Source organism: Triticum aestivum, chromosome 2B, assembly GCF_018294505.1.
Source record: "Triticum aestivum cultivar Chinese Spring chromosome 2B, IWGSC CS RefSeq v2.1, whole genome shotgun sequence".
Taxonomy (NCBI): domain Eukaryota; kingdom Viridiplantae; phylum Streptophyta; class Magnoliopsida; order Poales; family Poaceae; genus Triticum; species Triticum aestivum.
This window is the reverse complement of record NC_057798.1, coordinates 105796937-105868282: the sequence shown is the minus strand read 5'-3', so window position 1 is coordinate 105868282 and position 71346 is coordinate 105796937. Positions and strand designations below refer to the sequence as shown.

The 71346-nt window shown below is 45.0% G+C and overlaps 5 protein-coding genes across 5 annotated transcripts; 4 read left to right on the top strand and 1 right to left on the bottom strand.

Annotated features, from left to right (window-relative positions):
* The first annotated feature begins 2930 nt into the window (after positions 1-2930).
* LOC123040669 (universal stress protein YxiE) lies at positions 2931-4460 on the top strand. Its single transcript, XM_044463446.1, has 4 exons — positions 2931-3634; positions 3735-3832; positions 3948-4066; positions 4161-4460. The coding sequence occupies exons 1-4, from the start codon at positions 3136-3138 to the stop codon at positions 4246-4248; spliced, it is 804 nt and encodes a 267-aa protein (XP_044319381.1). The 5' UTR covers positions 2931-3135; the 3' UTR covers positions 4249-4460.
* Positions 4461-24455: 19995 nt separating this feature from the next.
* Positions 24456-25630, top strand: LOC123040668 (universal stress protein YxiE). The gene is made up of 4 exons (XM_044463445.1): positions 24456-24842; positions 24938-25035; positions 25133-25251; positions 25341-25630. Exons 1-4 carry the CDS (start codon positions 24626-24628, stop codon positions 25426-25428), a joined length of 522 nt encoding a protein of 173 aa, XP_044319380.1. The 5' UTR covers positions 24456-24625; the 3' UTR covers positions 25429-25630.
* Positions 25631-32085: 6455 nt separating this feature from the next.
* On the top strand, positions 32086-33283 carry LOC123043741 (universal stress protein YxiE). Its single transcript, XM_044466284.1, has 4 exons — positions 32086-32473; positions 32600-32697; positions 32793-32911; positions 33038-33283. The coding sequence occupies exons 1-4, from the start codon at positions 32236-32238 to the stop codon at positions 33123-33125; spliced, it is 543 nt and encodes a 180-aa protein (XP_044322219.1). The 5' UTR covers positions 32086-32235; the 3' UTR covers positions 33126-33283.
* Positions 33284-33804: 521 nt separating this feature from the next.
* On the bottom strand, positions 33805-35385 carry LOC123043740 (aspartyl protease family protein 2-like). The gene has a single exon (XM_044466283.1). The coding sequence runs from the start codon at positions 35270-35272 to the stop codon at positions 33956-33958; it is 1317 nt and encodes a 438-aa protein (XP_044322218.1). The 5' UTR covers positions 35273-35385; the 3' UTR covers positions 33805-33955.
* Positions 35386-37885: 2500 nt separating this feature from the next.
* On the top strand, positions 37886-40449 carry LOC123039051 (uncharacterized). The gene is made up of 4 exons (XM_044462358.1): positions 37886-37996; positions 39223-39379; positions 39469-39566; positions 39659-40449. The coding sequence occupies exons 1-4, from the start codon at positions 37886-37888 to the stop codon at positions 39788-39790; spliced, it is 498 nt and encodes a 165-aa protein (XP_044318293.1). The 3' UTR covers positions 39791-40449.
* The last annotated feature ends 30897 nt before the right edge of the window (positions 40450-71346 follow it).

The window sequence follows — 71346 nt, the reverse complement described above, 5'->3', positions numbered from 1 at the left end:
TGAGCTAGTTGGGTATGGATCGTGTCTAATGCCCATTTAGGGAACTTAAAGAAAGAGAGGAGATAAACAGGTATACGAGCAAGACAAGATTTAGTGAAGGTAAGCCTAGTTGAATAAGACATCAGAGAGGAGAGATTGAATCTTATCTATAATGGGTTGAATATCCCCCTTCCAAGCTTATCAAAGTGTATGGGACCTCCTAAATATTTAATGGGAAGCACATTTAGAGAGCACCCAAAAATCTTGGTGTCGAGAGCTATTCTCTCTTCACTAATACCAAGAGTAATGAGCTCATCGTACCAGAAACTTTCTCAAAACTAACTAGGGTAGTCTTCATATTCTTGGCTGTGTCTAGATCATCTTCTACAAAAAAGGATAGTAATTCTGCGTACTGAATGCAGATGACAACTCCAGAAATCAAACTAGAGCACAACCCTTTGATCAAATTATGCTGGGAAGCGTTAATAAGCATTTTAGAGAGAACATCAACTACCAGGTTGAAGAGCATGGAGAAATCGGCTTTCAATCTCGTCAGCGCCAACAAATTTGTGAAACATGGCTCGAGAGAAACGACTGAGGCTATTTGGTCTGCTAACATACATGTCCTTTGGGATACCTACAAAGTAGTTTTTTCCCTTAAAATACGTAAAAGAGTACAACAAAATTACACTTTTGTGCAGAAGACTTAAGAGCATCTTCAGTAGATGATGTAGATGCAAAACTAACTAACTTTTAAACTCCGAGGCCCAAATTCCCTCTCCAACAGATGATGTAGATGAAACAAAAAAAATTATATCCCCGCCTTCCGGAGATGTAAAATACAACACCTCAAGATGCAAATTTGCATCTCCGCCTCTAGGAGATGTAAAACTGGCGGCCGCTCGCCAACTGCCCAACCGTTTTCATTTTTCCTTCTGCCCGCCCGCCGACCGCCTCACATGCTATGGCAGACCCCGCCGCCTCCTCTGTCCCAGCCGCCCACCCCGCCGGGGCCTTCACCGGAGCGACCATTGTCCCCAATCCCGCCTCCACTGCCATACCGCCGCCCTGATTTTGCCCCACCCGGTTCGGTCGTCGTCACGGTTGCCATCCCACTGCCAGATCCGGCCGCCCCGGTCCATCACTCCCGTCCCTGGTTCCGCCGCTGCTCCCCCACTGCCCGCCTCCAAATCGGCTGAATTGGCCACTTCTTCGCCGCTGAATCGCCGACGTATGATTTGAGCTCCCCCCCGCCCTGCCGTCGCGGATTCGAGCCGCACAGCCGCCGCCACGCCGCTGCAGCTTTTCCGCCGCCAGACTTGGCCTCCTCGCGCTGTACGACCGTCGCCCCCACGTCCCGTCGTGATCAATTCACCTCTCGATTCACAACCGCATTGCCGACCATTCGAGCTCCCGCCGCCGCATTCAACCTCCCGACTCTCTTCGCTCGGCTGCTGGTGCACCTGTTGCCTCCACTTGGTCCATCAACACTGCTCCCGGCTCTTGGCGCTCACGCCTACCAATTTTACATCTCCATTTGCATCATTTATTGGAGTTGCACTTTTACATCACCAATTTACACCACCATTTGGAGTTGCCATTTTTTTGAGATGTAAAATTCATCTTTTGGAGATGTAAATTTTTACATCTCGTGTTTCTAATTTGCATCGTCCATTGGAGATGCTCTAAACATAAAACAATTCTTATATTATGGAAAATGATAACCGAGGTCCCAGGGAACGTCCCCATAACCATTGGATCTGGATCACGCGGATGACATTAAAAAAAGGGACAATTGCATTTTTACCCCTAGTTGGTTCCTACCAACGGGTTTTGCCCTTACTTTTCGAGCTTGCTCAGTTTTGCCCTTACTTTTTCCATCGAGGTCCCTCGAATGCCCTTTGACCGTTTAACCAAAACTTTGAAAATTCATAACTAATTCATACAACTCAGAAAAATGCAAATAAGATATCAAAATGTTCAGATAAACATTACCTTTATCGGCATATCATTTGCATTCAGGAAAAAAGCATCGTTTAAACTACCCGAGGTAATTAATGTTATTAACATTATTAAAAATAAATAGGTATAAACAATATTTTTTTGTGAATAAAAATTATATGCAAATGTAGGTGATGTTTTCTGAACATCCTGATACCTTATTTGCATTTTCCTAAGTTCATATCAACTTGTTATGAAGTTTCCAAATAATGGTCAAAGTCGTTAGAACATTCATAACAAGTTGATACAAACTCAGAAAAATTCAAATAAGTTATCAGGATGTTCAGAAAACATCACCTACATTTTCATGTAAATTTTATTCATGAAAAAATATATTGTTTATACCTATTTATTTTTAATAATGTTAATAACGTTAATTACCTCGGGTAGTTTAAACGATACTTTTGTCCTGAATGCAAATGATATGCCCATAAAGGTAATGTTTATCTGAACATTTTGATATCTTATTTGCATTTTTCTGAGTTTGTATGAATTAGTTATGAATTTTCAAAGTTTTGGTTAAACGGTCAAAGGGCATTCGAGGGACCTCGATGGAAAAAGTAAGGGCAAAACTGAGCAAGCTCGAAAAGTACGGGCAAAACCCATGGGTAGGAACCAACTAGGGGTAAAAATGCAATTGTCCCTTAAAAAAATATTTACTTGCATTTTTTTACGTTACATGTGGCAAATCTCATAAAAGTTGCCATGCCGATTGGAGCGTTTGCTGAGAAAACATTCCCAGGAAAGATATTGCGGTCCTAGATTATCTTCTTCTCAAAAGACGAAGGCGCCGCTCTCAGATTATCTTCCACCTCAACATGCATCTCGAGTGCATCACAAATCAGCACGCACCAACAGAAAAGAAACGACCACCATGCCCCGGACCGCCGCCATCGCCATCCAGCGGGCAATAATGAGAAGTGAAAAGCAACAAAGCTGAACGGGCAGCCCTGGCAGCTCTGTCTCGCCGGTAACCGGCCACATGCAAGCGCGCCTCCCGTTCACCAGCGTGCGTGCCACTCTCACGCCCACACTGCCGACTGACAAGTAAGCTATATATAGGCCTGCCCGCAGACTTGAGCTAACATCTGCAAACCACTTCAAACCAAGAAACCTCCTCAGTCAGTTTTAATCCTCGCGACGTTCGATTGTTATATGATGGCGGAGACCAAGGCGGTGGCTGTTGCGGTGGAGGCGAGTCCGGTGGAGGTGGAGGAGGGCAGGAGCAAGACAGTGGAGGCGAGTCCGGTGGAGGAGGGGAGGAGCAAGACGGTGGCTGCTGCGGTGGAGGAGGGGAGGAGCAAGACGGTGGCTGCTGCGGTGGAGGAGGGGAGGAGCAAGACGGTGGCTGCTGCGGTGGAGGAGGGGAGGAGCAAGACGGTGGCTGCTGCGGTGGAGGAGGGGAGGAGCAAGACGGTGGCTGCTGCGGTGGAGGAGGGGAGGAGCAAGACGGTGGCTGCTGCGGTGGAGGAGGGGAGGAGCAAGACGGTGGTGCTGGTCGCCGTGGACGACAGCGACGCAAGCTACCGCGCGCTCGAGTGGGCCGTGCGGCACGTGGCGGCGACGGCCGGCATGGCCGGCGCCGGAGCGGTGGAGCTCGTTGTCCTCCACGCCAAGCCGCCCACTTCCCTCGCCGTCAACATGGGCGGCCCCGGTGCGTTAGCCTCCTCTTCAATGCTTCATCGTTTCGTCCTTTGGTCTGGACTCCGGCTGGAGCAAAGCTCTGTCGACTGAATTCTGGGGATTCGTTTCAGGCGTGCCCGGCGACGTGGTGGGGTTAGTGGAGGAGGACCTGCGCAAGAAGGCCGAGGGCGTCGTCGGCAAGGCGCGCAGCCTCTGCGCCGCCAACTCGGTAACATAACATCCACTACCAACTCTCCGCTAGCCGCATTGCTCCATGGACAGATATAGAGAAGATATACATGCCATAGCTGTACGTAACTTGTGCTGCTTATACGGAACCGCAGGTGGAGGCCGTGGTGGACGTGGTGGACGGGGAGCCGAAGCACGTCCTGTGCGACGCCGTCGAGAAGCACCACGCCGATCTGCTCGTCGTCGGCAGCCAGGGCTACGGCGCCATCAGGAGGTCCTTGATTTTCTCTTCTCCTGCAGTGTACGCCTTCACCGCGAGACTGAAACTAATGGTGGCTGTCTCTTGTCTCAACTCCTCTTTCTTGCAGGGCATTGCTTGGGAGCGTGAGCGACTACTGCGCCCACCACGCGGACTGCTCTGTGGTGATTGTCAAGCAGCCCGGGTCCAAGAACTGATCGCCATTTTCCGGTGTTGGATCGATCGTGCCCAGTTCCAGTGTTGGGATTGTGCCATTTGCGTGCCTACACTATGTATCCCTGCCTAATTATTTCTGCTCCAACCGTTGTATTCTCTCTGTTATTTACTCTGCATAATACTAGCAGTCGAGCTTTGTAAACTTTGATTAAATTTATATTAATAGTGATCTAAATGATCTTATATTAGTTTACAGAGGGAGTACAATATACCCAATCAGCACAATAAATTCATCGTTGAAATACATTTTCACATTAAATAGACTTGCTTTCGTATACGTCTGTATTGCTTTTTATAAACTTAGTCAAACTTTATATTGTTTGACTTACGACAGAGATAATATGCAAAGTAAATGAAACGGAAAGAATGCTATCGGTGCCATACATGATTCTTTGGGTGTTCATCCTCTGATATCATCATCAATTTGCCCTTCTTCCAGAGACTTACCACTCAATGACCCCTCTCCTTTGTTGCGTTTTTATGTAATCGTTTTGTTTCTAGTGGATCTGCTTTTTGCGTCTAACGTGTTGTCAGCTAGCGCAGTCGCTCGTGGGCACTACATTGAATAATTGCTTCGACATCTGTTCGTTATCTCTCCTACTATTTATACTTAAATAAATAACACGTAAAGTTATGTCACACATTCTGTTAAAAAACAGTAGTATCAGTTCAAAAAATGAAATATTTTCTATTAGTGTTTACTTGCATAAGTCAACTATATTTTTGTTGAAAATAAACTTAGGCTAAAAATCTTGTTAAATGACCGCTTTATGTTTTTATTAGTGTTTACTTGCATAAAACAACTAAGAAAAGATTGTTGTAGACTCAACAAAAATGGCATCCACTTAGCCTGAAAATCTACTACACTCTATCGAAAAAATACAGTAGTATCGGTTCAAAAACGGAATAGACACATTCCAACAATGCAAGAGAGGGGACCATAAACCCCGTATGAAAATGTTGTTGATTCAAGAAAAATTTCTACAGCCCCTCTCCTCCCCTCCCGTCCCCCTCCCCCATGTGGCGGCGCCGCCCCGCACCAAGGAGCCCCCGCCCTCCTCCTACAGCCGCGCCTCACCTCCGCTCCCCTCCGCCGCCGTCGCCCGGGGCGTCACAGGGCAAAGCCCTTGTGGCGTGGCGGCGGCGGCGGCGGTTTTCTCCTCGGATCTCGATCTGGTTGGGAGGCGGTGCTCCTTTCTGGCCAGATCGGCGGCGACATGGATGTGGTGCGGCGGCGGCGGTGGAGGACGACACCAGCAACATCGGACTAGCCTTGACTAAGTCGGGCTAATTCGTTGTGCTACCGATCTCAATCGCCGTCAGCGGTGCACTGCTCCTGGACTTGATCTGCAACACGAGGATGTCTGGGACGCCGGCCCTAGGCTTGGTGGTGGTGGCCTTCTTCTTCGTCGGAGTTGGTCTGGATCCCGGGGCGGTAGCCCTGGATGGTGGCGGCCGGTGAAGCTAGGGCTTCCCGCGGCGGCATGGCGTGGTGCAGTCCCTGTCCAAGGCGGATCTGTGACGGTGATCTGATCTACGGATTGGTTCGGATCAGAGATGGTGACGAGCACGCATGATCCATCTCGGCGGCTCTCGCGGCTTGGCGAGGCGGGGTGGGAGCCCTCCTCCTAGGCTCCAATGGTGGCACACTCAGGCAGTGGCCGGTGCGCCAGGGCTCCTATGGTGGCATTACTGATGCGGTTGGTCGCTGGATCTATGCGGCTAGATCTGAGGCTTTGAAGGCGGTCGAGACGATGCACAGGTTGTCGGGTGGACTACTTGGGACGGATCAGGGTGAAAACCTGGTATTCGGTCGATGGCAGGAGCCGGTGATGAAGATGCCCTTATCATCGTTTCCTTCATGAAGGCATCATCGAGGTGAAGCTCCCAGCTCCACTCAATACCTCGGGGAAACCCTAAATCAGCTGATCGGATGTTGGCGGCAATCATGTGTCGTTATCCCCTTGGGGCGGCATTCTTGGAGGTGCACTCATTCTCGCGGGACCAGCGGATGGCTTCTTTGGTGGAGCGGTGCTTCATCCTACACATTGATGGTGACGGATCTCGACGGTGTGGCGCAGTGCAGATTCGGCGTTCAATGTGCGAGGATGGACTCGCGCAGGAGGACGATGCTGTCTGGCGTTGATGGCAGAGAGACCTGGCACAGTAGATGCAACAGTACAGCTCTGAAGATGAATTGGTGGCATGTGGCTGCGGCGGCCTCATACCCGGCAGGCGTCCTGGTTGAGGAATGCGCTGGACTGGTAGGTGCCCCATACCCGGCAGACGTCCTGCTTGGGACCTCAGGTCTTAGATGTTTAGGTTTGGCTGCGAGGTCTGTTTGGTATTAGGCCCAGACTATCAGCATCCTTTCATCAACTGGATAGGAGTAGCGACAGATGTTGCCTAGACGGTGGCTTTAAACTTACTGTTGTATGACTTTGTAAGGTCTTGTGTGAATAATTAATAAAGTGGTCGCATGCATCGTCCAGATGCAGAGGTGGGGGGTCCTCCTCCATTTCTAAAAAGAAAAGAAAAATTCTACACATTGGTGTAGTTTTTTTCTCTCAAAGCAACACTAGTGTAAAAATACAATAGATACTAATGCAAAATGCAATCAAGAAAAATGTTATTTTCAGTGTTATCTTGCTGAAACCAACACAACGTGAGAGCAAATTCCAAATTGGATTCTCCATCTAATAGTAGTGACTTTTTTAAGCACTTGAACCATCTTTTACTCGCTTTCTTTTCAAAAAAAATTCTTTTACTCGCTTTAATTACTTTCCTTTAGGGGGGAGTTGGAGCTAGGGAATGGGAGTTTAAGGTGGTTGGGACTAAAAATCTCTTGATTGGTCCATGGAGTTGGGAATTAATAAGGGAAGGGGAAGGGGAATTAGGCTGGCCATAATGAGGGTAACATAAGTAGTATCATGCACTTGGGACTCGCAAACATGCTTATGTGGCAGGCAATTAAAGAAGAGAGAGATGATTATAGTAACATAGGTAGATACCGTAACATATAATAAATGTGATACTACTATGTGTCATGTATGGCAATAAATGAGACCACCTATGATACTAATCTATGATACTATGCACTATAGAAGTAGTAACATAGACTAGTAACATATGCATGTTACTAGTCTAAGTTACTCCCTACTACCAGCCTTAGAAGGCCCAACTCCCATCGATCTCTTCCCTGGGGTTCCGCGAAGGAATGGGAGTTGACGCCTAGAAGAAAATTGTTACAGATTTATTGGCCCACCTCGCGCAAAAAAAGAAAAAAACTCCACAAAAATCCTACCTAAATACTTGCAGCGATATCATTTTTCCTCCAAATAAATCGGCCAGCCTAACTGCTTACTAATCTGCAGATGCAATGCCAAGCACGAGCACATCTCATGCAAGAGGGGCACCCAGCAGCGTGTAGCCCATCTGCTTTTGCTACGTAACAAAGTTTGATGCAGATCTATTTCCCCTTTCTATTCTCTTTTTTGCCTTCACATGTTATAGATTTTGTTTCAACATTTGCGTGTCCCCTTCTTTATCCATTGCTCATTAGAATTATTCCGACATATAATTCCCACCCCACACCAAACGTGGGATTAGGACTAATAGTCCACTTCCTAAGCTTAATCCCTCAGGCAACTCCCTCTCATAAATTCCCAATCCCTTTCCCTTGAACAACCAAACACGCTGTTAGCATCGGTGGCGTCATGCTGCCACCGGGATGGGTTTCGGTGCGAGATATCACTAGTAGAAAAGGGGGCAATCGTCCAGGCCGGGTCAGCCCATTAGTCCCAGTTCAATCCAGAACCGGGTCCAATGGGTGCATTGGACCCGGTTCGTGAGCCCCGGGGGCCGGCCGAGCCACGTGGGTCATTGGTCCCGGTTCGTCTGGACCTTTTGGTCCCGGTTGGTGGGACGAACCGGGACCAATGGGCCTGGCTCCTGGCCCACCATCATTGGTCCCGGTTGGGGGCATGAACCGGGACCAAAGGACGCCCATTAGTCCCGGTTCATACCACCAACCGGGACTAAAGTGTTGGTCCTCGTTGCGGCCAGAGTTTAGTCCCACCTCGCCAACCGAAGGGGGCTCACACCGGTTTATAAGCCCCTCCCTCTCTGCCTTGTTGAGCTCCTCTCAAAATGAAAATAGATGCCCTTATACAGGAAATTTGACCTAAATTCATATTGAATTTCTTTGAAGTTAGTAGAAATTTTGTAACACCCCAAAATTTTAACCTTGTTTTGATAATTAAAATTTTGCCAGGAAATTAAATTTTTTATTTTCCGGGCTCCCTTTTGATTTTTAACCATTTCTCTCTCTTGTTATTATAGAGTTTTCCCCAAAAAAGAAAAACTTTTCAAGTATGTTATTGCACTTGTTTAACCTCTCAAGAAAAACGTTTCTTTTATTAGTAAAACTATTTACATAATTAATTTGCTTGATCTTTATTTTATTGAAAAATGGTTTTCCAAGATTATATGGCCATATTTAAACTACAACCATTTGATAAATTCTTTTAAAAACCCCACCAAAATTTGGAGATGTCATGTGAGGTTTATAAAACACTTCTATACAAAAATATATTTCATTCCTTGGATATTTTGAGCTCTGCACCCAATTTCTTCTCTGGTCCAGTGGGCAATTTTGCACTACAACTCATTTAAATATTTCTTTCTAGCTTCCACCAAAATTATGGGATGTTAGTAGCAGCATATGATTCAACTTTATGCAAAAACCCAGTAATGTTATTTGAAAATTTTGAGTGAATCAACCCCTTTTCCATACTGGTCCAACTTGAGGATTTGTACAACAACTACTTCTTAAGTTGCTCCTTTACCCATGAGCTTTCTCCTACTTGTAGTCCTCCATGCTAAACCCCTAAATCCAGGAGCATGCACCCATTGGATCATTTTTGATTCATGAAATGATGCCATTCACCTCCTGTCCAGAATTGGAGTTCTGCAAAACTTGCACTAGCAAGTTTGTGCTTTTTACAAACTAACCTCACCACCCTCTCTTCCATCCAAAGAGACACTGATCTGGAGAATTTGGCCACCCCAAGTTTTGCCTAGATGCCCTTGGCATTTTGACAAACACCCTGAGTGCATAGCCAGATTTGGCATGATTTCAAGTCTACATTGTGAACTTGGTCTCCTGACCAAACCACCTTGTCCCTTGATCTTTCCTCTATCACTAATCTAGTTCTGTTGCTTGCCAACCTCACCCGCGACCCCTAGCATGCCCCGGCATTTCGTCGAGCACGTTCCGTGCGTGCTCTGGGCGTGAACAGAGCACGCGTATTGCACGTGCCGCGCCCGAGCCGACACGTCGCGCCCCTGGTTCTTGCCCGCTCTGTAGCACCACGCCACGCGCTCCCCTTCTCCCCGCAACGCGCCAAGCCCCCCTGGCAGCCTACAGCACCGCCGTTAGAGCTCTTGGCGGCACGCCGGCGTCCGCAGTGCGTCTCGGCCAGGTCGGTGCCGCCCAAGCCGCCAGCGCTTGCCACCTGCCTCCTGGAGCAGTGCGAGCTCATTCACAAGCGTGTCCCCTAGCACTCGTCGCCGCCACATCGCCCAAGCTACAGAAAGACGGTCGCCGTCGACCTTATCCGCGGCCGCCGCTGAACCGCCTCGACTCGCCTATATAAGGAGCCCCAAGCTCATCCCCGCACGCAGGCAGTCCCAAGCCATCTCCCTAAGACCCCCATTGGCAGCCAATCAACTCGGGGAGGTCTCCTTCCCCATCTCCGGCAACCGCAGCCGCCGCCACTGCCCCGGCCATTCCGGCACCACCAGGGCCTCCCCCTCTCCACTCTCTCCACCAGAAGCTCTCTCTTCCTCCCGTGAACCTTCCCCCCTGCTCGATTTGGATCGGGAACCACCACATCCCCAAAACCACTTTACTCCCGACGCCGCCGGCCGCCGTGAAGCTCGTCGCCGACGACTCCCTCCATCCCCATCACTCCCTCGACCACCGGAAGAACCGCCCCAGTCTTGCGGATCCATCCCCACCCTCGGGGGCCCGCGAGGAGCCGCCTAACACCGGCGACGATCGCCGGAGCCCCCGCCTCTGTTCGGCCAGAGGATGAAGAGGGAAGGGAGAATAGTCAAACCTGACTAGTGGGCCCCCTGGACCCACTGTCAGTGACCCACGCGCGTCCACGCTGGAGTAAGTGGAGGCGTATAGTCGGAATACGTCTTCGACGTGTACGTATATTCGAATCGTTTTCTTTTTATTCTGTTTTATTTTTTTTAAATAACAGATTTTTGACTAAACTTTGACTGGCTATAACTTTTTAAATATAACTCCAAATGAATTGATTCTTTTTCCTACCTCTCTCAAATTTAACCTAGTTTATTTTAAGATTTATTTGAAAAAATTTCAAACAACTTTTTGTGCTGTTTTTGAATTTGTGTGTTAATTCAAATTTATTTAAAATAGGACTTTGGAGAGAGAGAAGAAAACTTCCAAAAGTTTTGGAGTGCACCCTGCCTTTCCACACCTTGAAGGCAAGCATTCTGAACCCCGGCATAATATTTTTGGTGTGTTCGTTAACACGTTTACAACACCACCTCATTTCGGATAACTTGTTATTTCATGTGATATGATCATATGCATGAATGCATATTAGTGATTTCCATGATGTTGGAAATGAACACACTTGTGATGATAATCATCCTCATGTGCCTTGCATGCATGCCGGAAGGAATCCGGGAAAACCTCTGCCTTGGGTAGGCATGAGTTTGTCGCCGGTCTCCGTCGGGACGGTTATGTCCGGTATGGCATAGTGAGGTATAGTGAGCGGTGATTCTGTTGGTTGAGATATTTTTGTTATGCATGTCATGCAGGGAAAATTTATAAACCTCCTGAGTCGACCATAGATCAAGTCTTGTTCCAGTAACCCCCATACTTGTTTCGTACTACCACTCGTCTCTACAACAAGTAGAGTACGGTTTAGTAATTTGTCAACCCCTTTCTAGCACACACCGTACAGAGGGGCCGAGATGAGGGTACCATGGCCATGGATTAAAGCCAGTCATCCGGTCAGGGGGCATGGGTGTTTTCGGTTGTAGCCGAGGGGGTAGCTTCCCCAGTTTTGCGCGCTATAAATTTTGTGATCCCATGCAAATCGAGGTTGTAGCCTCCCCACTTAGAGTTTTGCTTAACGAGTGTTGTGGGTGATTCCAGACACCGGTGAGTTAAGCTGGTGTGTGCAAGTCAGGTGCATTTTCATTTAAAAGACCGTAGACGGAATTAGTCCCGATGGACTAAAGGAATCCGCTACTCGTGGGTAAAGAGTACACCCTATGCAGAGATTAAACCTATTCGAATAGTCGTGACCATGGTTAAGGACTACAGTCTGGGATGGGTCAAGTGTCAGTCTTAGTGTCGGTCTTCGGAGGTGAAACTGTTAAACCAGAACTGGAATCACGACTTGTGACTTGTGATAATGATGATTATTATTCTCGTTGTGAACTAATCCGTGATATTTTTGGTATTATCGAATATCCCTGGGATGGTTCTACCTCTGGGATATTCACTATGATTGATTCATTTAAAGCCCTGTATATGGTGTCGCTAAGACGCCCGACTGTGGCATTTCTTTTATAAGCCCTTTATGTGGTGTCGCTAAGACGCCCGACTGTGGCATTTCTTTTAAAGCCTTTATGTGGTGTCGCTAAGACGCCCGACTGTGACATTTCTTTTAAAGCCCTTTATATGGTGTCGCTAAGACGCTCGACCGTGGCATTTCTTTTAAAGCCCTTTATGTGGTGTCGCTAAGACGCCCGACTGTGACATTTCTTTTAAAGCCCTTTATGTGGTGTCGCTAAGACGCCCGACTGTGGCATTTCTTTTAAAGCCCTTTATGTGGTGTCGCTAAGACGCCCGACTGTGACATTTCTTTTAAAGCCCTTTATGTGGTGTCGCTAAAACGCCTGACTGTGGCATTTCTTTTAAAGCCCTTTATGTGGTGTCGCTAAGACGCCCGACTGTGGCATTTCTTTTAAAAAAGCCCTTTATGTGGTGTCGCTAAGACGCCCGACTGTGGCATGCTGGTTATATATTTCATAATTTTAATACTACTATGTTATTGCACATTCATAAATAACATGCTTGCGTGCATCAGTATTTTTATTATCTTTTGTGTCTGACGTCATGAGCATAAAATATTTCAGAACCATCATTGTTATATTATACCCATGTTCATAATGTTTGCGAGTACATTCAAAGTACTCACTGGCTTGTCCCTGGCTATTGTCTTGGCTAGATTTCTTGCACGGAGAGGAGCGACCTTGATGACAGCCCCGGAACCTAAGCAATGGTGATAGCAGCCTCGCGAAGATAGGAGTTAATCTGGTCAGCTGTTCCTGTGGGAAATGGAGTCCCATAGACACCGACGATTCACAACCCGCTTCCGCCATCAAACACTACAAACCATTTGTTGTACTCACAGACCAGAATGGTCTTGTACTACATATGTTGTATTTTGCTTGGAATTTCTGTATCAAGTTGGTGCCTCATCAGCTAACAGTTATCCTGGGGCTGGTGAGCACAACGACCATTTTCTGGAATTTAGTACCCGGTAAACCGGTCGCGACAAACTTATTATGAATTTAGGTTAAATTTTCTCTATAAGCGCATCTATGCTCATTTCTGAGTAGTTTTTTATATATTTTTTCTGCTATATTTATTGTTTTCTATTTATTTTTGAGTTGTAATAAGTCATTAAAAATAAAAAAGATTTTAGTAAAGTTAATCACAACTATTTTTTCTTCTATTTATTTCCGAGTAGTTTTTTATATAGTTTTTTTTCTGCTATATTTATTTTTTTCTATTTATTTCTGAGTTGTAATAAGTCATTAAAAATAAAAAAGAGGCACAATGCTAGTTAGTTCGCTTCAAACCTTTCGAATTAGTGTAAACTGCACTGCACATAGCTCCGTGCAGTCTAACCTATTCCTCAAGGCTTGAAGCGAACCAACGTGCAGGTGAGCATTGAGCCTCTTCTTCATCGTCTCTGCACTCAGGGCTTATAAACAGCTGCGAGTGCCTCTCACTTGGCAAGGTGGGACTAAAAAAATAGCTGCAGAAAGAATCAACTAAAAAACAGCTGCAGAAAATAAATAAGTAATTAGACGGGTCCATTGGTACCGGTTGGAGGCAACAATCGGGACCAATGCCCCTCTTTAAAAAATAAAGCAAAAAAACAAAACAAAATAAATAATGCAGAAAACAAAACAAAAAAACTGGCAAAAAAATAAAATAGCAACAATAAATATTTTGTTGTAAGTAGAAACAAAATAAAATAAATAAAGCAAAAACAAAACAAAAAAGGTGTATTCAAATTTGAAAACTAATGGCACTAACAGAAAGTTTATATTTTTTCTAAAACTAAAAGCAAAAAGAATTAAAAAATAAAGCAAAAAAAACAAAAGAAAATCAATAATGCAGAAAGCAAAACAAAAAAACTGGAAATAAAATAAAATAGCAACAATAAGTATTTTGTTGTTAGTAGAAACAAAATAAAATAAATAAAGCAAAAACAAAACAAAAAAGGTGTATTCAAATTTGAAAACTAATGTCACTAACAGAAAGTTTATATTTTTTCTAAAACTAAAAGCAAAAAGAATTAAAAAATAAAGCAAAAAAACAAAAGAAAATCAATAATGCAGAAAACAAAACAAAAAAACTGTAAAAAAATAAAATAGCAACAATAAGTATTTTATTGTAAGTAGAAACAAAATAAAATAAATAAAGCAAAAACAAAACAAAAAAGGTGTATTCAAATTTGAAAACTAATGGCACTAACAGAAAGTTTATATTTTTTCTAAAACTAAAAGCAAAAAGAATTAAAAAATAAAGCAAAAAAAAACAAAAGAAAATCAATAATGCAGAAAACAAAACAAAAAAACTGGAAATAAAATAAAATAGTAACAATAAGTATTTTGTTGTTAGTAGAAACAAAATAAAATAAATAAAGCAAAAACAAAACAAAAAAGGTGTATTCAAATTTGAAAACTAATGTCACTAACAGAAAGTTTATATTTTTTCTAAAACTAAAAGCAAAAAGAATTAAAAAATAAAGCAAAAAAACAAAAGAAAATCAATAATGCAGAAAAAAAACAAAAAAACTGGAAATAAAATAAAATAGCAACAATAAGTATTTTGTTGTAAGTAGAAACAAAATAAAATAAATAAAGCAAAAACAAAACAAAAAAGGTGTATTCAAATTTGAAAACTAATGGCACTAACAGAAAGTTTATATTTTTTCTAAAACTAAAAGCAAAAAGAATTAAAAAAATAAAGCAAAAAAAAAGAAAATCAATAATGCAGAAAACAAAACAAAAAAACTGAAAATAAAATAAAATAGCAACAATAAGTATTTTGTTGTAAGTAGAAACAAAATAAAATAAATAAAGCAAAAACAAAACAAAAAAGGTGTATTCAAATTTGAAAACTAATGGCACTAACAGAAAGTTTATATTTTTCTAAAACTAAAAGCAAAAAAGAATTAAAAAATAAAGCAAAAAAACAAAAGAAAATCAATAATGCAGAAAACAAAACAAAAAAACTGGAAAAAAATAAAATAGCAACAATAAGTATTTTGTTGTAAGTAGAGATAAAATAAAATAAATAAAGCAAAAACAAAACAAAAAAGGTGTATTCAAATTTGAAAACTAATGGCACTAACAGAAAGTTTATATTTTGTCTAAAACTAAAAGCAAAAAAGAATTAAAAAATAAAGCAAAAAAACAAAAGAAAATAAATAATGCAGAAAACAAAACAAAAAATCTAGGGAAAAAATAAAATAGCAACAATAAGTATTTTGTTGTAAGTAGAAACAAAATAAAATAAATAAAGCAAAAACAAAACAAAAAAGGTGTATTCAAATTTGAAAACTAATGGCACTAACAGAAAGTTTATATATTTTCTAAAACTAAAAGCAAAAAGAATTAAAAAAATAAAGCAAAAAACAAAAGAAAATAAATAATGCAGAAAACAAAACAAAAAATCTGGGGAAAAAAATAAAAATAGCAACAGTAAGTAAAGAAAAAAAAGTGCCTCCTACTGGGCCTCCACGGCCTGAATACGACTAGAAACCCACCTTGGGCCAGGATTCAGGCCCGCAGGTGGCCCAGTAGGCCCATCAGGCAAAGCAGTAGTAAGTAGGCCCGTAAGCCTGTAGTGGAGAGGAGCTCGAGAGGTGTGCGGCAGTGGGGCTTATAAACCACTACGCGCCCCTCTCAGCTAGCGAGGTGGGACTAAACTTTCATGCCGCACCGTGCCAGCACACGACCATTGGTCCCGGTTGGAGACACCAACCGGGACCAATGCCCACCCTTTAGTCCCGGTTGGTGGCACCAACCGGGACCAAAGGCCTCTGCTTCCCGCCCTTTGGGCTGCTGAAAAGAGGCCTTTGGTCCCGGTTGGTGCTACCAACCGGGACTAAAGGGTGCATTGGTCCCGGTTGGAGCCACCAACCGGGACCAAAGAGTTTGCTATATAAGGAAAATTTTAGAACCGGAACCCCACTTTGATCTCTCTGGCCTCCTCCTTGATCTACCGACGCCGCGCGCCGTCGCCTGCCGCCACCTCGCCGTTGCCGCCCCGCCCCGACGCCGTCGCCGCCCCGCCCCGACGCCGACACCATCGCCGCCCCACCCCGCCCCGACGCTGTCGCCGCCCCGCCCCGCCCTGCCGCCCCGACGTCGCCGCCCCGACTCCGTCGCCGCCCCGCGCCGCACGTCGCCGTCGCCGTCGTCGTCGACGTCGACCTAGACGTGAGCAACTTTTTATGATTTTTGTTAGATTTTTTGTAGTTTATAGATTTTTTTGTTAGATTAGATGTGTAGTAATTTAGATCTGTAGTTCATAGTATGTTAATTTAGATTTTGTAATTAATTTGTTCATATTGTGTTAGATTTTTTTTCTGTTAATAGATTTTTTTGGTGTAATTAATTTGTTCATATTGTGTTAGATTTTTTTCTGTTAATAGATTTTTTTATTAATTTGTTCATAATTACTATTTTAGAAAAACATAATTACTATTTTATTTAGATTGTGTTAGTAAGTACTATAATTGAACTAGCTAGTTAGAAAAACATAATTACTATTTTATTTAGATTTTTTTGGTGTAATTAATTTGTTTATATTGTGTTAGATTTTTTTTCTGTTAATAGATTTTTTTTCTTTTAATTTGTTCATAGTATGTTTGGTGATATTATTGTTAATAGATTTTTTTGGTGATATTTAGATTGTGTTAGTAAGTACTATAATTGAACTAGCTAGTTAGAAAAATATAATTACTATTTTATTTAGATTTTTTTGGTAATATAATTAGTTAGAAAAATATTAGTTAGTTAGAAAAATACTAGTTTATTTTTAGTAAGTACTACTTTATTTATTTATAGTTATTAAGTGCTTACTAGTTGAACTAGATAGCTGATTTAATTAATAAAACTACTTTATTTAACTATATATAGAAGTAGTTTGTAGTAAGTGCTACTTTATTTATTTATAGTAAGTGCTACTTTATTTATTTACAGTAAGTGCTACTTTATTTATTTATAGTAAGTGCTTAGTAGTTGAACTAGATAGTTGATTTAATTAATAAAAACTACTTTATTTAACTATATATAGAAGTATGTAGTTCCCGCATCGACGTCGGCGATGCCTATCCCGCATCCTCGTCGTCGTCGACTCGGCGGTGGAGGCTTGCTTGATCAGGGCCATGTTCGGGACTGGGCTCCGTCGGGCTGGTATTGGGAGGTGCTACCTTCTGGGGGACGTAGGTTGGTGACGAGGCATCCCGTTGTTGACCCGATCCTTGTTTGGTGGCGGTCGCGTGGGCCAGTGACGGTGCCGAGGCTCCCAGGCACCGCGGAGGTGGTACGTCACCGTGTCAGCGAGGAGGACGAGCACGTCCGTCGCTACATGGTTGCGTTGGAGGGCAGGTTCGACAATACCTGGCAGGTTCTTCAGGGATCTCACTGGAGCTATGATCCTGTGATCGTTCCTTATCTTTGGGTGTCCACCGCCCGCGACGATACCCGTCGGGCGCTACGGTTCTAGCTGTATTAATTAGCGATGCTATATGTATGATAGTATTCGAGGAGTATCCGACGATGTACGAACACAAGAGATGATGTACTTTTGGTTATAATTGAATGCATGCTAATTTGAATACTACTTTATTTTACGATTTGGTTTTGCTTATTGAATGCTCATATTGGAAAAGTACTCCTACTTTGAATGCTAAAATTGAAGAGCACTCCATGTAGAAATCTAGGAGCCCCCCTTCATCATCCACGCAGTCGTGGGGGTAGCTTCTCCTTCATTTCCGTGTGCTAGACAATTTGTTATAATAATGCACTCGGGAATGAAAGGAGGAGCTACTAACATCACCGATAGTCAACCCGTGATTAATAATAATGATCTAATTTAGGTTTTTAGTACATATATTTATTATTTGAATTATGAACACAGGCCGGAAATGTCGTACTCGAACGATGAAAACCGCCCGGGGGAGTGTGACTGGTGCCACGACGACCGAGGTATGTACGATAGGTTCATTGTGCTGGACGAAGATTGGCGCTTCAGCAGTAAGCTCGAGGAGACCTTCGATGTTCATACGGTACGCAACGATGACAATAGTTTTTCGTAATTAAGCACGACTTCAACTATTTTAACGTGTATTTTTCATCTTTTCCAATTCGAATAGCTTATCCCATGCTTTGCAAGACGCTATGTCTTGGAGGGATGGGTTTTGAAGACCATGAAAGTATGGAAACCAAAAAAATTATCCTAAGTAACCATCATGGTGTGGATTTTCAACCCATTTTGGTTGCAAAAACTGGGAAGCACTTTGCAAGATGTATGGTTTTGATGAGGGTATGCTTGTCACCATGGATCTTGGTGATCCTACAATCGCGCAAGAGAGACCTTCGATTTTCGTCCTTGTGGATACACCTCCAATTCTTCCCCCATGTGAGCTTAACATAGTTATTAAGTAATTTATATTGTTTATTTCAAAATAGTTGACAACTTATTTCCATTGACAGCTTATTTTCATTCTTCAAAGAAAGTACGGAAGATGGTAGACAGAACCTACTACACCGAAGGCTCCGAACTAACTTATCGGGAGAAAAATCATCTGGTCGCATTTTGTACTGATCTTGAGAATTACAATGTCTACAATCAAACTCCTCAACATTATGGTCAATACGTGCCACTAGTGCACGTGTTGAACTACGGTAACTACCATGGAGATACCCTGGTAAGATTTTTTACTATTACAACATCCGTGCATCTTTTTGCACACTTCTAAAACTAGTACATCATTGCTAACTACGAAGTTATTAATATGTTTTTCAACAGATAATCCCGAATGATTATGTGCCTCATCTGATGTATACGCATGGTAGCCTTCATGTTTTGAACATACAATCAGGTCTTCCTATGAATCTGAACTGTCCATACCGGGTTTCTAAAAGAAGTGGAGACATAACAATCAAAGAATGAAAAAAATGTATGGACAGTCGAAAGGAGCTTCTTGGAAGCAAAAAGCAGCGAAGGGCAAGAATTGGAGACATGATGATCGCCATTCTTCATAATGGAGAGTCAGGGTTTATATTGTTTTATGCTATTTTACCTTAAGGATGTTTAGATCATGTCCTACCTGATACTGATGATCATGTGCTAAGAACAATTATGTAGGTTCGGGTTCGATGACTATGAGGATGATGATCATATGACTTATTATTAATAACGAGTAGAAGTTGTATGATGATGCATGATTAGTAGAACTTGTTATTATATATGATGATGTATGATGCGAGCATGCATGAGTTATATTATATCAGCGGGTGAAATGAACATATATAGCAGCAGCGTTGGTAAACCAAGGACGAAGATATAAGAGAGGACACTTCTCTCTATTAGCTAGCTAATAACAACCTAAAAATAACCCCCAAACCCCCTAAAGCAGCCACTTTTCTAAAAAAACATGGACTTTTGGTCCCGGTTGGTGCCACCAACCGGGACCAAAGGGCCCCTGACTAGGCTCGGCGCACAGGGCCACATGAAGGCACATTGATCCCGGTTCGTGTTTGAACCGGGACTAATGGGTGGATGTATTAGTAACGAGTCATTAGTCCCGGTTCATGAACCGGGAGTAAAGGCCCTTACGAACCGGGACTATTAGGTGTTTTTATACTAGTGTATCCTACTGGCGCACAGTGTTGTTAGACAATGTTGGGCGCACGAGATATCCTCTAGTTTGTTGCCTTCTTCGTTGCCCACCTAGGTGCGTGTGCTCAAACATGAGGGGTTAGATGTTGGATGGGAAGCTCGAGACAGGTAGCGGTACGGTGAAGAAAGAGACGAGAACGATCAAAATTCACGAATTTTTTGTTGTCTAAAGCTAGGTAGCGGTATGGTGAAGAAGATGGACAGAGATTCACATCTCTCAATTAATTAAAGGTTACTTCCTCCGTCCCAAAATATGTGTTGCTGGTTTAGTATGCTCTTTGGCCCCTCTCTTTCTACAATTCAAGGGACTGAGATTCGCACATCTCACGTTTAATTAAAGGTTACTTCCTACGTCCAAAATATGTGTCGCTCCGAGATTTGCACATCTGGTTTAATTAAAGGTTACTTCCTACATCCAAAATATGTGTCGCTGATTTAGTACAACTTTAGTACAAAGTTGTACTAATTCAACGACACTTATTTTGGAATAGAGGAAGTTGTATTTAGTGGGATGGAAGTAGGTTTTCTAGCAAGTATAGTTAGACTAGTCTAAAAAATAATAAGTAGTGCACCAAATAATACTGCCTCTGTAGACTAATATAGTTACATATGCAACTTATGATGTAAGATAACCGGGTGTCTCAATCACGTATCCATGCCGTACATATTGCCACATATCATCATCGATAGCCTTGATATGAATCATCATCTTCTCTTTCCAGAAAGGGTAATCCATCCCATCAAAGACCGAAATCTTCTCCGTAGACTTAATGAAAACATAGAACAAAACATATATCTATCTGAAATGAACTACTAAGACCTAAATAGAGAACTCACGATAGAAAACATTATTGAAAGTAAAAGTTGGCAAAAGTAATGTAAATGTGAGATGGAACTAGTGGTGCTCGATGGTCACAAGGTATTTATTCTACCAGTTCACTCTTCTACAAAAGAGGTACATCTAATTGGAGGGACTTGTGATTGAACACATGAGCTAAACTTTCCCCGTCCTATTCTCCTCGACGAAGTTAGTCATCCATTGTCAATTCAGTCTCGGTAGATATGTCTAGTTGGAGGGTCTTGTGACTGAACACATGAGTTAAACTTTCCTCGTCCTATTCTCGTGGACGAAGTTAGTCATCCATTGTCAATTTAGTCTCGGTAGATACTTTAGGCGACCTCCATAACCTTTACAGACTTTTTGTTCGAAGACCAGTTACTCTTGGTCACTCAGACAAACACCTAACCATCTAAAGAATTAGCAGCACCCAAAAGTAATAGGTTCAGAACTCTTGACTTAGATCTTTGTGATGGTAAACCACTGCCTAGGTTTGGGGCTCTCGATTTTCCTCTCGATGGATTTACTCAAATGTTTCTAATAGGGGTGCTCAAACAATCTTCTTGATAAATCAAACCGAGCAGCCGACTATAACAACAGGCGGGGGCTGGCTATTTATAGCTGGAGCGATCCTGAGGGTGAAATGACTATTTGGGGCCTCGAGCCAAGTCAATGGTCAAACCAACATGTTCCCAACGATCATTCAAACGCACCTTTCAACTTTACTTGAGGAGCAAGTAAAGGCGACTCCTCTGCTAAAGCAATTCTCTCGCTGCCCAGAAGAACATCATCTCTGGCTGGCAAGCAATTACTTTTCGCGCGAAGAGATTTCTCTAAACTCACTTGGATATTTTTCGGTTAAGCATCATAAAGACCAAAGGCTTGGAACATTGACCCCTCTTAATAGTATGGTGGTGCTATTACCCAATGGAAGAAAATGAAACTACGAAGAAAATGCACATATTCACTTCGTCTTCATTCTTCTCTGTTCCAGCCATTTTCTCTCGGATGCCCCGCGTATCAATTGCTTCGACTCAGCAACATTTTTGGGGCCATCTCCGACACACAATCTCTTCAATAGCAATCTCCTCGATTGCCTTAGCATTCTTCTCTGCTTCGTAGATAATAGTCTTCTGAGTTTATAGAAAGCTCCTCTGAACTCTAGGGGCTTATATTCGTTGTGTGCACTTGCAAACACATTAGTCCCTCACTGTTGCTGTCCAACAATCTTCGAAACTCTCGGAGCACTCGATTGCACCAATAGTTTGGAGGCCTTAATAAGAGCAACTCTAGCCACACCCCCAACAGCCCCCATGCATTTTTAGCGCCGGCGCGCAAAAATCGGCCTAGTCACGCCCCCAGGAGCCTGTTTTTCGCCAGGTTGGGCAAAAATTGGTGCGACGGACTGAGGCCGAACCCGGTGCGCTAGGGGACGCTCGGGCACGCCGGGGCGATCGAATTTGGCGCGAAAGAAAGGTGGGCCTGCTGAGTCAGTGACCCACGCGCCTCGTCGTCCTCATCGCCTCGGTTTCCCGCGGGGAATTAATGCCAAGGCTGCCCGCCGATCAACCTTCCATTGATTCCTCACGGGCAGCGCGGGCGCGGCGACGCCACACCTCCTGCCATGCGTACATAAGTCGCCCACCCCTGGCCGCTATATAAATGCGTCCCCCTCGCCTGAGCCACTCCACCCACAGTCGCCGATCTCTCGCTGCCGAGCCCTCTCCTCGTGTGCCGACGCCACTGTGCTCTCTCCCCGTTCCTCTCCCTCCCCTCTTAGCTTTCCAAGCCAATGGGCGAGAGGTTCCCCGGTGATGGGGCGGTGGCCAATGGCTTCGGCCGTCGCTCGCTGCACGAATGGGAGGCGTACCTCCTGTTCGAGGCCAACATGCCGGCGCCGCTGGACATGAGCGCCCCGGGCGGTGGAGGCTCAGCGTCGGCGGCGTCCCCATCCCCCTGCTGCCCGACGTCGACGTGCGCCCCAACCAGTTCGCCGATGAGGTCGCCCACGTGAGGGCGTCTCTGACGGAGGAGCAGCAGGCCCTCCTGCAGTACGCCGCCGTCAACCTCGAGGCCTGGGCGGCGTACTTTCAGCACTGTCAGGCGCACCGGCTTGCCTCCACCAATGAGGCGCCGGTGGTGCGGGGATCGAAGAACAGCGACGGCCGCCGCCTGTTATGGGATGCCCCCGGCCGGACTCTTCACGCCGTCCTCCAGCACCTCTAGGGAGGTAACGAGCCGCCATTGATGTACCCTGCCACCCTGGGTCCCCGCCGGAGTGGCATCCAATGGATGTCGCGGCGGACCGGCTCCTCCTCTTCCTCCTCCCGCCCGTCCTTCCACTCGTCCGGCTCGTCCGCGTTGCTCGGCGTCAAGGCCGAACCCACGGAGACGCCGCTCGGCCTGTGCACCCGCAGCGCCGGTATCGTCATCAACGAGGGTGAGCACACCTCCTCCTCCTCATCTCCTCCCTGCTTTGTCAGGCCGAAGACGGAGCCGGGCCTCGCTGTCGTGAAGACGGAGCCAGGGCTCGCCGACGAGCCAGGACTCGACGACGAGGCGACCCTGAAGTGGGCGCACGAAGATTGGGCGCGGACGGAGCTGGAGCGCCAGCGCCGCGCCCTGGAGCAGTACTCGCCGCCGTGGCCGAGACGAGGGAGGTATCGTCATCCTTGACGATGACAGCGGCGACGACGCGTCGCCTTCGCCGGTCCGCATGGGCGACCCCGGGCAGGGGTCCAGCAGTGGCGTCCGCGTCAAGGAGGAGAAGAAGGACGAGGACAACAGCGGCGACCTCGCCGCGTTTTCGGCCTGTAGTCGCGGCCCTATTTTGTTTTTAAGTACTTTATTTATGTAAAAAACTATTTCAATTTGCCAGAATAATATAAATGTTTCGCCGAATATTTGTCCAGTTCGCCGAATTTTAGGTTAAAACATTAAAAACAGCTGCCTGGGGCCGACCCTAGGCCTTCGGCTGGGAACCAGGTCGCCCCCAGGCGGCGATTTTTCGAGCCGCCTGGGGGGCCAACGGTTGGAGATGCTCTAAGCATTTTAGAGAGAACATCACCTACTAGGTTGAAGAGTAGGGAGAAATTGGCTTTCAATCTCGTCAATGGCAACAATTATTTTTCTTGAAATGACAGGATTCCCGCATTCATTACGAATTAAGATTTTCTCGGTTAATTAGGAAAACCCAGGAAAAAAATTCAAATTGTCCAATTTATTATGGAAAACCGGGTTAAACCATCACAACCGCTAAGCGGCACACACAAGATAGCCCACACACATCACTATAAGGCCTCACTGAGACAACATGCATGTGTCATCGTCATCACTCCTCCCCTATAAGGCATTATCGGCATCCCTAAACCCTGAGCAAACGACTCCAACTTTGCCGTAGGCGATCGTCAACTCAACCCACACTGTAGAGGCCATATGAAGTGGTATGAAGATCCACACCAGAACTTAGTCATATGCAACCAGACAGCGGAACTCCGACTCTGACGGAGAACTACGAAGGACAAATCAGGCTGGCTCGTTCCCCAGAAGATCACCGAAGAGATCACCTGCAGCCAATCATCGTCCACTCCGCTAATATACACGTCCTTTAGGTTTATCTTGATGAAGCCTATATCTACGCAATTTACAAATTTACAATTGCATTTTTGATGAAGTTGTTCTTTTCTACGATTGTACAAGAGTACACTAAAAAGTTCCCCGCAAAAAAAGAAAGAAAAAGAGTACACTAAAATTATACTTTTCAGCGGGAAACTTAGACACACAGACAATTCTTCGATTACTGGGGATTTAACAAAACCAAATATCTTCTCAACCCGCCAAAACGAAATACTCCTCTTCTTCTCACAAGACGAAGGTGCAGCTTTCAAATTCTCTTCTGTCTGAAATCTCAACACGCATCTCGAGTGCATCAGAAATCAGCACGCACCGACGGAAAGGAAACGACCACCATGCCCCCGAACCGTCGCTGCCGTGGCCGTCCCCATCCAAGCGGGCAGATGATGCATGCGAAGTGAAAAGCAACAGAACTGAACGGAAACCGGGGGAGCCCTGCCGTCATCAGCTCCCGCCGGTAACCGGCCGCACGCAACCGCGCCTCCGGTTTCGCCAGCGTACGTGCCACTCTCACACCCCCAATACCGACTGGCATACAACTAAGCTATATATAGGCCTAGCTAGCCCGCGGCCTTGAGCAATAACCACTTCAACCAAGAAAATCCTCGCGTCCTTCGATTGTTATATGATGGCGGAGACCAAGGCAGCGTCTGTGGCGGCGGAGGAGGGGAGGAGCAAGACGGTGGTGCTGGTCGCCGTGGACGACAGCGACCACAGCTACCGCGCGCTCGAGTGGGCCGTGCGTTACGTGGCGGAGATGGCCGGCGCCGGGGCGCCGACGGAGCTCGTCATCGTGCACGCCAAGCCGTCCCCTTCCCCCGTGGTCACCATGGGTGGCCCCGGTGCGTTGTTCACCCCCTCTTTAGCTTTAATGCTTTATCGTTTCGCCCTCCGGAATCGGAGCGACCTCTGACTGACTTCTGCGGATTCGCTTCAGGCGTGTCCGGCGACGTGGTGAGGTTAGTGGAGGCGGACCTGCGCAAGAAGGCCGAGGGCGTCGTCGACAGGGCGCGCCGCCTCTGCGTCGCCAACTCGGTAACATCCGCGAGCAGCTCGTCGCATTGCTTCATGGACAGATTAACAATCACATATTGCATGTCTGTAACCTGTTGCTGCTTGTCCGAAACCGCAGGTGCAGGGCGTGGTGGAGGTGGTCGACGGGGAGCCGAGGCACGTCCTGTGCAACGCCGTCGAGAAGCACCACGCCGATCTGCTCGTCGTCGGCAGCCATGGCTACGGCGCCATCAAGAGGTTCTCATTTTCTCCTGCAGTGTACGCTTTCGCCGCGAGACTGAAACTAATGGTGACGGCCTTTTTGTCTGCACTCCTCTTTCTCGCAGGGCATTGCTCGGGAGCGTGAGCGACTACTGCGCCCACCATGCGCACTGCTCAGTGATGATAGTCAAGCAGCCCAAGTCCAAGAACTGATCGCCATTTCCGGTGTTAGATCTATCGATCGTGCCCAGTTTCAGTGCTGGGATTGTGCGATTTGCGTGCCTACACTATGTATCCCCACTGAGTTATTTCTACTCCAATGTTTGTACTCCCTTTCATATCTACTCTGCATATTGGCAGTCAAGCTATGTAAACATTTGAGCAAATTTATAGAAAAACTTATTAACATACGCAATACTATACCCGCAAAAAAACCCGCAATAGGAAACCTGTATGTTAAATTCATCATTGAAATATTATTTTCACGTATTACATATGCTTGTTTTTGTAAACGTTTGTATTGTTTTCTATAAACTTGGCCAAGCTTTATGCATTTTGACTCACGACAGAGCTAATGTGCAGAGTAAATGAAAACAGGAAAAAAAAGTACTATCGGTGCCACACATGATGCTTGGGTGTTCATCTCCTGATGTCAACATCAACTTGCCCTTCTTCGAGAGACTGGCCATTCAATGATCCAACTCCTTTGTTGCATTTTTATGATTTTTTTAAGTTTCTAGTGGATCTGCTTTGTGCTTCAAATGGGTTGTCAGCTAGGGCATTCGCTCATGGGCACTACATTGAATAACTGCTTTGATGTCTGTTCGTTATCGCTCCTACTCTCTCTGTAAACTAATATAAACTGTTTCAAATCAGTATTTATACTTAAAAAGATAACACGTAAAGTTCTGTCATACATTTTGTCGAAAAATACAGTAGTACCAGTTCAAAAAATGAAATATTTTGTATCAGTGTTTACTTGCATAAGACAACTAATTTTTGTTGTCGAGAAAAAAGATTAGGTTAAAAATCCTATCAAAATTCATTCATTCTGAATCTTTTATCATATCGCTTATTACGGCTATCTTTAGAATTTCATTGACTATATATGTTTCTTTCCATATGAGCTATTTCCTTTGCTTTCAATCTGTCTTGTGCCACTCCAGCTTTCACTCAAGCCATTATTTGCCTGTCGACCCTCACTCTTCCTCTTGCTTCCTTACATAACTGCTTCATGTTTTTATTAGTGTTTACTTGCATACGACAACTGAAAAAAGATTGTTGTAGACTTAACAAAAATGGCATTCACTTAGAGATAGCCTAAGAATCTACTACACTCTGTCGGGAAAATACAGTAGTATCGGTTCAAAAATGGAATAGATACATTAATTCCAACAATGCAAGAGAGCCGGACAAAAATATTGTAAACCCACTATGAAAATGTAGTTGATTCCAGCAAAATTGTACATATTGGTTAGTTTTTTTCCAGTACATGCTAGTGTAATATTACAATGGATACTAATGCAAAACACAATCAACAAAAAGGTTAATTCCGAGTATACCCGACCATGGGCAGCCCGGCTTGGCCCGACGCTGCTCCTGGGCCGGGCTCGGGCCTAGATTTTGAGCCCGAAGGCCGGGCCAGGCCCGGGCCCGCCGTTTTTTTACAATTTACCGAAGGGGCCTGGCCTGAGGCCCGGCGGGCTTTTACATGTATGGGCCGGGCTTGGGCTTGATTTTCTAGGCCCGACGTCCGGGTCGGGCCAGCCCCGGTTTTGGGTTTTCTGCGTAGGGGCTTGGCTAGGCCCAGCCTAAAGCCCGGCCCGGCCGAGGGATGGCCAGATATACTTCCGAGGAATCTTGCTGAAACCAATACAATGTGAAAGCAGATTTCAAATTGGACGCTCCATCTAGTAGTAGTAGTACTAGTAGTGACTTTTTGAAGCACTTGAACCATCTTCTACTCGCTTTAGTTATTTTTCTTTTGCATGGATGACGCCATGCAGTAACCGGGATGCGTGGCGGTGCAAGCCGTGGTGCTACACAATGACGGGCGTGATCGTGGCCTTCTTCATTGCCCACTTGGATGCATGTACTCAAACATGAGGACCTAGATGTTGGATGGGAAGCTCCAGCTGGGAAACGGCATGGTGAAGAAAGAGATGGAAACAGACGATGCTTCGGTGCCAACTGGGCCCACATGTCAATGACCCAAAGGCAGGTGCCTTTATGGCACCGAAGCATCGTCCGATGGAAACGGCCAAAATTCATGAACTTTTTGTTGTTAGAACTACAATTACTGCTACCGCATCCTCCTCCCCTTGCGCTCCCCTGTCCCCTCTCCCTCTCTACAACTAGTAAGCATGCACGTGCAATGCACGTTTTATTAAATCCAAATTTTGAATACGCAGATCACATCTCGACTAATAAATTAGTGTTCATGCATGTGAGTTGTTACACCATATCCAGTAAAAATAACAATACAACATATACGTTCGTAAGTGACACTCAGTTCATTGTTACTCATACCCACAACTTATCAAAGAGACCATCTAAATCTAATGCGAATTCCAGGGGCTGTGTACCTCTCAAACACTGCATCCAAGTCACCTGGATCTTCCCGTGTCATTCCCCTCCCATCATATCTCGTCTGGTCGCCCCGACCTCTGTCTTCTTTTCTAGCAATGCATCCTGCTCCAACACCGCCAAGTGAAAATCCACCTCACACAGTCGACAAATACATAATATGAAGAATACTATAAATCTAGTACTACATTAAGGTTGTGAGGTCAATTCAACATTTGGAAAAAAATAAATATGGAAAACTATACTTAATTAGGTCTCTGTTGTTGGAGTTGCAAGATCTATTTCCATCACCGGTGACATGGAATTGTTGGAGTTTAAATAAAATTACTCATCACAAAATACTGTTTGAACAACAATTATTTTGATTACTAATAGTTACACAAAATATAGTTTTTGTGCAACATTGCAAAATAAATGGATGTTTAGGAATTATAAATGGAAACAAAAAAAATATCCAAACTTAGAAATACCTGCAAATGAGATTATAAGTTGGCTAGAAAACATCAGCCATACATCAGTTCAAGTGCCCAAGCAAGAAGTAAATACAAGAGGAGAAGCATATATCGGTCCAATACCTTCTACACAAGAAAGAACTTAACTTTACAAATCTCCTCGTTCAGGCATACATATGCTTCCCCCGAAAAAATAAAGGCATACATGGGTTAAATCAGGGTGCCTAAATGAAGTAAATCTTCAATTGCTAGTCTTCAATCATCTCCGGTAATGTTTTTTGCATTTTGAAAATATATAAATGTTCAAAAAATCAAATTAATTGTTTAAGGAGAAAGTAGCTTGTCACAAAAAGTAACACAAACTACACAAAGCTATCTAAAAAATGGATTCCCAACTTTTCATAATATTGCTTCAATCCCATGCCTATTTAATGCAATGTTAGCGGTTTCCACATTAGGTTGGGTTTCTTCCAACATGCTATCTATGACCATGAGGTGATTTATTAATTCAAAGAATTTTTTCAAGAGTGAATTTACAATGTAGCTCAATGAATAATATGGAACATAGTAAGGCAATGAGAAACAACAAGAACCATGTCTTACTATGCTTGAGCTGCATATGCATACCTTAAAAAGGAGTGTTGTTATTGTAGAGCTTAATCTCTAATCGAGCTTTATCATTAGTGCAACCCATAACAATATTTTTAGAAAGTTTGCCCAAGTAAGACTTAATTATTTCACCTAGTAACACGGTAATGCTTTTCTGCAACCAGTTGCATTCTGTGAGAATGTTGATACATCACATTCGCAAAAATTGTCAGTGTCACTATCCAATGTGAAACCCATCAACTTAAACCAACATTAAGAGTAGCAAACGTTTTGCGCCCAGTATGGAGGAGTTTTGAAAACAAAAGATATACCAAAAAGGGTGTCGTCGACCAATAATTTCAGAAATAGCTGCGGTTGATTATATAAAATAAATAGAGGAAACATCATATTACCAGGACAAGAGGTCACATGCAGGTTACCAGCAATCTCAGCATCAGTGTGGTAGATGAAGCTTTGTTCCAAAAAGGCTCTTGGACACAACCTATAGCCTGAAAGGGCTCCAGGATCATATACTACAAAATATACATAATATGCTTTCATGAACCTCCATTGCACACTTTGTCGCTATATGTGCATACAAATGTTTGATGCTTAGTCGGACCACAACATCAAAGCAATCTTGATAGGATTACTTGATGCCTGCAGCTAGCAGCAATGCAATTCATGGACATTGACCTCCTATAGATACCACGATCTGTAGTAAATTCACCTTAAAACACACAAATATGAAGCGATATTATAGACAAGTTAACCTGTAGTATAATTGTTTTGCGAACAAATCTACTACTGACCATTGAAAGAAATCTGAACATTCTTCATGGGTTCATTTATACTGTCGGGATACGTTAACAAACACACAATGCTGAATTCTTTACGGGTTCATTTCTCTCCAAAATTTAAGATGCATTGTGAACATTCCCTCTACATAAAATGGAACCACTCACTCTTTTCTCTAAGCGCTCTGCGTAGACAATCTGTCCACTTCCAGTAGCAACTAATTAACCTGCCAAAGCAACAATTAACATTAGCGATGTAGGCGAACTCACTCACAAATAGCTACTATAAGGCTACTGAATATCAGAAAAAACAAGAAGGCAAAAACGAAACTTGAAAAATAAAATAATTCCATCAATACCCTATTCTCCTTATTGTGAAGCCTGATTATCAACAACGGCATGTGCTGCGTCCGCGGGGTCTTCGGTGGCAATGCAAGGAGCGGGCCAAGCTAGGGATGCAGGAGGACAGGGAGGTTAGTGTCGAAGAGATTGTGAGGTAGGCAGGAGGGAAGTGTCGAAGAGATTGTGAGGTAGGCCGCCGACGGGAAAGGAAGTTCGAAGAGACTGTGAGGCAGGCCGCCGATGGGGAAGTAGAAGATTGCTTGCAACGGATGTGTGGCGTCCATGGGGTCGAAGGCTGCAGAATCTGCAGGGAAGGGGATAGGCCTGGGAGGCGCGGGGATCGTGTATGGAGGGGCAGGCGCGGCGAATCGATGGAATGATCTGCCTTATCTGGTCATCATCAACCTACAATCGAATGGAAACACACGTCATTTATTTTATTCGAAATGAATATTTCTAGCATCAATTGAAATCATGCTTGAACTACAAATGAATGAAGTGCTTGTTGGGATTGGAAATATATGTAGTCAGTGACATACAGCGATCCGACTGCTGAAATTTGTGCTCTTGAGCACCTATACAGGCCTGAAAGAAGTAATCAAAGAAGAGGGGAATCACTTATGAACACTGCAAGTTTGCAACTAATTTGTAGTGTGGTTAATTACATATTTACATGTCGACCGGGCAGGGAAGCAAGCACTCGTGATCTTGCCTGCTGCTGAACACTCTCTGATTATGCACCCCAATGGACAATTGTCGGGTCATCATTCTGCACAAATTTGCAAGATGACCTTGTATAATGCATTTCAAGTATGAACTGCTAGCTAGGAGAAAACTGAATGTGTGGAGCACCTGACGATGGTAACGATGCGCTTGGAGGCGGCAGTGATGCACCGGCCCTGGTTGCCGAGGTCGAAGCCATCGGTTAGCTTGGGCATGGCGTCACCGGACCGTGTCCCCCCAGCAAACCTCCCCTCCCCCTCCTCCCCCTCGTTGTCTTAGTTCCTCTACCCCGCCTCACCGTCGAACTTGTCCTCTCGCCGCAGAGCGACGGGCGAGCGGGCCATGTCTCCCGACGGCACGCGTCTCGATTGCCCCCTGGGTGGCGGCCGCCCGGCTGAGCTCCTCGGCGGCCCGTTGCCCTGGTGGTGGCGGCTTGGGGGCCAGCAGGGCCTCGCCTCCCTGGCGGACCTTGTTCGTCGCCGTCGTCGTCGCGGAGCCCCGACGGATTTTGAAACTGATTTATATCCAATGAAACTCGACAGAAACTCAAAAAAACAGAGGACTAAACTGTGTCCATGGGTTATGAAGCGAATTCAGAAGGTGGGGAGAGATATGAGAAAACGAATTGCACCTTTAGAATTTTGAGGATCTCTGCTGTGGAGTCGGCGGCCAGGCCGGGGCAGCGGCTCTAGCGGCGGCCAGGCCGCGGCGGCGTGGCGGCGTGGTGCGGCGGAGGCTGGGCGGTTGGGGAGGCGCGGGGGCGAGGCTGCGGGAGCGGCGTGGAGGCGGCGGAGGCTGGGCGGTTGGGGAGGCGCGGGGGCGAGGCTGCGGGAGCGGCGTGGCGAGGGTCGTGGGATTCGCTTTCGTTAGCGTGGCCTAATCCCGTGGCTTGTTGTGTTAAACACGGGAGGATTATGGGCCATCAGATATTATAGATGGATGGATAAAATTGTTTGGATCTGCCCCTCTCTTTCTTTTATAGTGGTAGTAGATTCAAAGGACTGAAATTCACATACCTCGCAATTAATTAATGGCTAGTACATAGTGTGAAGAAAGTAGCCTTTCTAATGATCATCATTCGTTCGCTCGGGTAGCCTCAGCAAGGAACGTCGCCTTATTGGAGAAAATAAAGTGCATCTGTTCTGCTCTACCTCAACACGCATCTCGAGCAAGTGCGTCGTCACGCACTTGAACTACCTAAAAGAAACAGTCACCGTGCCCTGCGCCGTCGCTGTCGTCGCCGTCGACATCCACTCCAGCGGGAAGATCACGATCGAGAAGCGGAAATAAGCAAAACCAAACGGAAACCGGGCCAGCGTGCCACCAGTATCCATTATCTCCGGTCAGTCAGCGGCCGCACGCAACTTGGCCACCGCGGTTTCACATCCCGTACGCCGATCGGCAGCAAGTAGCATCCAGCTCCACCACACATATATAAGCAGCGGCCCGAAGCCAGGACGGCAAACCACACCAAACCGAGCCAAGAAACCTTCTCTGATAACTTTTAATCCTCGCATCGTTGACTGTTGTACATGATGGCGGAGACCGAGGCAGCGTCTGCGGCCGCGGCGGCGGAGGCGGGCCCGGCGGAGGAGGGGAGGAGCAAGACGGTGGTGCTGGTCGGCGTGGACGACAGCGACCACAGCTACCGCGCGCTCGAGTGGGCCGTGCGGTACGTGGCGGAGACGGCCGGCGCCGGGGCACCGGTGGAGCTCGTCGTCGTCCACGCCAAGCCGGCCGTGTCCTCCGTCGTCACCCTCGGCGGCCCCGGTACGCGCCGTCCGCGATCCCCTCCCTCGTTGTTTTTCTTTTTTCTTGATAAAATCCCTCGTTGTTCTTGGTTATCTGAATCGGCCGGAGCGCTGATCTCTGAGGATCGATCGATTTCACTTTCAGCCGCCGCCGGGGACGTGGTGAGGTACGTGGATGCGGACCTGCGCAGGAGGGCCGAGGAGGTCGTCGACAGGGCTCGCCGCCTCTGCGCCGCCAACTCGGTAACATGATCCACTACCAATTCGAGAAGCGAGTAACAAGATCACGCTGATTGCTGCTCTGCTTAATTGCCAGTCACATGTGGAATCGATTGCAGGTGCAGGGTGTGGTTGAGGTGATCGACGGGGAGCCGAGGTTCGTGCTCTGCAACGCCGTGGAGAAGCACCACGCCGACCTGCTCGTCGTCGGCAGCCATGGCTACGGCGCCATCAAGAGGTAGTTGATGAAATTTATTTATCTCCAGTCCAGTCTCCCGTGCTGCAGAGCTAGTGGGTCTCCAGAACAAAGGCATACGACCAGGTCGTATAGGATTTTTTTGAACCAACTTGACGCTTGTTGCAGGGCATTTCTTGGGAGCGTGAGCGACTACTGCGCCCACCACGCGCACTGCTCGGTGATGATAGTCAAGCAGCCCAAGCCCAAGGAATGATCGCCATCTCCAGTTCCAGTGTTGGCATTGTGCCATTTGCGTGCCCACGCACTGCACTGTATCCCTGTGTAATTACTGCTCTATTTCTTTGGATCCTCCGGATGTTTATTGAAATATACTGCCGTGGATGGACGATCCGTGGTTGCGGTTGAAGATTATTGAAATATGTTGCCGTCTCTCTTCATCATATTAGACTATTGAAGCAACTGGCTAGCATGATCTTAATATGGTATCCGAATCAAGAGGTCTTACATCACATGCTGTGCGCTAGATGGCCACTACAACTGGTTAATGTTTGAGTGAGCGAGAGGGATCCAATATATACCTACTTTCATATTACTACCATCTGTTGACACTAGATTTTTGCACGGGCAAATACTCAATTAGGATGGCCTCTAATAAAAATGTTTCAACATAAAAAAATCTTCATCTCATCGAAACGGTCGATTTTGATATGTAAATCGTCTTAATCTAAAGTCATGTTTCAAGAATGAAAAATAAGGTAAATGTTCGAGGAACACCTTGCTGACGGGCATATCCAACAAACAAATGTGTATAGTAACAGGCTAACAGCAATACATCGTGTCCTTGAATATTGGGAGTATACGTTTTTGTAATCACTGATTCTTGCAAGTATGAAATCAAATCGCATCAAATTTCACACGGGTGGCATGATATTTTCTTGACATCTAGTCCAAAATTAGTACTTGAGAGAAAATCACCCCAAAAGTTCTGATCAATTATTTATTTATTTATTTATTTATTTGTGCCCATGCATACAGTTCTTGCACCAGCGGCATCTAGTGCATAAGAAAGAAAGGCGTATTGATCTAGCTACTGTCGTTCCCGCAATTCTCCGGAGCAAAGTAGAGTAGCCTATGGTCGACATCAATGGTGAAGCGCGTGTCCACCTGTTGCGCGGCGCCAAGAACCGTCATCTTCTCGTCCGGAAAGATGAGGAAGCAGGCGTGCTGGGCTCCGTGGTGCATTTTTGTCACAAACAGTAGATCCCACTTGATCGTAAGCTGGGCGCCACCGGCCAGGTGGAGCGTGATGCTTGGGAGCTTCTGGTAGATCCCATGTATCGACACGACGAAGCAGAGGTGGGAGCCCGGCACTCGGTATCCGGCACGGCGCACCCCGAGGCGATGCTGTAGATCCGCGACGACCGCGGCCTCCAGGATGTCGTACGCCGCACGGATCATCCTGGTCTCGGGTGTTCCGACATCGATGATGGTGCCGCCGTGTTTCCTTGCCTGGTCGCGAGAGAACATACCTCGGTTGATTCTCGTGAGCCTCTGACCGTTCAGGCTAACACCCTCCAAGCCGATGAAGTACAACATTGTTGTGTCGTGGTACATCAACGCCGTGCTGTGGGCGTGGTCGTGGTTGGGGACGTCACTGCCGAACCTGAGGAAGCCATGCTTGGCGGTGTGTTGGCCGTGGTAGAAGAGGCAGTAAGAAAACTTTGAAGTGTCGAACCCGTGCCCGGCAAGCTGGTACTTGAACGACGTCGACCTTTTGTTCAAGCTCATGGCACCAGCGACAATGCCGTGGTTCCAGAACTCATCTGCTCTGTGTGCGCACCCGAATATGAGTCCGCCCAAGCTTCTATGACCGGTGCCGGTGTCGCCAAAGGTGAACACGTCACTGGCCAGGTACCCTTGCACGACAGCGAGCGAAGTGGTGCCGGAGAAGCTGCACTTGTCATGACCGTGGCCGACGAAGGGGGGCTTGCAGTGGATGCTCGTTGGCTTGACAAGCGCATACTTTGGGGAGAGGGCGGCGTCAAAGATTGGGCCCTCCTGCTGCTCCTCTGGGGTGCAAGGCTTACACCGGATCCATGTGAGGTTGCCCACGAAGTCCAGCGCGAGCTTATAGAAGTGCTGGCCTCTGCCGCTGCCGACTCCGACGACGACACTGAACATCGGCCAACCGGCAGGGGCTACCCTCGGTCGTATGTTCATGGGGTTCACATCACCCTCAGGCAGCAAGAGCTCCCCGATTTCACCGGTTGTGTGGTTGAGCTTGTGGTGGCTGGATACGAGAGGCAGGCTGAATCCGATATTGCCGGTGGCTGAAGTGAGGTTGGTAGGAGTTAGCAAAGCAAGGAGGAAACATAGCATGGAAACAGATAAACGAGACATGGCTAATGACTTATGATTGCAAGTCCTACAGGGGGAGCAGGGATGGATCACTCCCTCGGAGTCCTACCTTAAATAGACTCTTACTACACTCCAATTTAATGTGTCAAATTGTGTATGGAAGGAGCAATTTGATACTTTTCCATAAATAAGAGTATCTAAATTGGATTTGCTGCATCCAATTTATGATGCGTAAGCTACTACACTCCAATTAATGTGTAATTGTTTTACTCGTCCATAAATGAGATACATCATACTCGGGTACAAGAATATCGAAAATGGATGCACTGCATTCATGTTCCTTATTAGTAGTACTAATGAGAGTGTGATCTCTCAAAATAGAAGCCTACTACACTCCAATTAATGTGTCGAATTATGCATCGAAATAGTTTGATACTCATCCGTAAATGAGGTACATCATACTAGGGTGTAAGAATGTCAAAAATGGATGTGTTGCATTTATGTTCCTTATTAGTAGTAATGAGAGTACATCCCTATGGTGAAAGAATGCCTAAAATGTATACGTTGCACTAAATGGACTCTATGTGCTCTATCTCCAACTAATGTGGCAAATCGTGCGTGCAAATAGTTTAATACTCGTCCATGAATCAGGCACATCATAGTGCAAGAGTGTAAAAAATGGACGTGTTGCATTTATGTTTTTTATTAGTAGTAATGAGAGCACATCGATATGGCACAAGAATGCCCAAAAAATAATGTGTTGCATTAAATGGAATCTTCATGCTCCATGCTTCAATTAATGTGTCAAATCTCACAAATTTTTTAACTACTTTGATTTTGAATAAACCCTTAAATGACAACAAAATATAACTTCACATAGTAGATTTTTTTATTTTTAAACACAGGATGGGTGTTCACCAAGGGGTAAATCGGACACAGATACAGTAACACCTCCCAATCATGATCATCATATTCCGGTTCCTGGACAGATGTGAGCACACTTCGGACGGAAAATATTTGAGCATCTATATGTTTGTTATAATATAAAATAGAAAATAGTGTTAATGCCATTTTTACCCCTAAGATTGACCCTTGTGATAGAAATTACCCCCAACTCAGGAACCGGTCACATTTTTACCCCTAATTTAAAGATTCCTTCCACATTTGCCACATTTAAGTTTTTCCCCAAACGAGTTTTGACTAGGTGATGGTGTCTTGAATTAGGGGTCATCCACCACGTCGTCTTCCGGTCAGGTGTCCGGACTCTAGACTCCCATGGTGGTTCATCAAAGGGCCATCCTAAGAAGGCCCATGGCGATCTACAAGAAAAATCAAGAAGCCTTAGCATTCAATACAAGGAATCCTTCCGCATAATTATGCATCTTGTCTTGGGAGTACATGATAGGTGATTTATTTTTATGTGTAATAACCCCTCTAATAAGTTTTGTGAAGTTTTATGTGAATGAAGTTTTTAAGATCGAGGGGAGACATCGATATGAGAGAAACAAGGAGAGACAAGAGTTCAAGTTTGGTGATGCCCAAGGCACCCCAATTAAATATCCAAGTAGACTCAAGCGTCTAAGCTTGGGGATGCCCTGGAAGGCATCTACTCTTTCTTCATTAACAACTTCCGTTTTGTCTTGATTGGATCGGAGTTTTTATTTGTGTGTATGATATGTGCTATGCTTGGAGCATCGTTTGCTTTTGTTTTTTGTTTTGTTTGGTGGTCATTGCAATCATTATGTTTTGGTCACACACCTTGAGAGAGATACACATGAGTCATAAATTTTTAGAATGCTCTATGTACTTCACTCATATCTTTTGTGGAGGTAAATTATAAAATTGCTCTTGCACTTCACTTATACATGTTAGAGCACGGTAGAGAACACATGCTTTTGTAGAGATGATTAGGACTCTCTTGCTTATCTTTTTAGAGAGTTGAATAACAATTGGTTGTTTGCATTCATTATATGTTGGTCCTAACATTGATAGGTATTCATTGGTGGTATAGATAAAAAAAATTGGATGAACTTGTAGATCATTGAACTTATAAATGGTGAGATAGATTTTCTTGTGTGTTCAAGCATAGTACAATAGCAGGAACGTGCATTTCCTGCTCAAATATACCTAACTAATGAAATATGCACCAAATAGGGGACAATCTTATGTTCAAGCATGAATTGCAGTGGCAAAGTAACTAAGCCGAGAGCACACATATGTTTCTTTCACCAGGTCAACAAGCCTTTCGGGGATGCTCCAGTACAATGTCATCATAGGGAAGAGGGAGCTGTCAAATCTAGGCTGTTGCAAGTGGGGCCACTAGATTGGTTGCCGTGTTTTTTGCATTTGGAAAACCTCTGTCGCCCCCGCGTGCAAAAAGACTATTTTAGCGGTGTAAAAAAATTATACATGCCGAGGCAAAGCGCGCCTGTTGAAGATGTTTTTTTTAACTTGTTGAAGATGCTTTTACATGCACATGGCGCATTTCCTCAAACGATCCTCGCTTAAACGAGCTTCCTTCGTTCGCTCGGATGGCCTCACCAAGGAAAGGTTGCCTCGTGATTGGCGGGCAAAAAGAAAAATGCCAACCTCAGCACGCATCTCGAGTGCAACACCAATCAACATGCACCGAAGGAAAAGAATCAATCACCATGCATGCCCCGCGCCGTCGCTGTCGTCGCCGTCGCCATCCAGTCCAGCGGGAAGATCACGATCGAGAAGTGGAAAGCCAGAAAACCAAACGGAAACCGGGGCAACGTGCCGCCAGTATCCATTAGGCCAACTCCACCGCGCCATCCCAAACGGACGTCCGTTTTATCCGAATTCTGTCCGTTTGGATAGGGCGATGGGGTCGTGTCCGGGCAGTTTCTGGGATGCGGTGGCCGTACGCCCAGCGCGGAGACGTATCCCAGCCGCATCGTATCCGCGTACATTTTTCTTTGCAAGCCCTTAACTTTTTTTCATCATTCATTTTTGGCACATGAGAATACATCACCAAATTTTGACTAGAAAAGCAAGACCAAAGAAAACAAAAACAACACTAATACATTTTAGAAGATATCCAACTTTCATAACTGCCCCCTTGAGTTGGGCTAGGGTCTTTTCGATGCACTCATTGTTGATCTGCGGAGGAGGCTCGATCTTGCATGCTTCTTTTTCTTCGAGTTTAAAGAAGTCGATGTTGCTTCCTCACACCTAGTCTCGTGTCTAGCCTCTAATCTAGCAACAAGTGCACTTGTCTCATCTACAGCCTCTATGCTAACTAAAAGTGCACAAACATCTACTAAATTGCGCTTTATCAATATATCGATGTACTCTTCTTCTCAATATCAAAATTTGATTCCATGCTACACAATAAAATTTGAAGTTAGCACAACTAGCCAAATCTAGAGCACAAATCGAAACTAAAAGGAGCACATACCCCATCGTTTAAGCATTTGATGAACACCCATCCGGAATGTTCTAGCGTTGTAGACACGCAGCACACGACCTTTTTTGGGCAGTGATCGCACTTAATGAGTGGCAATGGTGCGCCGACGAGCTTTTGGGCAAGCACCGAGCCTGGCCGACCGCCATTCGTGTATCTGCCAGCGGGAGGAGGGTGCGGCCGAAGGGAGGAAGGGGAGCAGATAGAAAAAGGCGCCCATGTGCCACGGACGGGCGGGCCAGGGGAGGACACGCGCAGACGGCCCGCGCGTCCGTGTGGTGTCCGGTTTACCCTAAAAACGGCGCAAACTTGGGTTGAGGATGGGTCGAAAGCGGACATAAAACGGACAAAAGTTCGTTTGCTCTCGGGCGCTGGGCTGCCCGGTTTATCCGTTTTATTCCAAACAGACGCGCACGGACAGGATGAGATCGCGCGGTAGAGTTGCCTTATCTCCGGTCAGTCAGCGGCCACACACAACTTGGCCTTCGCGGTTTCACATCCCATACGCCGATCGGCAACAAGTAGCATCCAGCTCCAGCTCACGTATATAGCCCGCGGCCTGCAGGTACTGGTCGGCGTGGACGACAGCGACCATAGCTACCGCGCGCTCGAGTGGGCCCTGCGGTACGTGGCGGAGACGGCCGGCCCCAGGGCGCCGACGGAGCTCGTCGTCGTCCACGCCAAGCCGGTCGTGTCCTCCGTCGTCACCCTCGGCGGCCCCGGTACATGCCGTCCGGGATCCCCTCCCTAACTAATTCTTGATTATCTGAACCGGCCGGAGCGCTGATTTTTGGGGATCGATCGATTTCAGCCGCCGCCGGGGACGTGGTGCGGTACGTGGAGGCGGACCTGCGCAGGAGGGCCGAGGAGGTCGTCGACAGGGCTCGCCGCGTCTGCCCCGCCAACTCGGTAACATCCACCGCCAATTCGAGAAACGAGTAACAAGATCACGCCGACTGCTGCATGCTCTGCTTAACAATCACGTACTGAATGGATGGCAGGTGCAGGGAGTGGTGAAGGTGATCGACGGGGAGCCGAGGTACGTGCTCTGCAACGCAGCCGAGAAGCACCACGTCAACCTGCTGGAATTTAGTCTATTTAGGCAGCCCAATAACTATTTCAGAAATTCCTAATAAATCCTAAAGACCCACTTAGCCCATTTATGCAAGGCAAGAGATACTACTAAAGTTTAGTCCCACATTACTAGTTTAGAGGGGGTTGGACCTCTTTATAAGGGAGGCTCCTTCCCCACTTATATGAGCATGAGAACAAGAGGGATATCCACACGCGCTCCTCCTCTGCCGCCCGCCTTGCCACGACGCGACGCGGGTTGCGGGAATGAGCCGATGTCTAAATTTTTGCCACGCACTACGGGTATACGAAAGGTCACATGGAAGTGAAAAGTTTTTGCGATAGTGGAGTTTGAATGCGCACGGTGCAGCCCTTTGGCTACTGGCTGTTCGCTTCAGCTTCGTCTCTTCGTTTCACCTTCCGTCGCTGCCCTCTCGCCTTCTTCTCTTGCGCCTATAAAAGGGAGGTCGCTCCTCTCAGAGAGAGACGCACCAGAATCTCTTCCTCCTCTCGCCACACGTTCCTGAGAACTGCACTGTTGTTATGTTCTTCCTCATCCCGGCTTGCGGCGTGCACCACTGGTCGGGACAGTAGGCCTCCGGAACCACACCTTTTGAGTCCTGTACGGGAGAAGGGTGATAAGGTTTTTGGGGAGCGCTCAGCACGACTACTGGCTGCTTCATCACGGACGATCCGGTCGCCGGCGACTACTTCCCCGACGACGACTTCTTCCCCGACGTCCACGACCTCCTCGATGACATGGCAGGCGAGGACACCGACCCCAAGTCCAGCGCTTCTGCTGCTGCTGTGCCGTACGTGTTCTTCTCCTTTCTGTTAGAAGTCCTGCTACAGTTCTTGGCTCTAGTTTCTGCACTACGTATGTTAGACTCTATTTCATATGTGCAACCTGCTATACTGTCTGCTCTAGATATGTTTAGTTACGGTTCATATATGAACATGCTGTTTACCTTCTCTTTGTCAAATCACATGGCTTATTTTATCACTGCTATACTAGCCATATTTTATCTACTATTTCTGTTAATAAAATCATTCGGTAAATTCCTCATATTTCCAACAATCCAAAAGCCTTATTATAGGCAATTTACCTCGAATGGTTTTACTGCTTCCATGAGACCTCCTATGGTTGAGGGTATCCACTATAAGAGGTGGCGCGTGAGAGCAGTCTTATGGTTTCAAACCATGAGTTGCTATGACACCACTCTTGGCAAACCTGAAGGAGAGCAAAATGCCCAACAGGCACAAGCTTTTCAGAAAATGGATACCTTGTTTAAGGCTGCTCTCTTGAGTGTTCTTGGTGAGAACATAGTTGATGCTTATGCGTCAATTGACAATGGAAAAGATATGTGGGACACACTCGAGGCCAAGTTTGGGGTCTCGGATGCCGGCACTGAACTGTACATCGTGGAGCAATTCTATGATTACAGGATGACTGAAGAGTGCTCCGTGGTTGAGCAGGCTCATGAGATACAGTCATTTGCTAGAGAACTTGAGCACTTCAATTGTATCCTACCGGACAAGTTTGTTACCGGGGGTATCATCACTAAGCTTCCTCCTTCTTGGAGGAACTTTGCTACCTTACTGAAGCATAAGAGACAGGAGTTTTTCGTCCCGGATCTTATTGGTACTCTTGATGTGGAAGAAAAGGCGAGAGCAAAGGACACACGTGCTCGAGGTATTGAGGGAGGATCTAGTGCCAATCTGGTACAGAAGAAAAACTCCCAGTCCCACAAGTTCAAGAACAAGGGCAAGCTTGATGGTAAAGCAAAGTTTGATGGGAATAACAAGGCTGTACAACACACGAACTTCAAGAAGAAGAGTGACAAGAAGAAAGGTGCTTGTCATGTGTGTGCAGATCCTGATCATTGGGCTCCTAGTTGCCCCAGTCGCTATGACAAGCGTCATCCTGGGAAAGGCGGCAAGACCGCTAATGTTGTCATCGGAGACATTGACATGAAGGATGCTGGGTATGGTATATTTCCCACTATTCTTTCGGTATGTCATTCTCCTGATTGGTTGATTGACACGGGTGCTAATGTGCATGTATGCGGTGATATTTTCATGTTTTCGTCTTATCAGACCGCAGGGACTTCAACCGTGTTGATGGGCAACGGTTCAAGTGCTTCTGTTCGTGGTGTTGGCACGGTCGATCTGAAGTTTACTTCGGGAAAGATCGTGCGGCTGAAGAACGTGCATTATGTCTCCTCCGTCAATAAAAATCTTGTTAGCGGATCTCTTCTGTGTAGAGATGGCTATAAGCTTGTCTTTGAGTCGAATAAATTTGTAATATCAAAGTATGGAACCTTCGTTGGTAAAGGCTATGAGTCAGGAGGCCTGTTTCATTTATCCTTATCAGATGTTTGCAATAAAGTTGTTAATCATATTTGCAACAATAGTGAATCAAATGTGTGGCATTCACGTCTTTGTCATGTTAACTTTGGTTGCATGTCGCGACTAGCGAAGTTGAACTTAATCCCTAATTTCACCACTGTCAAGGGATCTAAGTGTCAAGTGTGTGTGCAAGCTAAGCAACCTCGTAAGTCTCACGTGACCGCGGAGACGAGAAATCTTGCACCACTAGAACTTATACATTTAGATCTATGTGAAATGAATGGTGTTTTGACAAAAGGTGGAAAGAAATATTTCATGATGTTAATTGACGACTCCACTAGATACTGCCGTGTGTATCTTCTGAAATCTAAGGATGAGGCTTTGAACTTTTTCAAGATCTATAAAGCTGAAGTGGAAAACCAACTTGATTAGAAAATCAAGAGGCTTAGGTCTGACAGTGGTGGAGAGTATTTTTCTAATGAATTTGATGCTTTTTGTGCGGAACATGGTATAATCCATGAGAGGATGCCTCCCTACTCACCTCAGTCAAATGGGGTGGCCAAAAGAAAGAACCGTACTCTAACTGATTTGGTTAATGCCATGTTAGACACATCGGGTCTCTCCAAGGCATGGTGGGGGGAGGCAGTATTGACAGCATGTCATGTCCTAAATCGAGTCCCCACAAAGAACAAAGAGATAACTGCATTCGAGGAATGGGAGACGAAAAGGTTAAAACTCTCTTATATGTGAACATGGGGTTGTTTGGCGAAAGTCAATGTTCCAATTCCAAAGAAGCGGAAGCTTGGACCAAAGACTGTGGATTGTGTTTTCCTGGGATATGCTTTTCATAGCATTGGCTATAGATTCTTGGTTGTAAAATCTGAGGTACCTGACATGCATGTCGGTACGATCATGGAGTCGAATGATGCGACTTTCTTTGAAGATATCTTTCCCATGAAGGATATGGATACCTCATCTAATCAGGAGATGCCTAGTTCATCGAATCAGGAACCAGTTAAAATTACCGAACCTGCCATTTTGATGGAACACTTTAAAAGTCCCGTGGAGGAGAACAATGAAGTTCCTATTAGGAGCAAGAGATAGAGGACTGCAAAGTCCTTTGGTGATGATTTTCTTGTGTATCTCATAGATGACACTCCCAGTTTTATTTCAGAGGCCTACGCATCCGAAGATGCTGACTACTGGAAGGAAGCAGTTCGTAGCGAGATGGATTCCATCTTGGCAAATGAAACTTGGGAGATAACTGATCGTCCTTATGGGTGCAAACCTATAGGATGCAAATGGGTTTTCAAGAAGAAGCTTAGGCCTGATGGTACTATTGAAAAGTACAAGGCTCGTCTCGTGGCTAAGGGTTATACCCAAAAGGAAGGTGAAGACTTCTTTGATACTTACTCACCTGTGGCTCGACTGACTACTATTCGAGTTCTACTTTCACTAGCTGCCTCACATGGCTTCTTGTTCATCAAATGGATGTTAAGACTGCTTTCCTAAATGGAGAGTTGGATGAGGAAATTTATATGGAACAACCAGATGGGTTTGTAATAGATGGCCAGGAAGGGAAAGTGTGCAAGTTGCTGAAGTCTTTGTATGGACTCAAGCAAGCACCCAAACAGTGGCATGAGAAGTTCGAAAGAACTTTAACAGCTGCAGGCTTTGTTGTGAACGATGCTGACAGATGTGTGTACTATCGCCATGGTGGGGGCGAGGGAGTTATGATTTGCTTGTATGTTGATGACATACTGATTTTCGGAACAAATCTGAATGTTATTAAGGAGGTCAAGGATTTCCTATCTCGCTGTTTTGAGATGAAGGATTTAGGAGTGGCTGATGTCATTCTGAACATCAAGTTGTTGAGAGACAATGATGGTGGGATTACATTGCTTCAATCCCACTATGTGGAAAAGATCTTGAGTCGCTTTGGCTACAGTGACTGCAAGCCATCTCCAACACCATATGATGCTAGTGTGTTGCTTCAAAAGAATCGGAGAATTGCTAGAGACAAATTGAAATATTCTTAGATCATTGGCTCGCTTATGTACTTAGCCAGTGCTACAAGACCTGACATCTCTTTTGCTGTTAGCAAGCTGAGCCGGTTTGTCTCAAAACCAGGAGATGTGCATTGGAAAGCTCTAGAGAGAGTTTTGCGTTATTTGAAAGGCACTGCAAATTATGGAATTCACTACACCGGGCACCCAAAGGTGCTTGAAGGGTATAGTGACTCAAACTAGATCTCAGATGCTGATGAGATAAAGGCCACGAGCGGATATGTATTCACTCATGAAGGTGGCGCTGTTTCTTGGAAGTCTTGCAAGCAAACCATCTTAACGAGGTCAACAATGGAAGCAGAACTCACAGCACTAGATACAGCTACGGTCGAAGCAGATTAGCTTCGTCGGCTCTTGAATGACTTGCCGATAGTTGAGAAACCTGTACCGGGTATCCTTATGAACTATGACAATCAAACTGTGATCACTAAAGTGAGCAGCTCAAAGGATAACATGAAGTCATCAAGACACGTTCAGAGAAGGTTAAAGTCTGTCAGAAAAATGAAAAACTCCAGAGTTATTGCATTGAATTATATCCAAATGTCTAAAAATCTGGCAGATCCTTTTACTAAGGGTCTATCATGTAATGTGATAGATAATGCATCGAGGGAGATGGGTATGAGACCCACAATATGAGTTGTTCACAGTGGTAACCTATTCTTTGTGATCGGAGATCCCGTGAATTAGATGTGGAAGACAAGCTGTTGGTCAACTGGGAGGAGAGTATCCTTACTGTTAAAAATACCACTCCATGAAGATGCAATACTCTCCTAATCTGCATGGCAGGTTGATGTATATCTTAATGTGTTCTAAGTGGCTCTTTGAAGCAGAGATGTTGTCCTGCAGAACATCTTTTGAAGAACGCACCTATATGAGTCTGATTGTTAAACGTTGCAATCTATGAGAGTAGGGTTCTCTCTAGTAAACTCATGAAAGGTCTCGGAGTATGACGCATAAGCTCCACCCACGGGGAAGACCCACGGTAGCCACGTATTGGTTAAGGCTTTATGTGAAGCTAGATTCGCAGAAAACTTGCAGTTCAAGGCCCAGTCCACTGTTCAAGTTGCTTACTAGTGTAGCATAGAGTTCTAGGTGGAAGTTCAACCTAACAGTCTCCACTGCAGTACCAGTATATAAAATAGTGTTTTGGAACCAAAGGCAAATTTTGTGTGCCTCTCGGATCTGGTGGGGGATTGCTGGAATTTAGTCTTTTTGGGCAGCCCAATAACTATTTCAGAAATTCCTAATAAATCCTGGAGGCCCACTTAGCCCATTTGTGCAAGGCAAGGGATACTACTAAAGTTTAGTCCCATATTGCTAGTTTAGAGGGGGTTGCGCGAATGAGCCGAGCCGATGTCTAAATTTTTGCCACGCACTATGGGTATACGAAAGGTCACACGGAAGCTGAAAAGTTTTTGCGATAGTGGAGTTTGAATGTGCACGGTGCAGCCCACAGCTGGTCGATAGATTCACCACCACCTGGCCGACTGGCCTATCAGCCATCTGTAGGCCGACAGGAGGCCAATCAGCCTGCGGTTGGCCGACTAGGGCCAATCGGCCTGCTGCTGGCTGATTGGATATTATTTTTGAAAATAAAAATATCGGCGTAATATTTGTGCAAATTAATAAAGAAAATGTATTATTTAAAAAATACTCCCTCCATTCCTCAATATAAGGTGTATTATTTTTCTAAAAAGTCAAACTTCTCTAAGTTTGACCAAGTTTATAGACAAAAATATCAATATCTAGAATACCAAATCATTATCACTAGATTCATCATGCACTATATTTTTACATTTTATATATTTAGTATTATAAATCTTTATATATTTTGTTGTAAAGTTGGTCAAACATAGATAACAGTTGACTTTTTGAAAAACTAATACACCTTATATTTAGGAACGGAGGGAGTATTAGCTACCCCTGGCCCCACATGATGCTTCGGGTTCATCTTCTGCTATCATCGCGTTTGCTGGACTTCAGTACAACAATTTTCCAGTGGATCATTTTTCGTGCATCAAGTGTGTTGTGAGTTTTTTTAGAACGAAGAAGCCTGGGGCGTCCGGCTTTAAATTAATAAAGCCCACAACTTAGGCAGCGTACACATGAGCAAGTACCAACATCAAGGATAAGAAACCAAACACATAGTCGACCGGCCCAACAAGCAAAGTGCGTTACATGGCATAGGCAACCAACAAAAGAGAAGGAGTCACACATCCCTAGGTAGCGGAGGCAGCAGACGATGGAGCTCAGGCCGCCGAGTAGATGAGGCGGAGGCGGTCGAGCGCGTGGCGATGGAGATCAGCGTCCTGATGTCTTCTCAATGGGGCCCACTGCTGTAAGAAAATAATGCATTTATAAATTACGTCAGCGGGGTGCGATGGGAAAACGACCTCAATCGTAAACTTGTTGCGAGTTCGCCAGAGGGCCCATAGCATAGCAGCCGCACATGTCCACATGATACGGCGAGAGGAGCCCTGGACCGAGGACAAATACGACACTAGCTCAGAGCGTGAGCTTGGATCCCAATCCACGCTCGCGGCCTCACGGACCGTGCTCCAGGCGAAGCGAGCCAGGTGGCATCGGAAGAACGCGTGATCCGCGTCTTCGGGGACACCACAAAGCGCACAGGGCCCTGTGGCCGGCCCATTGCGCTTAGCTACATTTATTGATGTAGGAAGGCGATCGTGGCACAATTGCCAGAGGAAAACTTTTATTTTAAGCGGAATTCATGCCTTCCATAGTCCCGTGGCAGCCTAAAAGACAGGGCCGCGAGCCAGCTCTCGATAAAGAGAGTTGACCGAGAACTTGCCAGAGCCCGTGAGCCTCCATGACACTGTATCCGCGTCGGACGACAGGTGCACATCAGCGATGAGAGCTCGCAGGCGGTCCCAACTATCCACCTTTGGCCCTGAGAGCTCCCTTTTGAAGAAATTAGATGGAGGGGAGGAGTTGAAGGCCGTGGCAACCAATTGGTTGGGCTCAACAATGATGAAATAAAGGTCGCGGAACTCCTACCAAAGGGGCTATTGGCCGATCCAAAAGTCAAGCCAGAATCGCGTGGAGCGACCGTTGTTAACCGTGAATTTCACCCCTCTGGCAAAGCACAGTTTTAAGGATTGATGGAGTTCCAGAAAGGAGACCCATGGGTTGCGGCCTCAAAGAAATTCCCACCAGGAAAATATTTGGTACGCAGGAGGTCCATCCAGAGGCCAGTCTCGCCCTGAGATAGCTTCCAAATTCATTTGCACATGAGTGCAATGTTCATCAACTTCTAGTTGATGATCCCAAGGCCCCCCCAGGCTTTGGGCTGGCAGACGGCCTGCCACTTGACCATATGGTATTTACGCTTTGTCCCCGCCCTTTCCCAAAAGAAACGGGCCCTAGGAGTGTCCATTTTAGTGTGCACCTCGTTAGCCAGCAGGAATTAGCCCATAACAAACATAGGCAGGGACGAAAGGCTGGAGTTGGTTAAGATAAGTCTTGCCCCTGAAGACATAAATCTCCCTCTCCACGGGAAGACATGACCCGTCACCTTGTTGCAGATAGGTTCCCAATCTGAGATCAAGCATTTTTTCTCAGCGATTGGGAGGCCTAGGTAAGTAAACGGTAGTTTCCCAAGCTTGCAATTTAGCAAGTTAGCTACACGTGTACTTTCGGCCGCGTCCATCCCTATGGACACTACTTCACACTTGTGGAAGTTAATTTTGAGGCCAGACATAATCTCAAAACACAAGAGAATAGCCTTAACTGATGCAATGCTATGCAAGTTTGGCTCGAAGAGAAGGAGCGTGTCATCTGCATACTTGATATGTCTCCAACGTATCTATAATTTTTGATTGTTCCACGCTATTATATTACCCCTTTTGGATGTTTATGGGCTTTATTTTACACATTTATATCATTTTTGGGACTAACCTACTAACCGGAGGCCCAGCCCATATTGTTTTTTTGCCTATTTCAATATTTCGAAGAAAAGGAATATCAAACGGAGTCCAAACGGAATGAAACCTTCAGGAGCGTGATTTTTGGAATGAACATGATCCAGAGGACTTCGAGTGCAAGTCAAGAAGCAGCCGAGGCGGCCACGAGAGGGTAGGGCGCCCCCCCCATAGGGCGCGCCCCCTGTCTCGTGGGCCCCTGGGGCGGCCACCGATGTACTTCTTCCTCCTATATAAGCCTACGTACCCCGAAAGCATCCAGGGAGCCAACGAAACACAATTTCCACCACCGTAACCTTCTGTATCCGCGAGATCCCATCTTGGAGCCTTCACCGGCGCTCCGACGGAGGGGGAATCGACCATGGAGGGCTTTTATATCAACACCATAGCCCCTCCGATGAGTTGTGAGTAGTTTACCACAGACCTCCGGGCCCATAGTTATTAGCTAGATGGCTTATTCTCTCTTTTTGGATCTCAATACAATGTTCTCCCCCTCTCTCGTGGAGATCTATTCGATGTAAACTCTTTTTGCGGTGTGTTTGTCGAGATCCGATGAATTGTGAGTTTATGATCAAGTTTATCTATGAGAAATATTTGAATCTTCTCTGAATTCTTTTATGTATGATTGAGTTATCTTTGCAAGTCTCTTCGAATTATCAGTTTGGTTTGGCCTACTAGATTGATCTTTCTTGCCATGGGAGAAGTGCTTAGCTTTGGGTTCAATCCTGCGGTGTCCTTACCCAGTGACAGAAAGGGTTGCAAGGCACATATTGTATTGTTGCCATCGAGGATAAAAAGATGGGGTTTATATCATATTGCATGAGTTTATCCCTCTACATCATGTCATCTTGCTTAAGGCGTTACTCTATTCTTATGAACTTAATACTCTAGATGCAGGCAGGAGTCGGTCGATGTGTGGAGTAATAGTAGTAGATGTAGGCAGGAGTCGGTCTACTTGTTGCGGACGTGATGCCTATATTCATGATCATGCCTAGATAATCTCATAATTATTCGCTTTTCTATCAATTGCTCGACAGTAATTTGTTCACCCACCGTAATACTTATGCTATCTTGAGAGAAGCCTCTAGTGAAACCTATGCCCCCCGGGTCTATCTTTTATCATATTTGCTTCCAATCTACTTTTATTTGCATCTTTACTTTTTGCATCTACCTTATAAAATACCAAAAATATATTTATCTTATCATACTATCTCTGTTAGATCTCACTTTTGTAAGTGGCCGTGAAGGGATTGACAACCCCTTTATTGCGTTGGTTGCGAGTTCTTTGTTTGTTTGTGTAGGTGCGTGGGACTTTTGAGGAGCCTCCTACTGGATTGATACCTTGGTTCTGAAAAACTGAGGGAAATACTTACGCTACTATTGCTGCATCACCCTTTCCACGTCAAGGAAAACCAACGCAAGATCAAGATGTAGCAATACTGCAGGTGCGACAGCCCCCCGGGATCAAGTTGCCGACCACTCCCCTGATGTGGCCAGCAACACGGGCTTGATCCAACATGGCGCCCAAGGCGTCAGCTAATACGTCTCCAACGTATCTACTTTTCACAACACTTTTGCCCTTGTTTTGGACTCTAACTTGCATGATTTGAATGAAACTAACCCGGACTAACGCTGTTTTCAGCAGAACTGCCATGATGTTGTTTTATGTGTAGAAAAGAAAAGTTCTCGGAATGTCCTGGAAATCCACAGAGGCACTTTTTGGATTTAATAAGAATTTTTGGCGAAAGAATTAATGCCAGGGGGCCCACAGCCTGTCCACGAGACAGGGGGCGCGCCCCCCTAGGGCGCGGCCTCCTATCTCGTGGGCCCCCTGGACCTCCACCGACGCCAACTCCAACTCCATATATTCACGTTCGGGAAGAAAAAAAATCAGAGAGAAAGATTCATCGCATTTTACGACACAGAGCCGCCGCCAAGCCCTAATCTCTCTCTGGAGGGCTGATCTGAAGTCCGTTCGGGGCTCCAGAGAGGGGGTTTCATCGCCGTCATGATCATCAACCATCCTCCATCACCAATTTCATGATGCTCACCGCCGTGCGTGAGTAATTCCATCGTAGGCTTGCTGGACGGTAATGGGTTGGATGAGATTTACCATGTAATCAAGTTAGTTTTGTTAGGGTTTGATCCCTAGTATCCACTATGTTCTGAGATTGATGTTGCTATGACTTTGCTATGCTTAATGCTTGTCACTAGGGCTCGAGTGCCATGATTTCAGATCTGAACCTATTATGTTTTCATGAATATATGTGTGTTCTTGATCCTATCTTGCAAGTCTATAGTCACCTATTATGTGTTATGATCCGACAACCCCAAAGTGACAATAATCGGGATACTTCTCGGTGATGATCGTAGGTTGAGGAGTTCATGTATTCACTATGTGCTAATGCTTTGTTCCGGTTCTCTATTACAAGGAGGCCTTAATATCCCTTAGTTTCCGCAAGGACCCCGCTTCCACGGGAGGGTAGGACAAAAGATGTCATGCAAGTTCTTTTCCATAAGCATGTATGACTATTTACGGAATACATGCCTACATTACATCGATGAACTGAGCTAGTTCTATATCACCCTATGTTATAACTATTGCATGAGGAATCACATCCGGCATAATTATCCATCACTGATCCATTGCCTACGAGATTTTCACATATTGTTCTTCGCTTATTTACTTTTCCGTTGCTACTGTTACAACTACTACAAAAACCCAAAACATTTATCTTTACTTCTGCTACCGTCACCTTTATTATCATACCACTTTGCTACTAAACACTTTGCTACAGATACTAAGTTATCCAGGTGTGGTTGAATTGACAACTCAACTGCTAATACTCAAGAATATTCTTTGGCTCCCCTTGTGTCGAATCAATAAATTTGGGTTGAATACTCTACCCTCGAGAGCTATTGTGATCCCCTATACTTGTGGGTTATCAAGACTAATTTCTGGCGCCGTTGCCGGGGAGCATAGCTCTGTTCTCTGAGTCACTTGGGATTTATATCTGTTGATCACTATGAAGAACTTGAAAGACGATCAAACTACTATTTTGCCCTCAACTACGAGGGGAGGTAAGGAACTGCCATCTAGCCTTGCACTAGATTCTCCTTCCGTTATTAGTAGGCTTGCGACACCTAAACCTGCTACTGCTATGAATTCTGATATGTCGCATGTTATTGATGATGCCACTTCTGCTATGCATGATGAAACTACTTCTGTGCGTGATACTACTTTTCCATTAGGTGAATTTCTTGATGAACAACTTGCTAGAGTTAGGGGGAATGAAAATATTGAAGAACCTATTATTGATGATAGTGATGATGAAGGTTCCCCCAATGATTATGTATTACCTGTTGTTCCTAAGGATTATGTTATGAATGAAAAAGCTGCTATGGAAATTCTTGCTTGCAATGATACAAATGATCTTAAGAAATTATTAGCTAAATGGAAGCAGCAGTCTCTTAATGCTAGAATGAAACCCGATCCTGCTTTTGCTACTTCACCTATCTGTGTTACTGATAAGGATTATGAATTCTCTGTTGATCCTGATATTATTACTTTAGTTGAATCTGATCCTTTTTATGGCCTTGAATCTGAAACTGTTGTGGCACATCTTACCAAGCTGAATGATATAGCCACCCTATTTACTAATGATGAGAAGTCTTGCTATTTATATATCCTTAAGATATTTCCGTTCTCATTAAAGGGTGATGCTAAGACTTGGTATAATTCTCTTGCTCCTGGTTGTGTGCGTAGTCCCCAGGATATGATTTATTACTTCTCTACTAAATATTTCCCTGCTCATAAGAAACAAGCTGCCTTGCGGGAAATATATAACTTTGTGCAAATCAAAGAAGAGAGTCTCCCACAAGCTTGGGGGAGGCTTCTCTGGTTAATTAATGCTTTGCCTAATCATCCTCTTAAGAAAAATGAAATACTTGATATCTTTTATAATGGACTAACCGATGCTTCCAAGGACTACTTGGATAGTTGTGCTGGTTTTGTTTTCAGGGAAAGAACAGTCGACGAAGCTGAAATACTATTGAATAATATGTTGACTAATGAAAATAATTGGACTCTTCCTGAGCCAATTCCTGAACCAATTGAGCCAACTCCTGAGCCTATTCCTAAACCCACTCCGAAGAAGAGAAGTGTTTTATTTCTCAGTCCTGAAGATATGCAAGAGGCAAAGAAATCAATGAAAGAAAAAGGTATTAAAGCTGAAGATGTTAAGAATTTACCTCTTATTGAAGAAATACATGGTCTTAATTTACCGCCTGAAGAACCACATTGTCTTGATAACCCGACACAGGTAGTAAAGGTAAATTCTCTCTATAGATATGATGAAGTTGAAATACCCTCTACTAAATTTCATAGCCCATGCTTAGATGAATTTGACGACTTTATGGATAGACAAGAAAGTTTTAATGCTTATGTTGGTAGAGAGTTAAAGAATAATGCTTTCGAGATAGGACGCGTAGGTGATAATCTGGCTAGAGTTAAAGATGAACTTCACCGCGTTAGCAAATATGCTTCTATGGTTGCTACTCAAGCGGAGCAAGTACTCAAAGCTCAAAATGATTTGCTTGATGAATTAAATAATAAAAATGACTTTACTGTTAGAGTGGCTACTAGAACTAGTAGAATGACTCAGGAACCTTTGTATCCTGAAGGCCACCCTAAGAGAATCGAGCAAGATTCTCAGAAAAATAATTTAGAGGCACCTAGTTCTTCTAAAAAGAAGAAGAAGAAAAATGATAGGACTTTGCATGCTTCTTGTGAACCTACTATAGACACACCTAAGAATCCCAATGATATTTCTATTTCTGATGCTGAAACTCAATCAGGTGATGAACATGAACCTAGTGATAATGTTAATGTTTATGCTCAACCTAGCAAAAACAATGATGTAGAGATTGAACCTGCTGTTGATCTTGATAACCCACAATCAAAGAATCAACGTTATGATAATAGAGATTTTGTTGCTAGGAAGCACGGTAAAGAAAGAGAACCATGGGTTCAGAAACCCATGCCCTTTCCTCCTAAACCATCCAAGTCAAAGGATGATGAGGATTTTGAGCGCATTGCTAAAATGATTAGACCTATTTTCTTACGTATGCGCTTAACTGATATGCTTAAAGTAAATCCTTATGCTAAGTATATGAAGGATATCATTACAAACAAAAGAAAGATACCGGAAGCTGAAATTTCCACCATGCTTGCTAATTACACTTTTAAGGGTGGAATACCAAAGAAACTTGGAGATCCGAGTGTTCCAACTATACCATCACTAGTGCAAAACCGGCCTTTAGTGCCGGTTTGCCAACTGGCACTAAAGAGTGGGGACTAAAGGCCCCCCCTTTAGTACCGGTTCGTCACGAACCGGCGCTAAAGTGCCACCACGTGGCACGAGCCAGGCCCGGGGTGCGCGTTGGGCATTAGTACCGGTTGGTAACACCAACCGGTACTAAATATTTGGGGGGGTTTTGATTTATTTTCCATTCAATTTTTTTTGTTTGCTGTTATTTCACGATACTACAAATTGTACACATTATGCATATATATAAATAGATTTTCTTGTACGTAGAACCGCATATATATATATATATATATATATATATATATCATCGAATGTCTCACAAACCAACACCATTAATTATTCACACATACACATGTATATACATATACAATTTCTCCTACATATGTTGCCTTTGGTGCCTCCGGAGCACGATGACAAGTGGTTCATGGGGGCGGTAGCGGGTAATAGTATTCTCCTTTGGGATCTATGACCTGGTCGAGCAAAAATCCGGCTATTTCCTCTTGAAGTTCTTGTATGCGGTCCGATGGTAGGAGCTTATCCCGCACCGATCTGAACTGTTAAGAAGGAGATCAATATGCATATGTGTTAGTTGTGTGACTAGATATCTATAATGGTGTGAATAGTGTTCTGACAAACGTACCCAGTCCTGTCTATCAGATCTGCTCCTTTCGCACGTCATCATGCGAATGTTCTCGCAAACATAGTATGCACACAGATTATTCCCCGGCGCCTGCCTCAGGGCATTTACGAGAATGGAATTGAATCAGATAATGATTAATCAAGCATGATAATTAATTAATGATATTGAAACAAGAATTAAAGAGATGGTGGCTAGCTAGTACTACTTAATTACTTACCAAGGATCAATGCCAAAACAACTTTTTTGGCCACGTGCCTGGAGTCACCTTGATGAACTTTGCCCATGCCCTGCCCGCCGGCAAAGAAAATTAATAAAGGGGTTACTAAATAGTTCATATCAGGAAATGACGAACTAATAATTAATAGGCCGAGATATAGTTAATAATGATTGAAATTACCTGTTGACTATCCCCTTCACGATGGTGTAGTCTTTATCTTATTTAGTTAGTGAGTCCAGTAATTCAACTTTTCCTTCCTCAACTTTAATGTCTAACAAGACCCAGTGCCAATTGCATACGCACACGTTTGCATGTCTTAATTAAGCGGGCATGTGCATAAAATTAATCAACTACCGTAAACCATATACACTTAATTATTAACATCTAGCTAGCTAGTAAGCAAAAATAGAATTTGTAGTACAAGACAATGTGACTCACGGGAAGTTGTAAGGAAGTAGTATATCTTCATTGGTATTGAGGCGCTTCAAGAACTCTAGCATGCTTTCCTCTACAGCAGCTTGACAATGTTCAATCTGCCATATGTCCCGATTAATGGTATTTGGGTCAATGAACCCAACGCCATAGCGTCCAGCTTTTTTCATTTCATACATCTTCATCCTGCATATAATACCACAGAAAAAGAATATAGTGAGGATAATTACATGTAATGATTGATCAAAATTACCACTACATAACTAGCTTGAGACTTAAATTACAGAAAGAAATCACTTACAGACAATAGCAACTGACGATAGACTTGTCGAGTGCGTCTTGATTGTATAACTGAAATAGTTTTAGATACTCAATGGTCAGAGCTTTCTCATGGTAATAATGCTCATGCTTGACATTCACCATGAGGGACTCTCGATTGGAATCTTGGTAATGTTCATGTACCATTGATGCAATTGATACATTCTTGTTGGGAGGTCCTTGACCTTGTCTGGATGGACCAAAGGTTTGCCCCAGACATATTGCCATGCTATTTCCGATTCTTTAAGCGTAGGCATGGGCTCGATTTCGAGGAGTTGTCCAACAGAGATATTAAGCATTTGAGCCTGCATTATATGATCCTTTGTTATTACCACATCGCCATGCTGGGGAACACTAACGGTTTGCCCACAATAATATTTGGTGCGCGTACTACTCCTCTCATGTGTTGTTGGCACAACAAGCGGGGGGATCGCTTGCGCCGCCTGTTCTCCCAACTGGGGAACGGTTTTCCCGCATTTTTTGCCAGCTGCTTGTTGGATCGAGCTTGAGCTTGCTTCCTTCTGTAGTCGTGCTCGATGTGCCTTCCTGATTTGGCGCTCATAGTCCGAGTCAACAGGCTTGGGAGCTGGTTCTCTAGCCATACGAATGAAGTGGTCAATTACTTTCTCAGGCACTTTCTCCTTTGGCGGCGGTGCTGGTTTCGGTCCAAAATGGGCGTCCAATTTGGCTTGCACTATGGCTGTGTTTTGCTCCTTAGTCATGTCGTAAGGCCTCTGAGGAAGAGGAGCGAGGCTTGGACCATATTTATATCGCTTGCCTCCGCCTGTACTTCCTGAACTACCTCGACTCGTACTGCTACGCACCAAAGCTGCGGCATGTCTCTTCTGCGATTGCTGAGACGACGGAGACAGTTGATGTGGAGTTGGACCAAGAGAAGTGGCCTGACGATGTGCCGGACTGGAAGCAGGAGGTGTGGCCTGACATGGTGCCGGACTTGAAACCGGAGAAGTGGCATGACGCTGTGCCAGACTTGAAACCAGAGGAGTCAGCTCACGCGTTCGGGGACTTGGAGGAGGTGGCGGACTTCAAGGAGGAGTCGGCTCACACGTTCGTGGACTTAGAGGAGCGGGAGTCTGCTGACTCGGTGGCGGACTTCGAGGAGGATTCGGCAGACAACGCGGTGTCGGTGGACTTTGAAAGATGATGCAATCCTTTCTCCATAGGATGATACGATGTATGGCCTCTCCCAGTGTGCGCTCGTCTTCACCTCCAGGAATGTCAAGCATTAGCCCCGAATATGGGTCCACCACTTCATCAACCATGACACGAGCATAGCCCTCTGGAATCAGGATGCAATGGTAGGTTGCTTCGGGGGTAACTGGAAAAGCAACGCCGTCCGCCACCTTCATTGATATGTTCTTCATTTTGGAGTGTAGCTCACAGTTAGTGTTCTCTATGATGTCATCCACAGGGTATGTATCCAACAGTGTGTCGCCCGGGGCAGAACCAACGCTGCTTCTCGGCATGGATGGGACGGTGCTATCCAATGCTGGACGATCATCCGCTTGCTGCTGCCGCTGCTGAGACCCCCTTTCCTGGCTAAGGGAGTCGATCTGCTGTTGCTGCTACTGGAATTTGAGTGCCAGGTCTGCGCGCCTTGCTTCTAGGCCTTGAAGGCGTTCTGCGTCCTGCTTCCTCTACTCCTCCTGTAGCTTCCTTTTCTTCTTCTCCTCCATCTTCCTTCTTGCACGGGACCTGTAGTCCTCGTTCCATTCTGAAAAGCCCTCATACCAGGGAATAACGCCCTTGCCTCGTGTTCTTCCCGGGTGTTCAGGATTTCCCAGAGCGCGCGTAAGCTCGTCGTTCTCTCTGTTGGGCGTGAACACCCCCCTTCGAGCTTCTTCTATTGCGTCAATTATCTTTTGTTCGGCTCCTTTTAGACTTGCCTTCCGCGAAACTTCACCTGTCTTCGGGTCCAACGCTCCCCCATGCGCATAGAACCAAGTTCTGCACCTGGGGGGCCAGTTCCTAGTAACCGGAGTGACCCCTGCATCCTCCATCTCTTGCTTAGACTTATCCCACTTAGGCAATCCCACTGCGTAGCCACCTGGACCCAGCCTATGGAACTGCGTCTTTCTTGCGGCATTTGCCTTGTTTTCCATCGACCGTTCCTTAGATAATTCTGAATCCTTGAAGGTCACGAAATCGTCCCAGTGCTCTCTTTGCTTCTCTAGTGTTCCCTTGAAATCTGGAGTCTTCCTTTCATTAGCGAGGTAGTTTTCTTGTGGGTGTTGAATGCAATTGCCATCTTCTTAAGAGCAGCGGCCTTGACTTTCTCCATATATGCTTCAGCGAAATGATCTAGTAGGGTGAAATGTTCCATCAGAGATTTCAAAAGGTATTTTTTGGCTCTGTCGTCGACCCAAGTAACATCTGGACGTTTAGTCTTTGGCTCTTTCCATTCTTGAATGGAGATCGGGAGTTTGTCCTTCACAAGAACTCCACACTGACGAGTCCACTTGTCCGCAACGTTCTTAGGCGTGAGGGGTTCGCCACTAAGTTTGATGGATTCGATGTGGTACTTTACACCATCCTTCAACAATCTGCCCGGGCCTCGCTTTGTCTTGCTGTCTGTAGAAGCAAATTTGCTCGATCCGGAGGGCTGAAAGAAGAAAGATCGATTCGTTAATATATCTTCAATAAAAAAACATCTGATGATCACCATGATGCATGCTTATATAAATATACCTCGCCGGTAGTCTTTGTTATTTGAAGATCAGCATTGTCTGTGTCATCACAAACATTGTCTGTGTCATCATAATCATAATCATAGTTCATGACTTCATCAGCTCGGTCGTCGAGATCGAATATCTTTTCATCACCCTCTCCGGTATTGTTCAGATATTGGGAGCCGTCATCTGCTTCATTCAGATCATCTAGTTGTGAGGGCTGTGTATGATGTCGAACAATTCCTCTTCTCTCTCTCTGCCGGTATTGTCTGCCATAGCTTTTACTTTACTAATACAGAAGAAATATAAAACAATTTAGTATTCAAATTACAATGCATGGATGCAATTAATCAATAAGGAAAAACTGAATCTCGAATACATCGTCTCGAATATATAATCTCGAATACATCATCATCTTAATATATATGATCTCGAATACATCGTCTCGAATATTATATATCGAATACATCACTGGCTAGGTACCTAATAAAGATCGAGTACTACAGAAGAATCTAGGGCGCCACTCGCGGTTCCTGGGGCGTGGGCGGTGCACATTCAAAGAGAAGGAACCATCACAGGATCATATCTCCGGTCATCTGCCCAAAGAACCCGCCAAGTAGTGGAGAACCTGACGTCGTCCATAGCAGCCATGTAGCGATGGACGTGCTCATCTTCCTCCCTGACATGGCGATGCACCACCTCCGGCGGGGCCGGCTGCCTCTGCACCAATGTGGCCCACGCGAACGCCACCAAAGAAGATCAGGGTCGACGACGGGACCCGAGGTCGGGTTCCTCACCAAGCGGCGCGCCCCTCCAGGTAGCACCTCCCAGTGCCAGCCTGGTGGAGCCCAGTCCCGGACATGGGTTCCCTGAAGTAGGACGTCGTCGCGAACGGGTCGACGGCGAGGATGCGGGCCGGGCATATCGTTGAGAACAAATACTATATGCCCGCAAAAAGTAACATTTTTTAAATGATTGGATTGTGATAACTAAAATTATATATATATATATATATATATATATATATGCAAATTCTAACAATTTGACATTAATCTAATTCATCTAACTAAAACTAATTCTAAAATTTCCTGATTATATAACTAACATTTCCAACAATTCTAATATTTATATAACTAAAAAATAGAAAAATTGCTAACATTTCTATAAATATTTCTATAACTAAAAAACAGAAAACATTTATAACATTTCTATATAACTAACATTTCTAATATTTATATAACTAAAAAACAGAATAATTTCTAACATTTCTATAACTAAAAAACAGAAAAATTTATAACAAACAAACTAATGTGTGTGTGTGTGTGTGTGGGGGTGTAGTGTGTGTGTGTGTGTGTGTGTGTGTGTAGTGTGTGTGTGTGGACATGGCGGCCGGGGTGAGCTCACCGGCGAGGCGACGGGGCGACGGACGGGCGGCGACGACGGGGCGGCGATGATGGGCGGACGGGGCGGCGACGACGGGGGCGGGGCGGGCCGTGGCGACGGGACGGGCGGCGACGACGGGGCGGGGCGCCGGCGGGGCGTGGCGACGGGGACGACGGGGACGGGGACGGCCGGGGCGGCGACGTTGACGGGGGCGGCAACGAGGGGCGGGGACGGCCGGGGTCGGCGACGAGGGGCGGGGGCGGCGATGTCGACAGCAACGACGTCGATCGGGGCAGGACGGCGCGACGGAGGGAGGAAACAGAGGGAAACTGAATTTTTTTCAAGTGTTGTATATATAGGATGGACCTTTAGTACCGGTTGGAGCCACCAACCGGTACTAAAGGTCTGTTTTGGCCAGGCCAAGCGGTGGGAAGCTCACCCCCTTTAGTACCGGGTCGTGGCACCAACCGGTACTAAAAGGGGGGCGGGGTCTTTAGTACCGGTTGGAGCCACGACCCGGTACTAAAGGGGGTGCGCTGGCTCCAGGCGGTGCGCAAGTTTAGTCCCACCTCGATAGTCGAGGGGCTACTGCATTGGTTTATAAGCCCCAGTGCGGTAGCTCTCTCGAGCTCCTCTCCTAAGCAGGCCTACTGGGCCTATCTGTCCTCTTCGCCCAGTGGGCCTACTGGGCTTTTGCGGGCCTGCATCCTGGCCCAACTAAAGGTTGTGTTCATAGTTGTATGCAGGCCGCTTTGGCCCTGTAGGCGGGCTTTTTTATTTTCTTAATTCTTTTCACTTTATTTATTTTTGTTTTATTTATTTTTGAGTTGTTTTTTTTGCTGTATTTAGAGTTTCTTTGTGAATATTTTTGTTTTAGGTACAAAAAATTACAAACTTTCTGTTAGTGCCGGTAGTTTTCAAATTTGAATAGTTTAAATTTTGAATTATTTGAAATTTGTGTGAATCACTAGTTTGTGAATAACTTAACTTTGAAAAAAGTTTTTCAGTGATTCCTTTTTTATGTTTAATATTAGTGTGTTTTATCATTATATTCAATTTGGTAATGCTTAGGTTATTTAAAAAATGAAATGCCTTTGTAACAGTTCAGTTTTCATCAGAAACCCTGATACTTCGAAAGAGATTGTCGATTTTGTACACGAAGTGCATCCAGTTTTTGCCGTAACCCTCTCTACTTTTTTGCACATGCTATTTGTATGAAATTATGATACCATGCCAACTTTCAACCTTTTCTGAGTTCATTTGAAATGCTTTTCAATTTCAGGGTCATTTAGCTGGAAAAAATCAGTAAATGCATGAAAAGAACTTGTTTGCACATAAAATTTCTTCGTGTTTCAAATGCCAAAACACATAACTACCCTAACTATTACAGACATTCCCTCCTGGGTGTGAAACACAGAAGAAAGTGATGATAGTGAAGCCGATCACATCCCAGATCTTTGGGTGTGAAACTTTTTCTTCGCGTGTGTCCCTTTGCGCCGTAGCCATGGAAAATCTTCATCATTTAACTGGATGGTCAGGTCAATATTCATTGTGAATGGAGCAATTTCATTAAACTTTTCATAATCTTCTGACATGTCTGTCTTGTCATCCACTCCCACGATGTTTCTTTTTCCTGAAAGAACTATGTGGCACTTTGGCTCGTTGTATGATCCATTCGCTTCCTTATCTTTTCTTTTTCTCGACCTGGTAGACATGTCTTTCACATAAAAAACCCGCGCCACATCATTGGCTAGGACGAATGGTTCGTCTGCATACGCAAGATTGTTGAGATCCACTATTGTCATTCCGTACTGCGGGTCTTCGGTTACCCCGCCTCATGTCATATTGACCCATTTGCACCGAAACAAAGGGACCTTCAAATCACCTGATCCATAGTTAAGTTCCCATATGTCCTCTATGTAACCATAATATGTTTCCTTTCCCGTGTTGGTTGTTGCATCAAAGTGGACACCACTGTTTTGGTTGGTGCTCTTCTTATCTTGGGAGATCATGTAAAATGTATTCCCATTTATCTGGTACCCTTTGAAAGTCATTATATTCGAAGATGGTAACTAGGACAATGAGTACAGGTCATTTTGAATATCGCCATCATTCAGGGCACGTTTCTGCAACCAACCGGCAAAAGTCCTCGTTTGTTCGCGTGTAATCCAGTCGTCAGACTTCTCCGGGTGTTTGGACTGTAGAAAATTCTTCTGTTCCTCCATATACGGAGCCACCAAGGCGGAATTCTGTAGAACTCTGTAGTGTGCTTCATGAGAGAATGCCCGTCCATACATATTATTTGATGCCCTCCTACCGTGCCTTTTCCTTCCAGTCTGCCCTTATGCCGCGATTCAGGACCACCAATCGGCTTAAGGTCAGGAATGAAGTCAATACAAAACTCAATGACCTCCTCATTTTCATGGCCCTTCGAGATGCTTCCTTCTGGCCTAGCATGGTTATGAACATATTTCTTCAAGACTCCCATGAACCTTTCAAAGGGGAACATATTGTGTAGAAATACAGGACCCAAAACGTTAATCTCTTCGCAAAGGTGAACTAGGACGTGCGTCATGATGTTGAAGAAGGATGGTGGGAACACCAACTCGAAACTGACAAGACATTGCACCAAATCATTCTGTAACCTTGGTATGATTTCTGGATCGATTACCTTCTGAGAGATTGCATTGAGGAATGCACATAGCTTCACAATGGCTAATTGAACGTTTTCCGGTAGAAGCCCCCTCAATGCAACCGGAAGGAGTTGCGTCATAATCATGTGGCAGTCATGAGACTTTAGGTTCTGGAACTTTTTCTCTGCCATATTTATTATTCCCTTTATATTCGACGAGAAGCCAGACGGTACCTTCATGCTGAGCAGGCATTCGAAGAAGATTTCCTTCTCTTCTTTGGTAAGAGCGTAGCTGGCCTGACCCTGATGTATGCCGTCTTTTCCGTGCATACGTTGCTGGTCCTCCCGTGCCTCTGGTGTATCTTTTGTCTTCCCATACACGCCCAAAAAGCCAAGCAGGGTCACGCAAAGATTCTTCGTCATGTGCATCACGTCGATTATGGAGCGGACCTCTAGGTCTTTCCAATATGGCAGGTCCCAAAATATAGATTTCTTCTTCCACATGGGTGCGCATCCGTCAGCGTCCTTCGGAATAGGTTTTCCGCCAGGACCCTTTCCAAAGATTACCTCCAAATCCTTGACCATATCATGTACATCAGCACCAGTACGGTGGCGAGGCTTCGTCCAGTGATTCGCCTCATCTTTGAAATGCTTGCCTTTCTTTCTTACGGGATGCCTTGTCGGAAGAAATCGACGATGTCCCAGGTACACATTCTTCCTACAACTATCCAAATATATACTGTCGATATCATCCAAACAGTGCATGCATCCGCGGTATCCCTTGTTTGTCTGTCCTGAAAGGTTACTGAGAGCAGGCCAATCATTGATGGTGACGGACAGCAACGCCTTTAGGTCAAATTCTTCCTGTCCGTGCTCATCCCACGCACGTACATCTGTTCCATTCCACAGCTGTAATAGTTCTTCAACTAATGGCCTTAGGTACACATCAATGTCGTTGCCGAGTTGCCTAGGGCCTTGGATGAGCACTGGCATCATAATGAACTTCCGCTTCATGCACAACCAAGGAGGAAGGTTATACAAACATAGAGTCACAGGCCACGTGCTATGGTTGCTGCTCTGCTCCCCAAAAGGATTAATGCCATCTACGCTTAGACCAAACCATACGTTCCTTGGGTCACCTACAAACTCCTCCCAGTACTTTCTCTCGATTTTTCTCCACTGCGAACCGTCAGCGGGTACTCTCAACTTTCCGTCTTTCTTAAGGTCTTCTGCGTGCCACCGCATCGCCTTCGCATGCTCTTTGTTTTGGAACAAACGTTTCAACCGTGGTATTATAGGAGCATACCACATCACCTTGGCAGGAATCTTCTTCCTGGGGCGCTCGCCCTCGACATCACCAGGGTCATCGCGACCGATCTTATAACGCAATGCACCGCATACCGGGCAAGCGTTCAAATCCTCATACTCACCGCGGTAGAGGATGCAGTCATTAGGGCATGCATGTATCTTTTGCACCTCTAACCCTAGAGGGCAGACAACCTTCTTTGCTTCATACGTACTATCGGGCAATTTGTTGTCCTTTGGAAGCATATTCTTTATCATTACCAGCAACTTTCCAAATCCCTTGTCAGATACACCATTCTCTGCCTTCCATTGCAGCAATTCAAGTGTAGTGCCCAACTTTTTTTTGTCAGCTTCGCAATTTGGGTACAACCATTTCTTATGATCCTCTAACATGCGCTGCAACTTTGTCCTCTCCAGATCACTTGCGCAGTTTCTCTTTGCATCGGCAATGGCCCGACCTAGATCATCAGCAGGCTCATCTGATGCCTCTTCTTCAGCTTCTTCCCGCATTGCCAGCTCAGCTTCTTCCCCCATTGTTGTATCATCGTATTCAGGGAACCCATGGCCAGGATAGCCGTCATCATCCTCTTCTTCTTCATTGTCTTCCATCATAACCCCTATTTCTCCGTGCTTGGTCCAAATATTATAGCGGGGCATGAAACTGGACTTAAATAGGTGAACATGAATGGTTTTTGACGTAGAGTAACTGTGACCATTCTTATAGCCAGCACATGGACATGAAGGAAATATGCCCTAGAGGCAATAATAAAGTTATTATTATTTCCTCATATCATGATAAATGTTTATTATTCATGCTAGAATTGTATTAACCGAAAACATGATACATGTGTGAATACATAGACCAACATAACGTCACTAGTATGCCTCTACTTGACTAGCTCATTAATCAAAGATGGTCATGTTTCCTAACCATAGACATGTGTTGTCATTTGATTAACGGGATCACATCATTAGGAGAATGATGTGATTGACATGACCCACTCCGTTAGCCTAGCACTTGATCGTTTAGTATATTGCTATTGCTTTCTTCATGACTTATACATGTTCCTGTAACTATGAGATTATACAACTCCCGTTTACCGGAGGAACACTTTGGGTACTACCAAACGTCACAACATAACTGGGTGATTATAAAGGAGTACTATAGGTGTCTCCGAAGGTACATGTTGAGTTGGCGTATTTCGAGATTAGGTTTTGTCACTCCGATTGTCGGAGAGGTATCTCTGGGCCCTCTCGGTAATGCACATCACTATAAGCCTTGCAAGCAATGTAACCAATGAGTTGGTTACGGAATGATGCATTACGTAACGAGTAAAGAGACTTGCCGGTAACGAGATTGAACTAGGTATTGGATACCGACGATCGAATCTCGGGCAAGTAACATACCGATGACAAAGGGAACAACGTATGTTGTTATGCGGTTTGACCGATAAAGATCTTCGTAGAATATGTAGGAACCAATATGGGCATCCAGGTTCCGCTATTGGTTATTGACCGAGAATAGTTCTAGGTCATGTCTACATAGTTCTCGAACCCGTAGGGTCCGCACGCTTAACGTTACGATGACAGTTTTATTATCAGTCTATAAGTTTTGATGTACCGAAGTTTGTTCGGAGTCCCGGATGTGATCACGGACATGACGAGGAGTCTCGAAATGGTCGAGACATAAAGATTGATATATTGGAAGCCTATGTTTCGACATCGGAAGTGTTCCGGGCGATTTCGGAGAAAACCGGAGTGCCGGAGGGTTACCGGAACCCCCCCGGGAGAGTAATGGGCCTTATGGGCCTTAGAGGGGAAGAGAGAGGGGCGGCCATGGTGGGCCGCGCGCCCCCTCTCCCTCTGGTCCGAATTGGACTAGGAGGGGGGGGGGGCGGCGCCCCCCTCTTTCCTTCCCCCTCTCCCCCTTCCTTCCCCCTCCTAGTAGGAGTAGGAAAGGAGGAGTCCTACTCCTACTAGGAGGAGGATTCCTCCTCCTTGGCGCGCCCCAAGGGTCGGCCGGCCTCCCCCCTTGCTCCTTTATATACGGGGGCGGGGGGGGGGGGGCACCCCATAGACACACAAGTTGATCTACGGATCGTTCCTTAGCCGTGTGCGGTGCCCCCCTCCACCGTATTCCACCTCGGTCATATCGTCGCGGAGTTTAGGCGAAGCCCTGCGCTGGTAGAACATCATCATCGTCACCACGCCGTCGTGCTGATGGAACTCATCTCCGAAGCTTTGCTGGATCGGAGCCCGGAGATCGTCATCGAGCTGAACGTGTGCTGAACTCGAAGGTGCCGTACGTTCGGTGCTTGGATCGGTCGGATCGTGAAGACGTATGACTACATCAACCGCGTTGTGCTAACGCTTCCGCTTACGGTCTACGAGGGTACGTGGACAACACTCTCCCCTCTCGTTGCTATGCCATCACCATGATCGTGCGTGTGCGTAGGAATTTTTTTGAAATTACTACGTTCCCCAACAGTGGTATCAGAGCCAGGTTTTATGTGTTGATGTTATATGCACGAGTAGAACACAAGTGAGTTGTGGGCGATACAAGTCATACTGCTTACCAGCATGTCATACTTTGGTTCGGCGGTATTGTGAGATGAAGCGGCCCGGACCGACATTACGCGTACGCTTACACGAGACTAGTTTCACCGTTACGAGCACTCGTGCTTAAAGGTGGCTGGCGGGTGTCTGTCCCTCAGTTTAGCTGAATCGAGTGTGGCTACGCCCGGTCCTTGCGAAGGTTAAAACATCACCAACTTGACGAACTATCGTTGTGGTTTTGATGCGTAGGTAAGAACGGTTCTTGCTAAGCCCGTAGCAGCCATGTAAAATTTGCAACAACAAAGTAGAGGACGTCTAACTTGTTTTTGCAGGGCATGTTGTGATGTGATATGGTCAAGACGTGATGCTATATTTTATTATATGAGATGATCATGTTTTGTAACCAAAGTTATCGGCAACTGGCAGGAGCCATATGGTTGTCGCTTTATTGTATGAAATGCAAACGCCCTGTAATTGCTTTACTTTATCACTAAGCGGTAGCGATATTCGTAGAAGCAATAGGTGGCGTAAACAACAACGATGCTACGATGGAGATCAAGGTGTCGCGCCGGTGACGATGGTGATCATGACGGTGCTTCGAAGATGGAGATCACAAGCACAAGATGATGATGGACATATCATATCACTTATATTGATTGCATGTGATATTTATCCTTTATGCATCTTATCTTGCTTTGATTGACGGTAGCATTTTAAGATGATCTCTCACTAATAATCAAGAAGTGTTCTCCATGAGTATGCACCATTGCGAAAGTTCTTCGTGCCGAGACACCACGTGATGATCAGGTGTGATAGGCTCTACGTTCAAATACAATGGGTGCAAAACAGTTGCACACGCGGAATACTCAGGTCATACTTGATGAGCCTAGCATATACGGATATGGCCTCGGAACACGGAGACCGAAAGGTCGAGCATGAATCATATAGTAGATATGATCAACATAGTGATGTTCACCATTGAAACTACTCCATCTCACGTGATGATCGGACATGGTTTAGTTGATTTGGATCACATGATCACTTAGATGACTAGAGAGATGTCTGTCTAAGTGGGAGTTCTTAAGTAATATGATTAATTGAACTTAAATTTATCATGAACTTAGTACCTGATAGTATTTTGCTTGTCTATGTTTGTTTGTAGATAGATGGCTCGTGCTGTTGTTCCGTTGAATTTTAATGCGTTCCTTGAGAAAGCAAAGTTGAAAGATGATGGTAGCAATTACACGGACTGGGTCCATAACCTGAGGATTATCCTCATTGCTGCACAGAAAAGTTACGTCCTGGAAGCACCGCTGGGTGCCAGGCCTGCTGCTGATGCAACTGACGACGTTAAGAACGTCTGGCAAAGCAAAGCTGATGACTACTCGATAGTTCAGTGTGCCATGCTTTACGGCTTAGAACCGGGTCTTCAACGACGTTTTGAATGTCATGGAGCATATGAGATGTTCCAGGAGTTGAAGTTAATATTTCAAACAAATGCTCGGATTGAGAGATATGAAGTCTCCAATAAGTTCTATAGCTGCAAGATGGAGGAGAATAGTTCTGTCAGTGAACATACACTCAAAATGTCTGGGTATAATAATCACTTGATTCAACTAGGAGTTAATCTTCCTGATGATAGTGTCATTGACAGAATTCTCCAATCACTGCCACCAAGCTACAAGAGCTTCGTGATGAACTATAATATGCAAGGGATGAACAAGACTATTCCCGAGCTCTTCGCAATGCTAAAAGCCGCGGAGGTAGAAATCAAGAAGGAGCATCAAGTGCTGATGGTTAACAAGACCACCAGTTTCAAGAAGAAGGGCAAAGGGAAGAAGAAGGGGAACTTCAAAAAGAACGGCAAGCAAGTTGCTGCTCAAGATAAGAAACCCAAGTCTGGACCTAAGCCTGAAACTGAGTGCTTCTACTGCAAGCAGACTGGACACTGGAAGCGGAACTGCCCCAAGTATTTGGCGGATAAGAAGGATGGCAAAGTGAACAAAGGTATATGTGATATACATGTTATTGATGTGTACCTTACTAATGCTCGCAGTAGCACCTGGGTATTTGATACTGGTTCTGTTGCTAATATTTGCAACTCGAAACAGGGACTACGGATTAAGCGAAGATTGGCTAAGGACGAGGTGACGATGCGCGTGGGAAACGGTTCCAAAGTCGATGTGATTGCGGTCGGCATGCTACCTCTACATCTACCATCGGGATTAGTTTTAGACCTAAATAATTGTTATTTGGTGCCAGTGTTGGGCATGAACATTATATCTGGATCTTGTTTGATGCGAGACGGTTATTCATTTAAATCAGAGGATAATGGTTGTTCTATTTATATGAGTAATATCTTTTATGGTCATGCACCCTTGAAGAGTGGTCTATTTTTATTGAATCTCGATAGTAGTGATACACATATTCATAGTGTTGAAACCAAAAGATGCAGAGTTGATAACGATAGTGCAACTTATTTGTGGCACTGCCATTTAGGTCATATCAGTGTAAAGCGCATGAAGAAACTCTATACTGATGGGCTTTTGGAATCACTTGATTATGAATCACTTGGTACTTGCGAACCGTGCCTCATGGGCAAGATGACTAAAACGCCGTTCTCCGGAACTATGGAGCGAGCAACTGATTTGTTGGAAATCATACATACTGATGTTTGTGGTCCAATGAATGTTGAGGCCCGCGGTGGGTATCGTTATTTTCTCAACTTCACAGATGATTTGAGCAGATATGGGTATATCTACTTAATGAAACACAAGTCTGAAACATTTGAAAAGTTCAAAGAATTTCAGAGTGAAGTGGAAAATCATCGTAACAAGAAAATAAAGTTTCTACGATCTGATCGTGGAGGAGAATATTTGAGTTACGAGTTTTGTCTACACTTGAAACAATGCGGAATAGTTTCGCAACTCATGCCACCCGGAACACCACAACGAAATGGTGTGTCCGAACGTCGTAATCGTACTTTACTAGATATGGTGCGATCTATGATGTCTCTTACTGATTTACCGCTATCGTTTTGGGGTTATGCTTTAGAGACAGCCGCATTCATGTTAAATAGGGCACCATCAAAATCCGTTGAGACGACGCCTTATGAACTGTGGTTTGGCAAGAAACCAAAGTTGTCGTTTCTTAAAGTTTGGGGCTGCGATGCTTATGTGAAGAAACTTCAACCAGATAAGCTCGAACCCAAATCGGAGAAATGTGTCTTCATAGGATATCCACAAGAGACTATTGGGTACACCTTCTATCACAGATCTGAGGGCAAGATTTTCGTTGCTAAAATCGGATCCTTTTTAGAGAAGGAGTTTCTCTCAAAAGAAGTGAATGGGAGGAAAGTAGAACTTGATGAGATAACTGTATCTACTCCCTTATTGGAAAGTAGTTCATCACAAGAACCGGTTCCTGTGACAACTACACCAATCAGTGAGGAAGCTAATGATATTGATCATGAAACTTCAGATCAAGTTTCTATTGAACCTCGTAGGTCTACCAGAGTGAGATCCGCACCAGAGTGGTACGGTAATCCTATTCTGGAAGTCATGTTACTTGACCATGATGAACCTACGAACTATTAGGAAGCGATGATGAGACCAGATTCCGCAAAATGGCTAGAGGCCATGAAAGCTGAGATGGGATCCATGTATGAAAACAAAGTATGGACTTTGGTGGACTTGCCCGATGATCGGCAAGCCATTGAGAATAAATGGATCTTTAAGAAGAAGGCTGACGCTGATGGTAATGTAACTGTCTATAAAGCTTGACTTGTTGCGAAAGGTTTTTGACAAGTTCAAGGGGTTGAATACGATGAGACTTTCTCACCTGTAGGGATGCTTAAGTCTGTCCGAATCATGTTAGCTATTGCTGCATTTCATGATTATGAAATTTGGCAAATGGATGTCAAAACTGCATTCTTGAATGGATTTCTAGAAGAAGAGTTGTATATGATGCAGCCAGAAGGTTTTGTAGATCCAAAAGGTGCTAACAAAGTATGCAAGCTCCAGCGATCCATTTATGGACTGGTGCAAGCATCTCGGAGTTGGAGTAAACGTTTTGATAGTGTGATCAAAGCATATGGTTTTATACAGACTTTTGGAGAAGCCTGTATTTACAAGAAAGTGAGTGGGAGCTCTGTAGCATTTCTGATATTATATGTAGATGACATATTATTAATTGGAAATGATATAGAATTTCTGGATAGCATAAAGGGATACTTGAATAAAAGTTATTCAATGAAAGAGCTCGGTGAAGCTGCTTACATATTGGGCATCAAGATCTATAGAGATAGATCAAGACGCTTAATAGGACTTTCACAAAGCACATACCTTGATAAAATTTTGAAAAAGTTCAAAATGGATCAGGCAAAGAAAGGGTTCTTGCCCGTGCTACAAGGTGTGAAGTTGAGTCAAACTCAATGCCCGACCACAGCAGAAGATAGAGAGAAAATGAAAGATGTTCCCTATGCTTCAGCCATAGGCTCTATCATGTATGCAATGCTGTGTACCAGACCTGATGTATGCTTAGCAATAAGCTTGGCAGGAAGGTACCAAAGTAATCCAGGAGTGGATCACTGGACAGCGGTCAAGAACATCCTGAAATACCTGAAAAGGACTAAGGATATGTTTCTCGTATATGAAGGTGACAAAGAGCTAGTCGTAAATGGTTACGTCGATGCAAGATTTGACACTGATCCGGACGATTCTAAATCGCAAACCGGATACGTGTTTTTATTAAACGGTGGAGCTGTAAGTTAGTGCAGTTCTAAACAAAGCGTCATGGCGGGATCTACATGTGAAGCGGAGTACATAGCTGCTTCGGAAGCAGCAAATGAAGGAGTTTGGATGAAGGAGTTCATTTCTGATCTAGGTGTCATACCTAGTGCATCGGGACCAATGAAGATCTTCTGTGACAATACTGGTGCAATTGCCTTGGGAAAGGAATCCAGATTTCACAAGAGGACCAAGCACATCAAGAGACGCTTCAATTCCATTCGGGACCAAGTCCAAGTGGGAGACATAGAGATTTGCAAGATACATACAAATCTGAATGTTGCAGACCCGTTGACTAAGCCTCCCTCACGAGCAAAACATGATCAGCACCAAGACTCCATGGGTGTTAGAATCATCACTATGTAATCTAGATTATTGACTCTAGTGCAAGTGGGAGACTGAAGGAAATATGCCCTAGAGGCAATAATAAAGTTATTATTTATTTCCTCATATCATGATAAATGTTTATTATTCATGCTAGAATTGTATTAACCGGAAACATGATACATGTGTGTATACATAGACCAACATAACGTCACTAGTATGCCTCTACTTGACTAGCTCATTAATCAAAGATGGTTTTGTTTCCTAACCATATACATGTGTTGTCATTTGATTAATGGGATCACATCATTAGGAGAATGATGTGATTGACATGACCCATTCCGTTAGCCTAGCACTTGATCGTTTAGTATATTGGTATTGCTTTCTTCATGACTTATACATGTTCCTGTAACTATGAGATTATGCAACTCCCGTTTACCGGAGGAACACTTTGGGTACTACCAAACGTCACAACGTAACTGGGTGATTATAAAGGAGTACTACAGGTGTCTCCGAAGGTACATGTTGAGTTGGCGTATTTCGAGATTAGGTTTTGTCACTCCGATTGTCGGAGAGGTATCTCTGGGCCCTCTCGGTAATGCACATCACTATAAGCCTTGCAAGCAATGTAACCAATGAGTTGGTTAC

Coding starts and splice junctions, on each gene's coding strand:
- LOC123040669 (XM_044463446.1), top strand. CDS start 3,136: ATGATGGCGGAGACCAAGGCGGTGGCTGTTGCGGTGGAGGCGAGTCCG. Junction 3,635..3,734: donor CGTCAACATGGGCGGCCCCG/GTGCGTTAGCCT, acceptor GATTCGTTTCAG/GCGTGCCCGGCGACGTGGTG. Junction 3,833..3,947: donor GCCTCTGCGCCGCCAACTCG/GTAACATAACAT, acceptor ACGGAACCGCAG/GTGGAGGCCGTGGTGGACGT.
- LOC123040668 (XM_044463445.1), top strand. CDS start 24,626: ATGATGGCGGAGACCAAGGCAGCGTCTGTGGCGGCGGAGGAGGGGAGG. Junction 24,843..24,937: donor GGTCACCATGGGTGGCCCCG/GTGCGTTGTTCA, acceptor GATTCGCTTCAG/GCGTGTCCGGCGACGTGGTG. Junction 25,036..25,132: donor GCCTCTGCGTCGCCAACTCG/GTAACATCCGCG, acceptor CCGAAACCGCAG/GTGCAGGGCGTGGTGGAGGT.
- LOC123043741 (XM_044466284.1), top strand. CDS start 32,236: ATGATGGCGGAGACCGAGGCAGCGTCTGCGGCCGCGGCGGCGGAGGCG. Junction 32,474..32,599: donor CGTCACCCTCGGCGGCCCCG/GTACGCGCCGTC, acceptor TTTCACTTTCAG/CCGCCGCCGGGGACGTGGTG. Junction 32,912..33,037: donor GGCTACGGCGCCATCAAGAG/GTAGTTGATGAA, acceptor CGCTTGTTGCAG/GGCATTTCTTGGGAGCGTGA.
- LOC123043740 (XM_044466283.1), bottom strand. CDS start 35,272: ATGTCTCGTTTATCTGTTTCCATGCTATGTTTCCTCCTTGCTTTGCTA.
- LOC123039051 (XM_044462358.1), top strand. CDS start 37,886: ATGCCCCGCGCCGTCGCTGTCGTCGCCGTCGCCATCCAGTCCAGCGGG. Junction 37,997..39,222: donor ACCGGGGCAACGTGCCGCCA/GTATCCATTAGG, acceptor CGCGGCCTGCAG/GTACTGGTCGGCGTGGACGA. Junction 39,567..39,658: donor GCGTCTGCCCCGCCAACTCG/GTAACATCCACC, acceptor AATGGATGGCAG/GTGCAGGGAGTGGTGAAGGT.